Source organism: Triticum aestivum, chromosome 4A, assembly GCF_018294505.1.
Source record: "Triticum aestivum cultivar Chinese Spring chromosome 4A, IWGSC CS RefSeq v2.1, whole genome shotgun sequence".
Taxonomy (NCBI): Eukaryota; Viridiplantae; Streptophyta; class Magnoliopsida; order Poales; family Poaceae; genus Triticum; species Triticum aestivum.
This window is the reverse complement of record NC_057803.1, coordinates 605,401,848-605,473,152: the sequence shown is the minus strand read 5'-3', so window position 1 is coordinate 605,473,152 and position 71,305 is coordinate 605,401,848. Positions and strand designations below refer to the sequence as shown.

The 71,305-nt window shown below is 46.5% G+C and overlaps 4 protein-coding genes and 1 pseudogene across 30 annotated transcripts; 1 reads left to right on the top strand and 4 right to left on the bottom strand.

Annotated features, from left to right (window-relative positions):
• Positions 1 to 18,610: 18,610 nt before the first annotated feature.
• LOC123087473 (uncharacterized) lies at positions 18,611 to 22,026 on the bottom strand. 6 transcript variants are annotated; one of them, XR_006441416.1, is made up of 4 exons: positions 21,383 to 22,024; positions 20,615 to 20,808; positions 19,823 to 19,871; positions 18,611 to 19,380 (listed from the first exon to the last, which is right to left on the bottom strand). XR_006441416.1 is itself a non-coding variant. In XM_044509489.1 (3 exons), the coding sequence occupies exons 1-3, from the start codon at positions 21,634 to 21,636 to the stop codon at positions 19,213 to 19,215; spliced, it is 471 nt and encodes a 156-aa protein (XP_044365424.1). In that variant the 5' UTR covers positions 21,637 to 22,017; the 3' UTR covers positions 18,611 to 19,212. The 6 variants fall into 6 exon arrangements, 1 of the variants encoding a protein (XP_044365424.1); XR_006441413.1 differs by having other exon boundaries at positions 20,333 to 22,026; XR_006441412.1 differs by having other exon boundaries at positions 20,615 to 22,026.
• A 224-nt stretch (positions 22,027 to 22,250) lies between these two features.
• On the bottom strand, positions 22,251 to 26,116 carry LOC123087471 (uncharacterized). Of its 22 annotated transcripts, none has more exons than XR_006441398.1 (7): positions 25,830 to 25,859; positions 25,644 to 25,686; positions 25,421 to 25,565; positions 25,111 to 25,346; positions 23,682 to 24,914; positions 23,551 to 23,605; positions 22,251 to 23,453 (listed from the first exon to the last, which is right to left on the bottom strand). XR_006441398.1 is itself a non-coding variant. In XM_044509488.1 (4 exons), the coding sequence occupies exons 2-4, from the start codon at positions 25,271 to 25,273 to the stop codon at positions 24,115 to 24,117; spliced, it is 387 nt and encodes a 128-aa protein (XP_044365423.1). In that variant the 5' UTR covers positions 25,274 to 25,346; positions 25,421 to 25,966; the 3' UTR covers positions 23,617 to 24,114. The 22 variants fall into 22 exon arrangements, 1 of the variants encoding a protein (XP_044365423.1); XR_006441399.1 differs by having other exon boundaries at positions 25,421 to 25,526; positions 25,830 to 25,856; XR_006441405.1 differs by having other exon boundaries at positions 25,421 to 25,438; positions 25,830 to 25,852.
• A 1,503-nt stretch (positions 26,117 to 27,619) lies between these two features.
• On the top strand, positions 27,620 to 31,642 carry LOC123087470 (transducin beta-like protein 2; annotated as a pseudogene).
• An 11,914-nt stretch (positions 31,643 to 43,556) lies between these two features.
• On the bottom strand, positions 43,557 to 45,467 carry LOC123087469 (uncharacterized). The gene has a single exon (XM_044509487.1). It carries the CDS (start codon positions 45,404 to 45,406, stop codon positions 43,781 to 43,783), a length of 1,626 nt encoding a protein of 541 aa, XP_044365422.1. The 5' UTR covers positions 45,407 to 45,467; the 3' UTR covers positions 43,557 to 43,780.
• A 5,287-nt stretch (positions 45,468 to 50,754) lies between these two features.
• Positions 50,755 to 52,850, bottom strand: LOC123084040 (uncharacterized). The gene is made up of 7 exons (XM_044505848.1): positions 52,747 to 52,850; positions 52,599 to 52,655; positions 52,350 to 52,475; positions 51,345 to 51,420; positions 51,156 to 51,248; positions 50,946 to 51,059; positions 50,755 to 50,842 (listed from the first exon to the last, which is right to left on the bottom strand). The coding sequence occupies exons 1-7, from the start codon at positions 52,848 to 52,850 to the stop codon at positions 50,774 to 50,776; spliced, it is 639 nt and encodes a 212-aa protein (XP_044361783.1). The 3' UTR covers positions 50,755 to 50,773.
• Between the last annotated feature and the right edge of the window lie 18,455 nt (positions 52,851 to 71,305).

The following is a 71,305-nucleotide window of genomic DNA, read 5'->3' as shown; positions in this document are numbered from 1 at the left end:
CTTTCAAAATATCAACGCTAAAGAAAGTTATCCCTACAAAATCATATAATCTTGTCATGCTCTGTCTTCTTAACACAAAGTATTTATCATGCACAACCCCGATGACAAGTTGAGCAATTGGTTCATAGTTTTTAATGCGCTTCATCTTTTTCAACCCTCATGCAATACATGAGCGCAAGTCATGGATATAGCACTACAGGTGGAATAGAGTATGATGATAGGGGTAAATATAGAGAAGACAAAAAAGTAAGAAAGTCTCACATCGACGCGGCTAACCAACGGGCTATAGAGATGCCCATCAATCGATATCAATATGAGGAGTAGGGATTGCCATGCAACGAATGCACTAAGAGCTATAAGTGTATGAAAGCTCAATATGAAAACTAAGTGAGTGTGCATCTAATCCTATAATGAAAAATTCCCACTAGTATATGAAAGTGACAACATAGGAGACTCTCCATATGAAAAACATGGTGCTACTTTGAAGCACAAGTGTGGTAAAGGATATGCCCCCTCGCTCTTTGTTTATTTCTTTTATTTCTTTTTTTCTTTTCTTTTTTTCCTTTTTTTCCTTTTTTGTTCCTTTTCTTTTTCTTTCATTGTACGTAGTCTCATCCCGACTTGTGGGGGAATCATAGTCTCCATCATCCTTTCCTCACTGGGGCACCGCTCTAAAAATGAATAATGATGATCATCACACTTCTATTTACTTATAACTCAAAAGAAATAAAAATTACAACTCGATACCATGACAAAGTATGACTCTATATGAATGCCTCTGGCAATGTACCAGGATGTGCAATGATCTAGCGTAACATGTATGAAAAATGATGAACGGTGGCTGAGCCACAACTACTATGTCAGCTATATGATCATGCAAAGCAATATGACAATGAATGCTCAAGTCATCAAACGGAAGCGGTGAAAGTTGCATGGCAATATATCTCGGAATGGCCACGGAAAAGCCATAATAGGTAGGTATGGTGGCTGTTTTGAGGAAGATATAATAAGGCTTATGTGTGATAGAGCGTATCATATCACAGGGTTTGGATGCACCTGCAAAGTTTGCACCGACTCTCGAGGTGAGAAAGGGCAATGCACGGTACCGAAGAGGCTAGCAAATTGCGAAAAGGTAAGAGTGCGTATAATCCATGGACTCACATTAGTCATAAAGAACTCATATACTTATTGCAAAAGTTTATTAGCCCTTGAAGGAAAGTACTACTACGCATGCCCCTAGGGGGATAGATTGGTAGGAAAAGACCATCGCTCGTCCCTGACTACCACTCATAAGGAGGACAATCAATAATAAATCATGCTCCAACATCATAGCATAACAAGAGACTATACGTGCATGCTTCGGGAATCACAAACCTTAACACCAATATTCCTACTAAACATAACCATTCACTAGTACCTCCCACATATTACCATCTCTATATCGCAAAACTATTGCAAGGAATCAAACATATCATATTCAGTGATCCATAAGTTTTATGTAGGATTTTATGACTAACCATGCAAATGACCAATTCATGTTGACTCTCTAAATAGATATAAGTGAAGCATGAGAGTTTAATTCTTTCTGCAAAAGACCATGCTCTAATAAATATAAGTGAAACAAAAGAGCATTCTTCAAATAACGGTTTTCTAAGTGAAGAGAAACACGCAATCCAAACTTCAAATGATGTAAGTGAAGCACATGAAGCATTCTATATAGCCACACTCAAAAGATATAAGTGAAGTGCAATGAGCATTCTATAAATCAACCATGGACTATCTCATACCAGCATGGTGCACAAAATAAAAATGAAAACTAAAATCAAAAGACGCTCCAAGATTTGCACATATCACATGAACGAAACGAAACCGAAAACATACCGATACTTGTTGAAGAAAGATGGGATGCCTTCCGGGGCATCCCCAAGCTTAGACGCTTGAGTATCCTTGAATATTTACTTGGGGTGCCTTGGGCATCCCCAAGCTTGAGCTCTTGCCTCTCCTCCTTCTCCTCATATCGAGACCTCCTCGATCTTTGATCCCTTCATCCACACAAAACTCAACAGAAAGTTCGGTAAGATCCGTTAGTATAATAAAGCAAATCACTACTCTAAGTACTGTTGCGAACCAATTCATATTTTGTTTTTGCATTGTAGCTACTGTAATATAACTTTTTCATGGCTTAATCCACTGATAGAAATGGATACTTTCATCAAAACAAGCAAACAATGCATAAACAACATAATCTGTCTTAAACAGGACAGTCTGTAGTAATCTGAACATTCACCATACTTCTTGTACTCCAAAAATTCTGGAAAATATTAGTAAAAATAAAAAATTTGTATATAAATATAGTGCAAAAAGTTTCAGAACCGTTTGATGTTCCAGTAAAAAAATGTAAAATCGCGCACTATAGCCAAAGTTTCTATTTTGCACCGCACAAACCAACAAGCAATCTAAACATTCTAAAGGCAAACCTTGGCACATTATTTTTATAATACAATGGAATTGTACAAGGGGATAATTATTTTTGTGAGAATCTTCATGAAAAATTCTACATTGTTTTCATGAGCATGAACACAAGTGTTCAAGGTCGACCCTCACTTCTCCAATGCATAACTTACAATCGCTTCTCTTTTGTGAAAAGTTTTATGTTCCCCTCTATATTTTTTTGTTTTTAAACTTTATAAAAGCACTCAACAGAAATAAATGACTCTCTAAAACTTCCGGGTTGTCTCCCTAGCAGCGCTTTTTTTAAAGCCATTAAGCTAGGCATAAAGTGCTCAAGTAATAAATCCACCCGGATCCCAAGGTAAATCAAAGCCAATTTTAATTAACAATGATTTAGCATTTAGTAGTGAGCACAAAGAAACATATATCAAGCAATGACGAAGTCTAACTCTCTTCCTATGCATCGGCATGTCATACAAGAACAATTCATGAACATCAAGTAAAGGCCAATACATAGCATAAGCAGTTTCTTGCAATTTTTTCGTGTTGGAAACATAAAGAGGCAGAGATATAGTTCTTCTCTCATAATAATTGCAAGTAGGAGCAGAAAGCACATGCATATTACATTCATAAAAATTATCATGTGCAACGGTAAAAGGCAACCCATCAACATAATCCTTAATAAGAGCAAACTTCTCCGATATAGTGTAGTTTGGAGAATTCAAAAAGATAATAGGACTATCATGTGTGGGTGCAATAGAAACAATTTCATTCTTAACATAATGAACTATAGCAAGTTCATCTCCATAAGCATTATTCATATGGGCATCATGGCCACAAGCATAGCAAGCATCATCAAAAAGGGATATTTCAAACGAATCAATGGGATCATAGCAATTATCATGGCAATCATCCTTCGGTACGCACGAAGGGAAATAATGTATGAGTTGAAGAGTTAGAAATAATGTATGAGTTGAAGAGTTACTCTCATTAGAAGGTGGGCACGGGTAGCTTATCCGATCTCCCCCCTTTTGTTCTTCACTCTCCTTATCATCTTTTTCATCCAATGAGCTCACAGTTTCATCAATTTCTTCTTCCATAGACTCCTTCAAAATATTAGTCTCTTCTTGGACAGCAGAGACTTTCTCAATAAATTCATCAATATCAGAATTGTATTTATAATTATCATAGAAATATTTAAGGAATGCAAAATTTTCAGGTCTATAAACATCATCATCAAAAGCTTCATATTTTTCAAACAAAGATTCAATTTCATAAGCACCCTTAAAAGCAACAAATTCTTCTATTCGTTCCACATCATAATAATCATATATACCATTAGCATAAGAAGCCAAGGTTTCATTATCATTAAATTCACATGAAAAGAGAAGATGTGGAGCATTCATCCTAAAGCAACAAGTAAAATCATATCTGTGACATAAATTCCAAGCATACCAATGCAACATATGAATTTGATCCCATAAAAGTTTCCCCTTTTTGTGTCAAGCGGTAATCCCTAAAGTATTCATGTTGATCCAACGTTACTCCCATTATCAAGTTGAATGGGGTTTTCTCAGGATAATCAAAGTAGTGCATAATATTTTTCACATAACGAGCATCGAGGGTTTTAGGAGGTTCCCCATCTCCATGAGTAGTAGGTACAACTACTTTTTTTGGTGTTTCGTGTTCCATATCCATAACTAAAGATAGAGAAGAACTTAGAATAGAAAATAAAAACTACTTAGTGATAAAGCAAACAAGCACACACGAGGATATTCACCCCACGCTATTGCTCCCCGGCAACGGCGCCAAAAAAGGTCTTGATAACCCACAAGTATAGGGGATCAATTGTAGCCTCTTTCAATAAGTAAGAGTGTCGAACCCAATGAGGAGTTAAAGGTAGAAAAAATATTCCCTCAAGTTCTATCGACCACCGATACAACTCTACGAACGCTTACGTTCGCTTTACCTAGAACAAGTATGAAACTAGAAGTACTTTGTCAGCAAGAAAGACACGTAAATAAGTTAGTTTTAGTAGAGAGCTTTTGTTTGCAAGATAATAAAGAGCACGTAAATCAAATCTAGGGGTTGTTTAGATAAAGACACAACTAAGTTAGTTTTAGCAGAGAGCTTTTGTGAGCAAGAAATATTTGTCCCTAGGAAATCGATAACAAGTACCGGTAATCATTCTTATAATTTTATATGAGGGAGAGGCATGAGCTAACATACTTTATCTACTTGGATCATATGCACTTATGATTGGACCCCTAGCAAGCATCCGCAAATACTAAAGATCATTAAGGTCGTGAAACCCAACCATAGCATTAAGTATCAAGTCCTCTTTACTCCCATACGCCATAACCCACTTATCCGTGTTTGGGCTGCTGTCATCCCCCGCAACACTGACAATAAGTAAACCATGAACATATTGCAATACCCTATATCGGGGGGCCCTCACGTTTGCGCGAGACGGAGGGCACCGTAGGACAGCACCATAAATAAAATATACAATCATGCCAACCAAGATCACGATTAACCCACGAGACAAAACGAATCTACTCAAACATCATAGGATAACCATAGATCATTGGGAATAATATATGGAGTTGAGCACCATGTTTAAGTAGAGATTACAGCGGGGAGAAGGGGTGTTACACCGCTGCATAGAGGGGGAGAAAGTTGGTGTTGACGGTAACAAGATTATTGATGTAGATCGCCGTCACGGTCCTTGCCCCGGCGGCACTCCAGCACCACCGGGAGAGAGAGGGGGAGAGAGCAGAGAGGGGAAGAGAGGCCCCCTCATTCTTCTTCTTCCTTGGCCTCCCCCCTAGATGGGAGGAGAGTTCCCCCTCTGGTCCATGGCCTCCATGGCCGCGGTGGGGCGGGAGCCCCTCCGAGATTGGATCTCCCTCTCTGTTCTCTTCTGTTTCGCGTTCTTCTGATCTGGCGAATACCGTTTCTTATATTCCGGGAGATCTATAACTCCAATTGCGCTGAGATTTGAACACGATTTTTTTCTAGATATAAGCTTCCTTGCGCCCGAAGTAGAGCCCCAACCGACGTTCAAGGAGAGCACAACCCACCACGCCATGCCAGGGGCCTCTGGCGCGCCCTGGTGTCTTGTGGGCTATGTGGGCCTCCGTTTGCGGTGATTCCAACTCCCCAAAATCGCATATATTCCAAAATTATTCTCCGTAAAATTTTATTGCAATTGGACTTTGTTTGATATGGATACTCTGCGATACAAAAAATATGCAAAAAACAGGAACTGGCACTGGGCACTAGATCAATAGGTTAGTCCAATAAATCATATAAAAGTTTCCAGAAGTATGTAAAAGTTGTATAATATTGGCATGAAGTAATCAAAAATTATAGATAGGATGGAAACGTATCAACTACCTCTGTTGTCCCTACTTCCGTTCATTGGTGACTCCGTTACCTAAAGAATTGCTCGTTGATCAACAACTAGAGGTAAGTGAATCAAAGATCATCCAAATTGTCGCCGCAAGCCCTGATGGGGTCCCTCTCAATAAAGTGGGGTATCTGGTTGAAAAGCATCTACTGGATTATCCTGCGGATCGTGCTTCCAGTCGGCCTCACATGGACGCTTGTGGTGCATCACTCTTGCTTCCCTGGTACATGTGAACGTGTACGGGGTTGAAGTGAATACTCTTTTTGTCGATTCCAATGGGACATCAAGATCGTCATCATCCATCATGTCTTATCTTCACAAGCCATCTGGGTTGACGCCGATAACATCCTCAATCCTAGCCTTGACAAATTTTCGGCCGAACACCGTCAACCTTATGAGGAGTATATGAATGTGCGTGAAGAGAAGGAGTTGCAAGATTATCTTGCAAACTTGAAGAAGGGTCATAAAGGAAACACATCACTACGATTGGAAAAATCTATGAATGGAGGTATATAAATACACACCGGAATTAAGTTGCCGACACACACAAGATCACAAAACATGCCCAGCTTATAGATCATAGTTAAGCAGCATCCCCAAAATTACGATAACATCGTGTGCTTGTGCTGTAACTAGTAATAATGTGCGTGCAATGCACGTTTATATTAGGTAGGATATTAGTTGCACATTATATTAGGTCAGATATATCTGTTGCACGTTGGTATTTGGTAAGATATCAATTACTCTTTCGCGGGAATGGTAGGATATTAATTACATGGCAGATTTTAAGGGATAACGTTGAGCCAAAATGTGTTTATAACCAATGTCAGTGGTGAATAATTAAAGCGTTAAACGTGTTTGGTGCTCAACATTGAAGCCATTTCAACCGCTAGATAACATGATTTAATGGTCGAAATGGTTTGGATCTGCTGTTGGGGAACGTAGAAGAAATTTAAAATTTTCTACGCATCACCAAGATCAATCTATGGAGTCATCTAGCAACGAGGGGAAGGAGAGTGCATCTACATACCCTTGTAGATTGCTAAGCGGAAGCGTTCAAGTGAACGGGGTTGATGGAGTCGTACTCGCAGTGATCCAAATCACCAATGATCCTAGCGCCGAACGGACGGCACCTCCGCGTTCAACACACGTACGGTTGGGAGAGACGTCTCCTCCTTCTTTGATCCAGCAAGGGGAAGGAGAGGTTGATGGAGATCCAGCAGCACGACGGCGTGGTGGTGGAAGTAGCGGGATCCCGGCAGGGCTTCGCTAAGCGCATGCGGGAGGGAGAGGTGTCACGGGAGGGAGAGGGAGGCGCCAGGGGCTATGGTGCGGCTGCCCTCCCTCCCCCCCACTATATATAGGGCCCCTAGGGGGGCGCCAGCCCTAGGAGATCCCATCTCCAAGGGGGGCGGCGGCCAGGGGGGAAACTTGCCCCCCAAGCCAGGTGGAGGCGCCCCCCACCCCTAGGGTTTCCAACCCTAGGCGCATGGGAGGCCCAAGGGGGGGGCGCACCAGCCCACCAGGGGATGGTTCCCATGCCCCTTCAGCCCATGGGGCCCTCCGGGATAGGTGGCCCCACCCGGTGGACCCCCGGGACCCTTCCGGTGGTCCCGGTACAATACCAATTACCCCCGAAACCTTCCCGGTGGCCGAAACCTGACTTCCTATATATAAATCTTTACCTCCGGACCATTCCGGAACACCTCGTGACGTCAGGGATCTCATCCGGGACTCCAAACAACTTTTGGGTTACCGCATACTAATATCTCTACAACCCTAGCGTCACCGAACCTTAAATGTGTAGACCCTACGGGTTCGGGAGACATGCAAACATGGCCGAGACAACTCGCTGGTCAATAACCAACAGCGGGATCTGGATACCCATGTTGGCTCCCACATGATCCACGATGATCTCATCGGATGAACCACGATGTCAAGGATTCAATCAAACCCGTATACAATTCCCTTTGTCTACCGGTATATTACTTGCCCGAGATTCAATCGTCGGTATCCCGATACCTTGTTCAATCTCGTTACCGGCAAGTCTCTTTACTCGTTCTGTAACACATCATCCCATGATCAACTCCTTGATCACATTGTGCACATTATGATGATGTCCTATCGAGTGGGCCCAGAGATACCTCTCCGTCACACAGAGTGACAAATCCCAGTCTTGATTCGTGCCAACCCAACAGACACTTTCAGAGATACCTGTAGTGCACCTTTATAGCCACCTAGTTACGTTGTGACGTTTGGTACACCCAAAGCATTCCTACGGTATCCGGGAGTTGCACAATCTCATGGTCTAAGGAAATGATACTTGACATTAGAAAAGCTTTAGCATACGAACTACACGATCTTGTGCTAGGCTTAGGATTGGGTCTTGTCCATCACATCATTCTCCTAATGATGTGATCCCGTTATCAACGACATCCAATGTCCATGTTCAGGAAACCGTAACCATCTATTGATCAACGAGCTAGTCAACTAGAGGCTTACTAGGGACATGGTGTTGTCTATGTATCCACACATGTATCTGAGTTTCCTATCAATACAATTCTAGCATGGACAATAAACGATTATCATGAACAAGGAAATATAATAATAACTAATTTATTGCCTCTAGGGCATATTTCCAACAGTCTCCCACTTGCACTAGAGTCAATAATCTAGTTCGCATCGCCATGTGATTAACACTCACGGGTCACATCGCCATGTAACCAACATCCAAAGAGTTTACTAGAGTCAATAATCTAGTTCACATCACTATGTGATTAACACTCAATGAGTTCTGGGTTTGATCATGTTATGCTTGTGAGAGAGGTTGTAGTCAATGGGTCTGCAATATTCAGATCCCTATGTATTTCGCAAAACTTTATGTCATATCATAGATGCTGCTACCACGTTCCACTTGGAGCTATTCCAAATTGTTGCTCCATTATACGTATCCGGTATCTCTATTCAAAGCTCTCCGGATAGGTGTTAAGCTTGCATCGACGTAACTCTTTATGCCGAACTCTTTATCACCTCCATAACCGAGAAACATTTCCTTATTCCTCTAAGGATAATATTTTGACCGCTATCTGGTGATCCACTCCTAGATCACCTTTGTACCCTCTTACCAGACATGTGGCAAGGCACACATCAGGTGCGGTACTCAGCATGGCATACCGTATAGAGCCTATGACAAAAGCATAGGGGACGACCTTCGTCCTTCCTCTTTCTTCTGTCGTGGTCAATCTTTGAGTCTTACTCAACTTCACACCTTACAACTCAGGTAAGAATCCCTTCTTTGACTGATATATTTTGAACTCCTTCAAAATCATGTCAAGGTGTGCGTTCTTTGAAAGTATCATCAGGCGTCTTGATCTATCTCTATAGATCTTAATGCCCAATATGTAAGCAGCTTTATCCAGGTCTTCCTTTGAAAATCACTCTTCAAACAACCGTTTATGCTTTCCAGAAATTCTACATTATTTCGGATCAACAATATGTCATCCACATATACTTATTAGAAATGTTTGTAGTGCTCCCACTCACTTTCTTGTAAATACAAGTTTCTAGCAAACATTATATAAACCTAAAAGCTTTGATCACTCTATCAAAGCATATATTCCGACTCCGAGATGCTCGCTCTAGTCCATAGACGGATCGCTGGAGCTAGCATACCTTTTAGCATCCTTAGGATCGACAAAACCTTTGATTGTATCACATACAACTTTTCTTACAGAAATTGGTAAGAAAACTTGTTTTGACATCCATCTGTTAGATTTCATAATCGAAAAATACAGCTAATGCTAACATGATTCCGACGGACTTAAGCATCGCTATGGGTGAGAAAATCTCATCGTAGTCAACTCCTTGAACTTGTGAAAACTCTTTGCCACAAGTCGAGCTTCATAGACGGTGACATTACCGTCCGCGTTCGTCTTCTTCTTAAATATCCATTTATTCTTAATGGCTTGTCGGTCATCGGGCAAGTCCACCAAACTCCATACTTCGTTCTGATACATGGATCCTATCTCGGATTTCATGGCTTCTAACCATTTGTCGGAATACGGGCCCACCATCGCTTCTCCATAGCTCGTAGGTTCATTGTTGTCTAGCAACATGACTTCCAAGATAGGATTACGTACCACTTTGAAGTAGTACGCATCCTTGTCGTCCTACGAGGTTTGGTAGTGACTTGATCTGAAGTTTCATGATCACTATCATAAGGTTCCACTTCAATTGGTTTAGGTGCCACAGGAACAACTCCCTGTGCCCTGCTACACACTAGTTGAAGTGACGGTTCAATAACCTCATCAAGTCTCCACCATCCTCCCACTCAATTCTTTCGAGAGAAACTTTTCCTCGAGAAAGGACCCGATTCTAGAAACAATCCCTATTGCTTTCGGATCTGAGACAGGAGGTATACCCAACTGTTTTTGGGTGTCCTATGAAAATGCATTTATCCGCTTTGGGTTCGAGCTTATCAGCCTGAAACTTTTTCACATAAGCGTCGCAGCCCCAAACTTTTTAAGTAACGATAGCTCAGGTTTCTCTGAACCATAGTTCATACGGTGTCGACTCAAACGGAATTGCGTGGCGCCCTATTTAAAGTGAATGTGGTTGTCTCCAATGCCTAACCCATAAACTATAGTGGTAATTCGATAAGAGACATCATGGTATGCACCATATCCAATAGGGTGCAGTTATGATGTTCGGACACACCATCACACTATGGTGTTCCAGGCGGTATTAGTTGTGAAACAATTTCCACAATGTCTTAACTGTGTGCCAAACTCGTAATTCAGATATTCATCTCTATGATCATATCATAGATATTTTATCCTCTTGTCGCGACAATCTTCAACTTCACCCTGAAATTACTTGAACCTTTCAATAATTCAGACTTGTGATTCATCAAGTAAACATACTTAGCATCTACTCAAATCATCTGTGAAGTAAGAACATAACGATATCCACTACATGCCTCAACACTCATTGGACTGCACACATCAAGATGTATTACTTCTAACAAGTTGCTTTCTTATTCTATCTTACTGAAAACGAGGCCTTTCAATCATCTTGCACATGTGGTATGATTTGCATGTCTCAAGTGATTCAAAATCAAGTGAGCTCAAATGATCCATCTGTATGGAGTTTCTTCATGCATATATACCAATAGGCATGGTCGCATGTCTCAAGTGATTCAAAATCAAGTGAGTCCAAAGATCCATCAACATGGAGCTTCTTCATGCGTTTTATACCATTGTGACTCAAATTGCAGTGCCACAAGTATGTGGTACTATTATTACTATCTTATATCTTTTGGCATGAACATGTGTATCACTACGATCGGGATTCAATAAACAATTCATTTTAGGTGCAAGACCGTTGAAGGTATTATTCAAATAAACAGAGTAACCATTATTCTCCTCAAATGAATAACCATATTGCGATAAACATAATCCAATCATGTCTATGCTCAACGCAAACACCAAATAACAATTATTTAGGTTTAACACCAATCCTGATGGTAGAAGGAGCGTGCGATGTTTGATCACATCAACCTTGGAAACACTTCCAACACATATCATCGTCTCACCTTTGGCTAGTCTCCGTTTATTCTGTAGCCTTTTATTTCGAGTTACTAACACTTAGCAACCAAACCGGTATCTAATACCCTGGTGCTACTAGGAGTACTAGTAAAAGTACACATTTAATATAATGTATGTCCAATACATACTTCTGTCAACCTTGCCAGCCTTCTCATCTACCAAGTATCTAGGGTGGTTCTGCTTCAATGACCGTTCCCCTTATCACAGAAGCACTTAGTCTCGGGCTTGGGTTCAACTTTGGGTTTCTTCACTAGAGCGACTGATTTGTCGTTTCATGAAGTATCCCTTTCTTGCCCTTGCCCTTCTTGAAACTAGTGGTTTTACTAACCATCAACAATTGATGCTCCTATTTGATTTCTACCTTCGCGGTGTCGCGAATAGCACAAGGCTCATATCTATCCCTGATATGTTATAGTTCATCACGAAGCTCTAGTAGCTTGGTGGCAGTGACTTTGGAGAACCATCACTATCTCATCTGGAAGATTAACTCCCACTCGATTCAAGCGATTGTAGTACTCATACAATCTGAGCACATGCTCTGTTGGAAATATGCCCTAGAGGCAATAATAAAATCATTATTATTATATTTCCTTGTTCATGATAATTGTCTTTATTCATGCTATAATTGTATTATCCGGAAATCGTAATACATGTGTGAATAATAGACACCAACATGTCCCTAGTAAGCCTCTAGTTGACTAGCTCGTTGATCAATGGATAGTCATGGTTTCCTGACTATGGACATTGGATGTCATTGATAACGAGATCACATCATTAGGAGAATGATGTGATGGACAAGACCCAATCCTAAACATAGCACAAGATCGTATAGTTCGTTTGCTAGAGTTTTCCAATGTCAAGTATCCTTTCCTTAGACCATGAGATCGTGTAACTCCCGGATACCGTAGGAGTGCTTTGGGTATACCAAACGTCACAACGTAACTGGGTGACTATAAAGGTATACTACGGGTATCTCCGAAAGTGTCTGTTGGGTTGACACGGATCAAGACTGGGATTTGTCACTCCGTATGACGGAGAGGTATCACTGGACCCACTCGGTAATGCATCATCATAATGAGCTCAGAGTGACCAAGTGTCTGGTCACGGGATCATGCATTACGGTACGAGTAAAGTGACTTGCCGGTAACGAGATTGAACGAGGTATTGGGATACCGACGATCAGATCTCGGGCAAGTAACATACCGATTGACAAGGGGAATTGTATACGGGGTTGCTTGAATCCTCGACATCGTGGTTCATCCGATGAGATCATCGAGGAGCATGTGGGAGACAACATGGGTATCCAGATCCCGCTGTTGGTTATTGGCTGGAGAGTCGTCTCGGTCATGTCTACATGTCTCCCGAACCCGTAGGGTCTACACACTTAAGGTTCGGTGACGCTAGGGTTGTAGGGATATGTATATGCAGTAACCCGAATGTTGTTTGGAGTCCTAGATGAGATCCCGGACGTCACGAGGAGTTCCGGAATGGTCCGGAGGTAAAGAATTATATATAGGAAGTACTATTTCGGGCATCGGGACAAGTTTCGGGGTCACCGGTATTGTACCGGAACCACCGGAAGGGTCCCGGGGGTCCACCGGGTGGGGCCACCTGCCCCGAGGGGCCACATGGGCTGTAGGGGGTGCGCCTTGGCCTATATGGGCCAAGGGCACCAGCCCCAAGAGGCCCATGCGCCTAGGGTTCAAGAAGGGAAGAGTCCCAAAGGGGGAAGGCGCCTCCTAGGTGCCTTGGGGAGGAGGGATTCCTCCCCTTGGCCGCACCCCCCTAGGAGATTGGATCTCCTAGGGCCGCCCCCCCCCCTTGGCCCTCCTATATATAGTGGGGAGATGGAGGACTTCTCACCCCACGCCTTTGGTGCCTCCCTCTCCCTCTCCAACACCTCCTCCTCCTCCATAGAGCTTGGCGAAGCCCTGCCGGAGTACTGCAGCTCCACCACCACCACGCCGTCGTGCTGCTGCTGGAGCCATCTTCCTCAACCTCTCCTTCCTCCTTGCTGGATCAAGAAGAAGGAGACGTCACGCTGACCGTACGTGTGTTGAACGCGGAGGTGCCGTCCGTTCGGCGCTAGGATCTCCGGTGATTTGGATCACGTCGAGTACGCCTTCCTCATCCCCGTTCTTTGAACGCTTCCGCGCTTGATCTACAAAGGTATGTAGATGCAATCCGATCACTCGTTGCTAGATGAACTCATAGATGGATCTTGGTGAAACCGTAGGAAATTTTTTGTTTTCTGCAACGTTCCCCAACATGCTCAACAATTGAGCTTTTCTCCTTAGTTTGCAGGCTTAAGAAACTTGCCAGAGGTCTCATACCTCTTGACGTGGGCACTAGCCTGAAATCCCAATTTCAGTCCTTGGAACATCTCATATGTTCTGTGATGTTTCAAAAACGTCTTTGGTGCCTCAATTCTAAACCATTTAGCATTACGCACTGAACTATCATGTAGTCATCAAAACGTGTATGTCAGATGTTCGCAACATCCACAACCGACGCTCGAGGTTCAGCTTACTGAGCGGTGCATTACGGACATGATCCTTCTGCGCAGCAATGAGGACAATCCTCAGTTTATGGACCCAGTCCGCATAATTGCTACTATCAACTTTCAACTAAATTTTCTCTAGGAACATATCTAAAACAGTAGAACTAAAGCGTAAGCTACGACATAATTTGCAAAGTCCTTTCTGACTATGTTCATGATAATTAAGTTCATCTGATTATTTAATGAACTCCCACTCAGATAGACATCCCTCTAGTCATCTAAGTGATACATGATCCAAGTCAACTAGGCCGTGTCCGATCATCACGTGAGACGGACTAGTCATTATCGGTCAACATCTTCATGTTGATTGTATCTTCTATACGACTCATGTTCGACCTTTTGGTCTTCCGTGTTCCGAGGCCATGTCTGTACATGCTAGGCTCGTCAAGTCAACCTAAGTGTATTGCGTGTGTAAATCTGGCTTACACCCGTTGTATTCAAATGTTAGAATCTATCACACCAGATCATCACGTGGTGCTTCGAAACAATGAACCTTCGCAACGGTGCACAGTTAGGGGGAACACTTTCTTGAAATTATTGCGAGGGATCATCTTATTTAAGCTACCGTCGTTCTAAGCAAATAAGATGTAAAACATGATAAACATCACATGCAATCAAATAGTGACATGATATGGCCAATATCATTTTGCTTCTTTTGATCTCCATCTTCGGGGCGCCATGATCATCATCGTCACCGGCATGACACCATGATCTCCATCATCAAGATCTCCATCATCGTGTCTTCATGAAGTTGTCTCGTCATCTATTACTTCTACTACTATGGCTAACGGTTTAGCAATAAAGTAAAGTAATTACATGACGTTTATCTTGACACGCATGTCATAAATAAATTAAGACAACTCCTATGGCTCCTTCCGGTTGTCATACTCATCGACATGCAAGTCGTGATTCCTATTACAAGAACATGATCAATCTCATACATCACATATATCATTCATCACATCCTTTTGGCCATATCACATCACACGGCATATGCTGCAAAAACAAGTTAGACGTCCTCTAATTGTTGTTGCAAATTTTTACGTGGCTGCTATAGGTTTCTTAGCAAGAACGTTTCATACCTACGCCAAAACCACAACGTGATATGCCAATTTCTATTTACCCTTCATAAGGACCCTTTTCATCGAATCTGATCCGACTAAAGTGGGAGAGACAGACACCTGCTAGCCACCTTATGCAACTAGTGCATGTCAGTCGGTGGAACCTGTCTCATGTAAGAGTACGTGTAAGGTCGGTCCGGGCTGCTTCATCCCATGATGCCGCCGAATCAAGATAAGACTACTAACGGCAAGTAAATTGACAAAATCGACGCCCACAACAACTTGTGTTCTACTCGTGGATAGAAACTACGCATAGACCTAGCTCATGATGCCACTGTTGGGGAACGTAGCAGAAATTTAAAATTTTCTACGCATCACCAAGATCAATCTATGGAGTCATCTAGCAACGAGGGGAAGGAGAGTGCATCTACATACCCTTGTAGATCGCTAAGCGGAAGCGTTCAAGTGGACGGGGTTGATGGAGTCGTACTCGCCGTGATCCAAATCACCGATGATCCTAGCGCCGAACGGACGACACCTCCGCGTTTAACACACGTACGGTTGGGAGAGACGTCTCCTCCTTCTTGATCCAGCAAGGGGAAGGAGAGGTTGATGGAGATCCAGCAGCACGACGGCGTGGTGGTGGAAGTAGCGGGATCCCGGCAGGGCTTCGCCAAGCGCATGCGGGAGGGACAGGTGTCACGGGAGGGAGAGGGAGGCGCCAGGGGCTACGGTGCGGCTGCCCTCCCTCCCCCCACTATATATAGGGCCCCTAGGGGGGCGCCAGCCCTAGGAGATCCCATCTCCAAGGGGGGCGGCGGCCAGGGGGGGAAACTTGCCCCCCAAGCCAGGTGGAGGCGCCCCCCACCCCTAGGGTTTCCAACCCTAGGCGCATGGGAGGCCCAAGGGGGGGGGGGCGCACCAGCCCACCAGGGGCTGGTTCCCACGCCCCTTCAGCCCATGGGGCCCTCCGGGATAGGTGGCTCCACCCGGTGGACCCCCGGGACCCTTCCGGTGGTCCCGGTACAATACCGATTACCCCCGAAACCTTCCCGGTGGCCGAAACCTGACTTCCTATATATAAATCTTTACCTCCGGACCATTCCGGAACACCTCGTGATGTCCGGGATCTCATCCGGGACTCCGAACAACTTTCGGGTTACCGCGTACTAATATCTCTACAACCCTAGCGTCACCGAACCTTAAATGTGTAGACCCTACAGGTTCGGGAGACATGCAGACATGGCCGAGACAACTCTCCGGTCAATAACCAACAGCGGGATCTGGATACCCATGTTGGCTCCCACATGCTCCATGATGATCTCATCGGATGAACCACGATGTCAAGGATTCAATCAATCCCGTATACAATTCCCTTTGTCTACTCGTATATTACTTGCCCGAGATTCAATCGTCGGTATCCCGATACCTTATTCAATCTCGTTACTGGCAAGTCTCTTTACTCGTTCCGTAACACGTCATCTCGTGATCAACTCCTTGATCACATTGTGCACATTATGATGATGTCCTACCGAGTGGGCCCAGAGATACCTCTCCGTCACACGGAGTGACAAATCCCAGTCTCGATTCGTGCCAACCCAACAGACACTTTCGAAGATACCTATAGTGCACCTTTATAGCCACCCAGTTACGTTGTGACGTTTGGTACACCCAAAGCATTCCTACGGTATCCGGGAGTTGCACAATCTCATGGTCTAAGGAAATGATACTTGACATTAGAAAAGCTTTAGCATACGAACTACACGATCTTGTGCTAGGCTTAGGATTGAGTCTTGTCCATCACATCATTCTCCTAATGATGTGATCCCGTTATCAACAACATCCAATGTCCATGGTCAGGAAACCGTAATTATCTATTGATCAACGAGCTAGTCAACTAGAGGCTTACTAGGGACATGGTGTTGTCTATGTATCCACACATGTATCTGAGTTTCCTATCAATACAATTCTAGCATGGACAACAAACGATTATCATGAACAAGGAAATATAATAATAACCAATTTATTATTGCCTCTAGGGCATATTTCCAACATCTGCCCATTTAGATCTTTTTACTAGCAAAACAACCCATGCGTTGCAACGGGAGAGAAAACATAACACACGCTCTTAACTCAACAACCATCACTCAAGACCATAATAGGTCAATCTCCTTTATTTTTGCGAAGCATCATATTTGTGTTGCCGTTTATCCTCCTTGTCACCCTCGCTGGCGATGGACTCGGTGTTCACACAAAATAACAAAAAACATGCGTTGAATATGGTTAATCCTAAGGCATCTCTCTCTCCCTCTCTCCTCCCTCCCTCTCTCTCTCTCTCTCTCTCTCTCGCTCGCTCGCTCGCTCGCCTCTCACTCTCGCGATGAGAAATCTGTTGTTTTCCCCTGTGACATTTTTCAGAGGTATGCATGTGTAGTTATTGATGTTTTCTTTTTCCTATATGGTTATAGTGGGTGTTTATTTGCAATCTGGATCGCCGCCGGTATGAAAAAAAAAACGAATCTTGCACTATAAATTATAAGTTTGCTTCCATAACAATATTTTAAAAATATTTAACAGGTAAAATTAACATCATATTTAGATCCCACTCATTTTTCTAATAAAATTTCATATATAATATGTTAAAATTAAAGTTACGGTTTAAAAGATACAAATAATTTAGAAAATCATTTGGTTTGACTCAAATATATTCCAAAATAATATAAAATACTTAACTGGTAAAAATAATCGCATATTCATATTCTACATATTTTTTTAATCAAATTTCATATATAACATGTTCAAATCGGAGTTACGGTTTAAAAGATATGGATGATTTTAAAAAGCATTTGTTTGACTTAAATATGATCCGCAAATGAATTACTTAAAACATCGAAAAATGTAAAATAACGGTTCGGGTGTGACTTAAATCCGGACGGCGGGTTGATTTCAAGAAAAGACAGAGACTTTTGTAAAATACAAAAACAACGATTCGTTTTAACTTAAAACATGACTGCAGGTTGAATTATTTGAAATTGAGGGATTTTTTTTGAAAAATGCCATGACGGACGAAAGAAACCCAATTTACTTTATTATTACTAGTACAAATGCCCGTGCGTTGTAACGGGCAAAAAATATCAAAAAACCTATTCCGGCGTGCTAATACGCGCCACTTTTTGTATCCAACTCTAACAAACATAACAAATGGCAGAAGATAACATTACACATAAATCTACTCCAATGGCCACGCCATTGCTCTGATTGGAGTTTGCCATGAATGCAACATGGAAAATTGGTGTGAATTCAAACTTAGTGATAATTGTTAGATGTCTCACATTTCGCAAAACCAGCTCCACGTGTCACTTCTTATATAAAACTCTTACAAACATCACAAAATAATGTAACCCTCACCTCCAGTGACAATGTGAAAGTAATGTTATTGTACCAAATCCTTCCAGAATTCAACTAAAGGAACATTACAAATAGCTATATTCAAGAATGGAGGAAAATATTGATCGAAGTATGAAGGAAACCTTTGTCAAACTTGGGAGATATGTTTGCTTAAAAATAGATAATGGCCACCATCATTCGGATATAAATTTTAGTAGCAACATACATTTTACTTTACATATCATGTAGCCAGCAATGTGTTTGATATTCAGTTAGGATATTGTTTAATAATACCTGCAGGTGTAAGAGAACATAAAAACAGTGTGAGCTTAAGTTGGGTTTAACCCACCTTACCAACATAATTATTTCTATCTTTATTAGGTGGACCATGGACTTTAGAGTCATTTAAATCTAGGGGTGAACCACCTTGGGCATGCCGTTGACCTAAAAGACAGATGATTTGATATCTTGACACACATCTACAACTGTGAATGAGGTGCAATACTCCACCACTGAAATGAAATCAAAAGATAAAATTAGCAAAGCTAGAGGATTAGCATATATCTCCAGTGTCGAGAATAATTCTGCAAAGCAAAAGAAAAGGAGATCATGCTATTAACATACATAGCTTGATGCCACATAAATTAACATGTTTAACCCTCACACACCCTGATCTTGACTGTATTTTGTTGCTGCATAAATATGAACAGAATGAATCAAACAAATCAAATAATCCTAAAGAATTAAGAGCCAACAATAGGCACACGATCGTCGTGCTGACATAACGACCATTTTAGTACCAAATATATTCAGTGGGAAACTTTTGACTTCATAGAGAATGGAATGGGCATGTGCGGGGGTCTTCTCATACAGCTGATACCTTCTTGCCTTCTCATTTGGGACCTGAAAAGAAACAAGAAAAAAAATTGTGGGCATTAAAATTATTTACAATGTCAACTAAAAATATAGACTTCCCCATGACTCCTTACCAGAGAGTAGATGCTCCAAATGTATTAAGAACTTATTGTCCAACATTACAGTGATATAAGCAAAATCCAGGAAATTACTAAAGATTTTTTTTACTCTTCTTGGAAATCAGATAAGCTTGTTTGGATGTAGCAGAACTTATGTCCAACATTACAGTGATATAGACATGTTATCAAAGTAATGCTACTGACACGCCCATGCGTGCGGCAATGGATATAAGCTGAGGCAATATATATGCTCATAGAGAGAGAATCCTTGAAAGGGTTGTTCTACAGTCTAAAAATATCATTAGTTCTCTCATGTATCTAAAAATATATAAAACAAATAATGGAGGTTTCATCCAGATTTCAATTCTTACCATTGGAAGTAGCTTAGCTTTCACCCCAGACGTTCTGTCATATGATAACCTATCCAAGAAAAATCAAAACTTTCTTCAACCTACTTTTCGTAAAGAAGAGTGAAATTTTACAGCAAAAGTTCCACAAGCACATACATGGCACTTATATTTGCATATTCACAGAAATAGAGAATGATATAAAGAGGAATATTTTAGGCTGACAGTCCGACACTATGTCCGATGCAGTTCAGATGCATGTATTTCTATGGCTAGATATGCATATAATTTTACATATACACTGGGAATGTGCATCTGCCCTGCTACCAAAGTGACCATTCTACGTTCCCTATGAAAGTTGTGCTTCTGCCAGGCATTTGTGGGAACATATGACATGCATAATGCATGATAAATGAAGCAAAACAAGAGGACTGGAGATTAAAGTGAGAATGATTCCTATATTTTCATAAGTTTCTAAATTGCTCCCAATCCCACAAAAATAAAATAGGAGATACTCCTTTCTCTCTGTAATACCTTGATGTAGAATGTTACTAACCACTTGCTGATTTTTGAAATAGGTATACAACTACTGGCTTCAATGTTTTCCATCGACTCCGCATATATACACATCGGTAAACTGTACATTGGTACGCACTGCAAGCGCAACACATTTGATGTGGAACTGAAACTACACACTTCAGAGAAGAAGATTAAGAATAGCACAGAACCACATGACGTGAGACATTCATGAGTTCCGCTTCAGCAACAATCATGCCTCCCATGCCTGCCTCTTGCCAGGTTAGCTTCAGTACGTACCTCAAGCGGAGAACTGGCAGATTGAGTTACGGCAAAGTGTGGAGCATCGGGCGGACGGCGGGCGAAATCAGCTGAGGCGACATTGAACAGCAACGTCGAGCACGGAACTTGCGATGACATTGACCCGAGCTTGCATGGAGAGTTGCGGCTCCTCCTTCCGCTTCCCACGTGGTGCCCAATGCCGCCGGTAGGACCTTGTGCATGGAAAGCCAACGGCACACAGTCGACATTAGATCAGAACAGCGGAGAGAGGACCCGGTCCGGTGGAAACAACACTGGCCATGGTTTTCCAAAGGCATGTACTGCAACATAATCATGGGCACTCGTCACTTCTGAATCCATATACCGCTGCAACAGTTTTTATCTGCAGCCAAGACAGATTCACTGCTTGCTTATCATGGAAATTCTCAGAACAACAACTACGCTGACAGGCACGATGACACCAGCCCCTTCACCAACCACGGAAAGACAATCGTCTTCTTCCGCATGGGTTGTATGACGGCTGGCTGCTGCGGGCGCTCGACCTGTCGTCCATGATGCAGAGTTTGCACCACTCGAGGGATTTGAGTTTTCGAGCACCACGACGCTCGCGAGCCAGAGACCGGTCACCACATCAGCTAGCCGCCGGCCGTCGTTCAATTAGCAATGGAGGGACCATGAAGCAAGACACTAATCCACAAAACCGCACAAGGAGCGGAAAAATCGAATCTTTGGGCCGCCTACCAATTAAGGAACAAGAGCAGTGGCCAAACCCGAGGAGACGCTCACCTGGGCAAGAACCGCCGCGAAGGACATCTCCTCAGCGGCAGCGCGAGGTCCTGCACGTCGTCACCGTCGCCCTTGCCGTTGGCTTCACCGCCCTCTCCTCTCCGAGCGGACAACGGTCGCCGGCGCCGGCGCCCCCGCAGGTGAATCCACTTGTGCGGCCGGGAGCGCCAGGAGGCCGAACCGATAGAGGACGCGGAGGAGGAGGCCCTGTCGTCCTCCGAGGAGTCGCTAGCGATGTGGGCGGCCCCATCCATCAAAAGGGGGCCTGCTGGAGTTCAAGCCCCGCCGCCTGACCTCCTCCCGTGCCTCGTAGATCGCCTCCACGCCGTCCCCGGAACAGGATCTGGCCCCTGCCTCGCCTCCCCGACCGGATCTGGCCGGAGATCGCCGCCGCCGCGCCCGGCGTCATCTGCATAGCGGCCCCATCTCGCTCGGAACCGGCTGGAGCGCCCGGACTCAGGAGGAAAGAGATAGTGATGGACTGCGGGCTGATTATGTAAAATATGAGGTGTTTTTATGTAAAACGTGCTGAGCGAAACGTTGTTCACTTAATCGTGGATTGCGGGTTGATTACCCAAAAGTACAGGGACCGTTTTGCAAAAGTACTAACGACGGACGACCAGGAACAATCGCTGGTTTATTAGTGTATATATATATATATATATATATATATATATATATATATATATATATATATATATATATATATACTAGCAAAATAGCCCGGGAGAAAAAAGGTGAACCAACAAACAAAAGGAAAGAAAATGATAGTGCGACAATATGACTTAGTTTATACAAAAGGTGTAATATATATTCATTAAAATTAAAACATAATTGTTTCTACCAATTCTTGTTAAACACAAGCACGATTATAAAAATATTTTCTTTCACAATGCATACAATGTATGTACCACTGTTTGCTTCCCATTATTTACAATTATGAATTATATTAAGATTATATGCATAAAAGCACTCCACTAAAAGGTTGAACTCTAAAGCTTGTCACTACCTCACATTAAATAAATTTGATACTTTCAGTGAGCCTTTCTTTGGCACTCAGGAAACGATAAGTGCAAGGTGTGCCTTTCTCTAACTCCTGTTGTATTTCGCATTCGCCCACTTCATCATGTATAGAGGAAGCTTCATAGTTACCTTCATTTTCTCAAGCTCCTCCTTTATCAATAACACTCGTTAGACGACAATTATTTGATCAATGAATACTACAGCCAGTTCAGACCATGAATTTACTCAAAGTAAATCTCTCAAATTGTTGACCGGGATACAAATGACACAAAACAACCAAAAGAATACATTTGCAGAAACTTACCCGGTTCCCATGTTAATATAAGCCAACAAAAATAGCATGTTACATATATGTAGAACTGGAATCACTTATGTTTCACTCATCAGGCAAACATGCAGGTCAACAGAGACACCTACAGAAAATCCACACAAATGTTTGTCGTTGTGTGCATATTTTAAATCCATGGACTTGTTGCTTGGTGCCTAAATAATTACCTAGAACAAATCTTGGTTTTGTATGGAAATTCAGCTTCGGTGACCGGAGTTGAACAAACAACATACAGTAGCATTGAAAGCTGTCAACAGGTCAACCTACCACAAATCTTATTTTCGGAATTGAACAGACAACATACCACTGAAAGCTATTAAGGTAGCACACCATTCAAAATATCATGGTATATCCGAGTTACAACTTTTGGTATTTGATCTGATCGTCATAACTTTCAGCTTCATCTCGGTGTATACAAAAAACAAAAACTGATTCAGGCCTATCACAGCAATAGAAAACAATTGCTTGACAGAAAAAAGATAAATGGCATAACCAACAGGCACACCTCAAATTACCCAGCATAAATCAAATGTCAAACCGAATTCTTCTACTACTGGCTGCTGCTGATTTACTTGGTGGCGACTGATGGGACCGAAGTACTTATCTGTAGTTAATCTATATTTGCGCGCGCGCACACACACACATGTACCTTGGGTGCTTCCTCGTGGCACCACACCTGGCCGAGGTAGAGTTAGACCACGCCCAGGTAGAGCATCGTCGCTGTCGAAGACAGTCGGCAATCAAAGTGGTGTAATTACATATGCCTGAAAGCAAAACATCCGTTGTAGAGTTGCCATCGAGATACAAAGGGCCTCACCTTTATTGTCCAAAGTCGTCGAGATGTAGAAGTTGTAGTACCAAGCGCCTAGCGACTGCATATAGAAAAGGATAATCAGCATCAAAGCAGGGAAAAAACTGAAAAGTAGAAGACTCATGTTACTTGCATACAATTTGTTGGATGTGTGTATCCCATTCTTTGCGCATCCACGACAGCAGGTGGAGCCCGTGGAAACACAGAGCAGGATCGGCCCAAAAGCATGATGCAACCCAGTCCAATGGAAGGGAGAGGGAAAGTGGCGCTCCAGCTCTGAAAAAACCCTCCTTTCTTGAGTTCCCCTACACTTGTCGTCGTTGTTCGCTCACCAAAGGAGGGTCCGGCATGGACTCACCGTTTCCATTCACGCGTCCGGCACGCCCATCCCCACGGTCGTGGTCAGCTACACCACACCATCGAGGCCGCTCTCAACCAGTGTTGGTTTCATCCTCTGCGATGCCACTGCCCTAGCGCACACAAGACGCGTCCAACCGGCTTCAGGGCCACCGCACTGGCGACGACTTCCCAAGAGGAGGAGCACAAGTCCGGCTCCGAGGCCTCGTGGCATTAGCCGCCAGCCAAGGCCCTGTCACCGTAGACCACAGGTGTCACGAGGAGAAGCAATGGTTGGACCAGAGGACAAGGTTCCATAGGCCCTGTGTTGTTGACGTCCTGTGGTTTGTGTTCAAGTGGGCCAATCACGCCACTGCCACCGCCGTCTAATGAGTTGCTGATCGCAAACAATCATTTTATAAAGTTGAAAGTGCAGGAAGCGTCCAACTAAATCGCTGATGTTAGCTGAATTTAATTCAGCATGGCATGAAAATTGAGATCACTAAATATTATTGTTACGACTGAATAGGAATTGCAGTTGCTACTTGTACATCTGTAAAAACAAAATTAATGGTAAAAATTTTCAGTGTTTGCTTGAATGTTATGAGTAAATGAGTGTTCCAGTAAGCTTTGTGTAAGTGCAGAATTGGACAGAAGTACATATGCAGAATTCTGAAATGAACTGAATGTCAATTGTTGCTCCTAACTGAATTGAACTAAATGGCAGCGAAAACTAAACTTGAACTAAATTAAATGACAACTATTGCTGGCACCCAGAACTGAACTTGAACGGAACTAAATGGCCACTATTGCCCATAATTGAACTAATGGAACCCAGAACATAACCAAATCCAAAAATATCCAGAATTAACACGACTGAATAGCACAAAACTTGAATTGTTGCTCTGGATGACAAAATATTGAACTTGTGCCAAAGTGAATGTACTTGGAATAATAATATATATGTACTTACTGGAATCTGGATGTGTGTGGTGTTAGCCTCTTCTTCCATAATTCCATCTCAGTTGCTTCTTCTATAAGAAAAAAAAGGATATTTGATCAAGTTCAATCAGATGCTTTTTCCGTGAGAAAAAGGGAAATTGATCAAGTTCCAACGAAATTAGATGGTGGGGGTTCAATCAATTCCAGTGTTCTTATTCGTGTGGAAGATGACAAGAGAAAGGCGGACTATTGATATTTACATGAGGTCACGAGCAGAGCAACGCGTACCATCCGGCCCAGGCGGTATCGTTCTGGTCGATCCCACGCTGTTTCTGTACACCTTGCATGTTGTTTCCTTCACTTGTGTCACAAGGAGCCGGATGGGCCACTGGTTTCGTGGCGACCTGAGCCATAGAGCCTCTCTAGATTTCATTGTCGTCCGATGCGGCATGGATGGACATCCCTCTGACTTAGACTCAGTTAAGTCAGATGATCTCTGCTCCAACAAATTGGCATGGGTACGACTGCAGAAAGTGGAAACAAATTTGAAGTGGTAAAGAAGACAAAAACATGCGAAAGAAGATTACTAATTCCTCACCTGCATGTAAAGTTGGATCTTAGTATTTAGACAAGGGCAATCATATCTGTCAGTACAGCCATCATGAAGAACACTATAGAATGCATCTGTATCCTACATGTTTGTACTGCAACCTCTGCAATTGGTTAGGGATAACATACAGTGCCTAAAAAACCTGAACATGATTAGTTAGATGAACTAATCTAGTCATAACATTGAGAGTCATATGAGAATAATCAAATACCTGTTTGGATTGTCATCAAATGCCTTGTGGACATATAAAATATCTACATAGCAAGCGTACAGTCAGGTTGGATTTCCATCAAACACCTTGCCGTCATCGACAAAACTAATCTGCAAAACTAAAGATTCGAAGAAAATAGAAAGCTTAATTTGATATAAACTGGCCTGTGGGGGAGGTTGCCCCGACCTCATCCATGACGTGCATCTAGGTTCCTTCCCGTGTGATACGGTCATGGTTCGAGCTAAAGATGTCAAAGAAGCGAACGCCAATTTAATTTCCAAGTCAGGTTATTTTGTTGCAAAACGTGTCATGGGCGCGATGCAGATGAAGGCGGGCATCAGTAACATTATTGCCGAGAAGACTGGTGTTCATTTGCCTAATTTGCGACGATGTAGAGATGGAAAAATGCGCATGGTATGTGGACCTGGTTTTGTGAGCATGGCAAATCAAGGAGACAACTTGAAACATAATCATATATACCCAAGTGTGATGCGTGTACATGAATTATGTGACCGTAGAGCTGGAGGTGAACTACATAAAATCTCACCAGAAATATCTGCCACTTATCATGGAAATAACCGAACAATCTGGCAGAATCCAGCGCCCATCAAGGTGGTTCCTACCTTCCGTACACCTCCAGAATATATCAAAATCGGCAGCTTCCATTTAAAACTGCATGCGTACAAGAGAGGATCTGTCAAGGGATAAATTCTTTTTTTTTATATTTAATAGATTATCTTTATCTTTTTAGGTAGTTGAACGTGAGCTTTTAAATTACTTTCCTAGTTCTTTGTACTAATCGTACTAGTAGTACATACATAGGAGTCCAGGTCGTTTGACCATTAGGTCATGTACGTGCACGTGAGGATCTATAAAAGGCCTTGCGTCCATGTAACTAGGGCAGTTTTTGTTTATCGGTGAGTTATGAAAAAAGTCAGAAAACGTCCATGTTTCGGACGACCCAATTGTGAGTATTTTCTGTGATTTGTTCCATCGAGAAAATCCACTAGCGACGGTGGGTTGATCATCATATCGGCGCCTACGTGCTGATCCGAGGGGATCGTTATTTTTGTTCGTGTATTTTCGTACACGGGTGAATCTTATTATTGGAGGTTGAGGGACCAGGTGGAAGAACAGTTGAACAAGCATCGCCGTGAAAGATCGGGCCATCTACACGCGCGAATTAGCATCTCGCTAGTCCGTGCTTCATCACCGTGGTCGAAGGAGGCGGCGTTGGTGGTCTCAGGATGCAGGGTCGCCGCGTCGGGGTGACCGTATGAGGGGAGGCGATCCATAGAGCAGGGATATCGTGCTCAACATCCAGCTCGGAGAGGAGATCCTACCGGAGGAGGCGATCCAACCAGATGATAGGAGCATGGGTCTCCGCGCCTCAATCCGGCCAGAAGGAGCCGCCGCTGCCGCTGCCGCCGCCGCCGAGGGAGCATGCTATGCTCAGAGATGGGAGGGGGCAGGTTAGACATCTAGATTGGGCTGGGGGAGGGGAGGGGAGGGAGCGGCGAGGATGGTGGTGGTCGCCTCCGGTGCGAGGCGAGGTCAGGCGGCGGGGTGGGCTGCGCCGGTGCTGAGCAAGGCCAAGCGGCGGGGGCGATGCAGCATATGCTCGGGACACTTTTTTTGATCACGAATCGTTATTCAATTAGGACGTGACTGCGCGTTGAATACTAAAAGGCACATAGACTTTTTGCAAAAAAGCCACGACGGTGAACCCGGAGACCCAATCCGTGCTTTATTATTAGAGAGAGATAGTAGTAGGTAGAGATAGAGATAGAGAGGTAGAGATTAGGTAAAGATAAAGATATTGGTATAGAGGGTCTTAATTTGGTCCGCCAGAGAAATGTTTTTTTTAGGTGACCGTCGGAGAAAGATGTTATTCCCTTCACCGCATGTTTAGGCCAGAACGCGGTGTGGCCCATCCAGCCCAGAACGGCCCGGCCCAGCCGACGCTCTCTTCCTCCTGAGCACGGAAGGAAAGCCGATCCAGTTCTTCCCCACACACCCCACCCCTCTCCCATCTCCGGCGACAAGATGGCGTCCGCGCTCTCCGTGCCGCTCCTCTCGGCGCTGCTCGGCGGGGCCGTCGCGCTCGTCTTCCTCGCCGGGTACCTGCGCCGCAAGCGCGCCGACATCGCGCACCTGCCCCCCTCCGCCGCCGCCGCCGCGCCGGACCTGCCCAAGCAGGTCCGCCCCGCCGGCCAGAACAAGAAGGGCGGAGGGCACGCCCGCGTCCACCACCACCACACCTCCGCCGCCGACAAGGTCCCTCCCCCATCTCATCGCGTCTCCACCCCCATCTCGCTCACACGCATACCGCACACTAAGATGGGATCCATCATCCATGATTCAACACACGTAGTAGTAGTACTACCGATCTTGCTCCCACAGGCAGGGATCAGCAAGTGGTGTCTTCGATTCGATTCTCATCAGACAGCGACCACAGACAGACCCCAAGCAACAGGACAGCAACCGCGTTTCTTGTCGATTCGAGTCGGGGTGTATCGTAGTAGAGCATAATCTTGCTAGTTCATTCATTGGTACTGGCAACTGTGTTGAAATGTAGACAGGCATAGTTTCATAGACATATTGGAATGTGCAGTGGATGTGGTCTCAGCTCTACTGTATTGTGTGTTTTCTTCCAGGAGGCGGCCAAGAAGCACCACCACCTCGACGTCAACACCCTGAGGGGCCACACCGACTGCGTCACCGCGCTCGACTTCTCCACCGACGCCTGCAACCTAGCCACCGGTGAGCCTACCCCCAGCCTCCCATTTGATCAGGATCTATCATGCTTCGCGCGGAAACGTTTTAATTTTCTCTTGTATGGGCCATTTATTTGTCTGACTGATATACGGCAATCCTCATTTATTTGTCTGGCCGATACGGCGCGCCTTAGCGATCAATTAAAGGGTTTCCACCTTGCCACCCCTCATCCGGTTTGCATAACGTACTTGGTCGACCAATCAGAGCTGCTTCCCCAATTTTGGTTGATATTTATATATTTGCTGCTTCTCGTGGTGCGGATGGAGCCGTGAAGATATTTATTTGTTCTGTCTTATTTTTTCTCGCACAGACCAGTTATTTGTCGGGCTCATATGGGTTGCTCAGTGATATTAAAGGATCCTTTCTTGGAATGACTCATCCATTTTGGAAAACGTTGCGCTTGATCAACCAATCACATCCGCTCCCCTGAATTTCAGTATTTATATGTTTGCTCCATCTTCTTGGCAGTATGCGCGGATGGGGTTGTGAGAGTATTCAGGATCGACGATGCATCAAGCAAGAGCTTTAAGTAAGGCATTTCATTCTATGCGAGTTATCCCTTGTCACAACATATTCTAACACGACGAGGGTTTTGCAGGATTCTCAAGATAAACTTGCCTGCTGGGGCACATCCCACTGCCATCGCTTACTCAGAAGGGTCATCATCCGTTGTTGTGGCAGCACAGGCGCTGTTAGGCTCGTCGCTCTACATGTATGCGGATGTTGGTGCTCCTCCAACTGGGGGAAACAAACAGCAGGGCAAGCTTTCTCCTCCTGAGATCAAGTGGGACCACAAAAAGATTCACGGCAAGGAGTCGGTGCTGAACCTTGCGGCAGCTCGTGCAACTCATGGGACTGGTGATGGGAGCACAATAGTGATTTCTTGCTCTGAAGGTATGATGAGCTGTATACTTTCTTATGATTGTTTCCGTTTGAAGTAGTTACTCATGAATCTGGATTGCTTACTGCAGTAGCCTTTAAATCATGATGCAATGACCTGCGAACATGCATAATTACTGTGTCAATTTGGATCTTTATTTTTGTTTCACATTATTCGCCATGAATCATGAGGTCACGGGTTCAAGTCCTGGAAACAGCCTCTTGCAGAAATGTAGGGAAAGGCTGCGTACAATAGACCCAAAGTGGTCAGACCCTTCCCCAGACCCTGCGCAAGCGGGAGCTACATGCACTGGGGCTGCCCCTTTTATTATTCGCCATGAATCGTAATGCCGTATATGCAGCTAGAGCTTTTTTCACGTATGCTTGAAGCAGTACTGTACAGTGTAGAATGTTTACTAAACTAGTAGCTTTAATGATATTTTCTAAACTAGTAAGCTTTAATGAGTAACGCTGCACCATGTTTCACTTTTATATATGGGAGTATAAATATGCTTGACTTGTCTTTTTGCGAAAAACAAAAATGCTAGACTTATGGGAGGAGGATAAACAAAAGGTCATAGGCCTCCTGCCGTAAGTCTGCCATTGCTCTTGGGAGTAATATACACTCTTCACAATTAAGTGCTGATTAACGGGTGCATGGTGACCTGACTGGTCGCTAATTAGCCTGGATCTCTCAGGTGCATGGATATAGTGGGATTGAGGGTAGCAAGGTTGCAATTTTTTCTTGGGGCAGGTATGATGTTTTGAGTGGTAGAATAAACACCAGTTTATAAAACTGGATCAGTGAGGGAACTGGTCAACAATCTGCCTCACCATTCAGTTGTCCGGATCAACCTGTCCAACTGCTCTACAGAATTAATTGGGCATCAATTTTTGGTCATTTTGTATTTATATTCTTTGAAAAGACCTAATATGTTATTACTTGCTTGCAATACCATTAGAATGAATTGATAGTCAAACTGGTATTGTGCTTTCTGCGTGCGCATGGTGTTATGGATTGAGGTTCTCTGTTTGGCACTCCACAGTGTCTCTCTTCCCAATCTATTAGTCGGCAAATTAAAGTTGCACTTACTTTTGCTATTGGGTAGCGTGGGAAACGTGAAGGCCCACCATGCTTCGATTGAGGAATTGGGCAGTTATGGCATGCGACTGTTTAGGGGTAGTAATTGAAAAAAAATCACCTCTTCTTTCCTTTCTTGATGCATGCGCCTGAAGTTCTGCGTCTATTATTTGCGAAGCAACATTCAATTTTTTTATGCAACACATGTGCACTGGGAATATGCAGACATATAACAAATTTATTAGCTATAATCATGTGACATTGTGTACTTAATTCCAGGTTACAAGTTCTATTTTGTGTTAACATTTGTTTTTGAAAACTGTTTGCAGCAACTGATATCAAAATATGGCATGGAAAGAGTGGCAAAGAGTTGGGAACAGTTGACACTAATCAGTTGAAAAACAACATGGCTGACATATCCCCAAATGGCCGCTTCATTGCTGCTGCAGCTTTCACTGCTGATGTCAAGGTTGGTAGAGTGTTCATTGTAATAAAACTCACTATTTTGCCCATTAACTGTGTCCCAGTTATGATAGTATTCACATTTTCTTTAGGTGTGGGAGATTGTTTATTCGAAGGATAGTTCAGTGAAGGAGGTTAACAGGGTCATGCAGCTCAAGGGTCACAAGGTCAAATTCCTCCCTGCTTCCATTTTATTACGCAAGTTTCAAACTATTCCTGTGAGCAGAGACTGACAAGTTTTGAATTCAGAGTGCTGTTACTAGTTTGTGTTTCACTCCGGATTCTGAGAAGATTATTACTGCGTCGAAAGATGGTACCATCCGGGTATGGAATATCAATGGTATGTTCTATATTTACCAGCAGTTGTGCTTGTTGATTTTTAATATGTTAACCCTGTTTACCGGAAGTTGCCATAAAGTCATGTCAGCTTCTTTTGTATATATATCCTTTTTGGCATTGCTCGGTCTGCATCAAGAGGATAATGCATGAAAACCTTTTTATTTATTTTTTTGCCTTTCTTCACTAAGGTTGATAAGCCCTTCAGTACAGAAAATGTTAATCAATCAGTTTAGGCTATTGATATGTAGTGGACATGGCCAAAGTTGTGACATTTGGATGATTATATAGTCCTTTTGAGGTCAAGGCACTTTGTCACCTGTAACCCTGTTGTTTGTCAGATATTTCAATGTACAAGTCTTTCTTTAGGGTTAACGGTTGGTTTCTGTTATTTCTGCAGTAAGGTATCACCTTGATGAGGATCCCAAAACCTTGAGAGTTTTGCCAGTCCCTCTGCATGATTCAAAAGGCTCTACTTGCCTGTATGAACACATGGGCATCTCCCCAGATGGTAAAGTTCTGGCTGTAACAAGCGGATCGACGTTGCAATGGTTATGTGCAGAAACTGGCGCGGTTTTGGATACAGCTGAGAAGGCTCATGAAGGTGTGTAATATTCCTGTTTTCCAGTGTGAAGGTTCTCCTGCTCTAAAAGAAAAATGTATGGGCTGACGTGTTTTATGTATATACTCAGGTGCTATTTCTGGCATTGCGTGGGCTCCACGGACAATTCCAAATGGTAACGTTTTATCTCCATTTCTTTGTGATCCATATCTCTGTTATTTGCTAGATCTTGCACTAGAGCTCTTAGGAACCTTGTTAGGTTAGTAGTGCAAACACAATGGAATTTGTGAACTGGATCTACTTAGTTTGTCAGCCCTTGGCACACCACAATACTGATATATGATGGCTGATGGACTTGATGTGTCATGCTCACTCATCCTTGTTACCATCCTGTAAATGATTTGATCTAGTTTCATGCTGGAAATATGTGTTTAAGGTGTCTAAATCACATTGCTTGTTGATTTTCTCAGGTGGTGCTCCTGCGTTCATTCTAGCGAGTTGCGGGGACGACAAAAAGGTGAAACTGTGGTTAGCTCCGGAGGTCAGCTCGACATGAGCGTCTTGATGGCGATGGCGTCCTCTGCTAGATAGCTTCCCTGAGGAAACAAAAAGAAACATGGGAAGATTAAAACTTCAGTGTTGGCAGTTGGGTTCCTTTGAGCTTGAGAGTAGCCCAGAGCCCTGGGTGGCGAGAGTTTTACAGAAAAAGAGACATAGCGTGTTGTGTAAACGTGCATTGTGCTGGTAGTTTCTCTTGTCTGTGAATCTGTTGTTTTCTGGAGGTAACTAAAAGTATTTTTGCGGCGGTTCTTTGAACTGTAGACTATAGACATAGTAGTCCGTGCGACTATAAGCTATGATCTGCTGCAAACCCATAGTTTCTATGAGTTGCGGTGTTTTCAAAATGTTGGGTGCATAGATTAGTATTGATATATTTGCTGGGTGGCATTGCTAAACCCATAGTGTCGAATCCAACATGGTATCAAATCTTGGTGTTTGTTGCTCCTGTTGAAAATAACTAGACTGCCAGCTGATTCTATGCGCCCTGGTTTGCTCTAATTATTCGTACGTGTATAATGGTATAGAATAGCGAAAAATTGCTTCCTACATGGAGGCCTCCAAATTCAAATTTCATCCAAAGTCGTGTTTTCTACGTTTCAAAAAATTCTGGAAAAACGTACAGATATGCTTGAGGGGCGTAACACACGTGTGTAAATTTTATTTTCAGAGCAAAATACGTTCTCTGTAGTTATTTCTTCGTTAGATAAGGAGGATGTAATAATAAGAAGAAAAAAACATGCTCTTCTTCCCTCGATCCCTCCCAAGTTGAGTCAATCAGGTCAGCCGCCCACCTCCGTCCCGCCGCCGCCTCCACTCCCCCAACCCCACCGGCCCAGGCAGCGGTCAGATCCGCCCTCCCCCCCTTCCTCCCTCCTCGCGTTGGAAACCCTAGACCCGGCGACCCAGGCTTCGTCGAGGGATCTGCTGCTCCCTCCTCCTCCTCCTTTTCCAACGGTGGTGGTATGAGCCCCTCCTCCTGGTCTTCTTCTTCTTCTTCTTTGTTAGGGTCTCTCTACTGATCTCACGAATCACTTACAGATACAAGGATTTGGGTAGCTAGATTACATGAACAAGCAAGAACAAGGGGATTGTGGAGGAGAGCCAGAGGTGGGAGAGGAAGCCGCCGTGCCGTTTCAGTCGTGATCCAATCGGATGACCTGCTCGATCCACCCTTTCAAGTATTTGTAGTCGTTGGCTCCATGGCCTGGATGCTAGGCCCAAACCTCTCATGCCGGCCCACGGCCCACCCATGGAGGGTTGCTAACACCCCTCCCTCCTTGAAACTCGGCTTGACCCCAAGCCGAAGCTCGGAAGAAGACTGGAAGGCTGACTTGCCGGGATCCCACGGCGCTTGAAGTTCCTTGATCTTGCTAGGATCACCATGGTAATCTTCATGATAGTAGCCAAGATGGGCGTAGACTCGATCAAAGTACCAAGCTTGCTTGCCCAGGTTGCCGAAGTAGTCATCATGGTCGATAGGATCCAAGTTGAGGATGACGTCAAGGTAGTAGTTGTGGTTGACAAAGGTGGCGACGACCATGAAGATCCTCCCTCCTTGAAAAATTGCGTGCCCACAATGAATCCAGAGCTCCACCCCGTCCATGGGCCATGCTACCAACCAGATCCGAGATGTACACGCCGGCAACATTGATAACCATTGGTGTTGTTCCAAACACTGCAGACAAGTAGTCCTCCATCTCTCAAAGGTAGTCCGAATTAACGCCATGCATACTGACCATGCTATCATTGGCACGCCCGGCACCCGGCCGCTGAACCTTGTGATAAACGAATACCATGCACTGGACTTCTTGATCAGTCCATGTGAACTATCTTGGCAAACTTGGAGCACCCAGCAATGAGCATAGAGATAATACTTCCCATTCGAACCAGGAGGAATCAACAGGCTATTAACATTTCCAAAGCACCAGTGCCCTTGTAAGATGGGCATAACATTTAAAGAAAAATGCGGTCTAAAGCCACCCTGGTCCCGATATTCCTTCAGTTCTGTGATGCTATTCCCAAACTTCGGCCAATCAGATAGAAGTGAGCTTAGGAAACCCCAGCAGTGGTCCTCACAGTTTATGCACATAATGAAAGCCTCCAAGAATTTATCAAACCATGAACCTGTTGCTCTCCCCTTCCTTGCCACCAATCGGTGCAGACGAAGAGAGTTAATGGCACAATTGCCATAATATTGCAACCCCATTTGCTGCTTCTGTAGAGGTGCCCCGGCCAACGATCCAATGGAATGTGTTTGCACTACACTTGGTTTTCCATTTCACCAGAGTTTACACCGTAAGAGCTCCACCTGGCAACAACATGCAAGTGAAATCCAAACACAAATATGATCTTGTTGCGTAGGGAAACTTCTATGCCACGCACATCGAACTCCTTCGTATGTACAGCAAGCTCCAGGTTGAACAATGATTTGCGTGCATGGTCTTCACCACCACAAGGATAAGCATCAATAGTATTACTCGTAATTGCACACCATATCTGCTCCACTTGCAAGTTTATTCCCTCTTGACAATGATTAGAATGAGACAACTTCATGTGGTAGACATGGTTCTTGTGACCTGCATACCTCCGAGTCAAACAACTTGCTGACACCGGCAGCCGAAGTAGTGTCACTGGACAACAGTTAGACAGGTGATAGCATAACCCAGCCAGCTTCCATTGAAACTGATCATAGCAACAGAGAAGAAGGCAGACTGCACTTGTCTGCCAGATAAAGAATGATGTGTTATGCAGCTTACATCCACTCTCACAAGATATAGGAGTAACACCGCACTTTGGCATCTCATTAAAATTTTCCTTCAGCAATTCTGCTAGTTGGTCATCAATACACTCTGGTAATTGCACAACCAACAGTCCCATTGTTCCACTGGTTACTGCACCAATTCGGCTGAATGTGGTCTGTACTAGCCCAGATTGTATTCTCCATTTACACTTCAGTCGCTTGCAACAGATCTCTAGAAGTTGTCTGTAAGAAATATGGTTGTAGCCCCACTCAAAAGCAAGTGCATCAGTATAGTGGCATGAATAGAGAGAATTTCCATCAGTAATATGTACAACAAACAATCCATGTTGCTGTAACTTAAGATAGACCAAGCTACATTGGGCATCTCGCTTATCGTTGGATATCTTCTTTACGCGTCCGCGCAGATGTAGTGACCAGCCCCAGAGGCCATCTATGAGAATAAACCCTCCATGGATTGTGAATGGTGCCTCAAGTACAGTAAGGAGTCGTATCAAGGTCAAAGTGGGAACTACAACCATTCCACTGTCATGCACTTGAACACTTAGAAACAGATGCTTCAGGAACTTGTCATCAACAGAAATGGGCACATGGGGGTCCCAATTGGCAACACTGGAACAATCCACATCTGGTGGCTCACCATTTGAAAATGATGGACACGGAATTTGACGTAAATCAACTCCATAGACTAGCCAGTGTACCAACCATTGCCAAGAAATAGACATCCCATGAAACAGACACGAGAGTTTTACCTCTCGACATTGCCTTGTGCGTAAACTTTCATTTGGGCTAGGATGAATCACTCTTTCCAAATCACCACTGCCACTCATTAGACACCCATGGTCCCACCAAAAAAATAACCTCGGTGGGTGCGGTGGCACTGTCTGCACCCACGAACGATGCACCGCTACAGCTGTGAGCCGAATGGGTAGGGTTGTTGACGACGAGTCGGTGATGCGACTGTCAGCATGGGTGACCCACTCGGTCGAACAGGTAGTGGGCATGCAGCCAGCAGTGGCTAAGATAACACTGGCCGTGACGGACGCATCAACTTGGCCTAAGCATTCTGTCAAACACTTGGTCTGCGCCAGCGCACCGAGTGCAAGGCCGAGAGATGGCGCACTCATTGGTGTTGGCGAGTCCCCTGGACGCGCGCTGAAGGGCGTAGGCGAACCCCAAGCAGCCTTCGACGCCTCCATCCTATCGTCTCCATCGGTGCTGTGGATGAGGCCATCCATCGAGCAGGTTGTGGGCGTTGGTGCAGCAACGCCCGTGGCGTCAACGACGAGCTCGGGAAGGACGTCGACGGTGGTCGTTGGGGCGAAGTCAAGGGCGTACGTGCCCTGTTCGGGGCTGGAACACGCAGGTGCCAGATCCTTGTCGTTGGAGGCGTCCATGGCGAGGAACTGAGAAGAGGTCGAGGTGGTCGCCTGCTCAAGTGCCGGCTTCGAGTTGCCGAACCCGACCGCGACAGCCTCCCTGATGCTCTCCTTCATGCTCTCTCGGAACTCCTTCAGGAGATCCTTCAGGTCCTGCTTGGTCGCCGGCTCCATTGCTCGATCGGGTGGGAGGTGGTGGGGAAAATTTTGGCTCTGAATACCAAGTGTTAGGGTCTCTCTACTGATCTCACGAATCACTTACAGATACAAGGATTTGGGTGGCTAGATTACATGAACAAGCAAGAACAAGGGGATTGAGGAGGAGAGCCAGAGGTGCCGTTTCAGTCGTGATCCAACCGGATGACCTGCTCGATCCACCCTTTCAAGTATTTGTAGTCGCTGGCTCCATGGCGTGGATGCTAGGCCCAACCCTCTCATGCTGGCCCACGGCCCACCCGTGGAGGGTTGCTAACACAAATTTGTGATGCAAGTCCTTGTTTCTACTAGAGAACTTTGAGTAGCATGTAGTAACTGGGATTGATTGCTGCTCTTTCTCAAAAAAAAAGGATTGATTGCTGCTACTTAACGCTTAACGCAACGCCTAATTATATATGACATGTCACTTAACACTTACTTGGATAGTACAAGTAGGCATGTCCAGCAAGCAGCCAACCTACTTCTACACCTACTTGCTTTTTTTGTTTACTTTTTCAATTTTGCGAACTTTTGCCTAATTCATGAACTTTTTTGTCCAACTCGTGAACTTTTTCAGTTTCACAAACTAATTTGTCAAATTTGTGTACTTTTTTTAAACTTGTGAACTTTCCGTTAATCTATGAACCTTTTTAAAATTTAAAAACCGGCAACTAGTTTTTTCTTGTAACAAAACAGCAGCTGTAGAGAAACTGAGAAAAGATATAACAAGCAAACGAAAACTAACGATCACAAGCGGTCAACACAAAGTGAAGGAGTGAGGTACTTGGGCCGCGGCCCACTATGGCGAGCTTGAGGGCCAACTTATCTTTCGGGCGCATAAGGCTCCAAAGTGGAAAAAAGTTTGTGAATTTGAAGAAAGTTCACAAAATTGAAAAAAAATCATTGATTTGAAGAAAAAAGTTCACAAATTTGAAGAAAGTTTACGTAATGGAAAAAGTCCATTGATTTGAAAAAAATTCACAAATTTGAAATTTTAGTTCATGAAATTGAAAAAAGTTCATCAATTTGATTTTTTTTCACGAATTGGATATATTTTTACATTAAATACTTATTTCACAGGAGGCCGTCCGACTGCGCCTGCCTTTTGTCATGCCTGGAACAGGGAAAAATTAAAACAACAACTTTAAGTAACTGTCAAATTATGACTTTAAATACTTTTTTCCTTCAAACCTAGCATGGATGCCTACCATGTGCATGCCCACCTACTGGCAAAAGTTAAGGTCATTTCATGAATGTCCATAAAAACACCATGCTCAAAGTAGGGTGTGCGGGTAGGTCAGAAGGCTCCATTTGAAAGCACATTGTTTCTCGATGTCCGTTAAATGACCCCAATTTTTTATTGGCTTGTATGATCAATTCAGGGTATCATGCCAATTTTTTTGGTTTTCTACAAATGTTGATAAATGGCCGGACGTGTTGCAATTTGCATACGGTGTCGCAAATCGTTCAAACTTAGCATGGATGCCTCATATGTCCGTGTGAGCAAGAAGTTAGGGTCATTTATCTATAGTCGAAAAAAACATCAGTTGAGAGGAGTGTGCCGCAGTAGGCCAGACGGGTGCATCTGTGAGCATAAAGTTTTTCCTAATTTGAATGCTTATGTTTGTAATTTTCGTCGCTATCAATCAACATGAACATTTTCTTATGTCCTAACCATTTCTTAAAATTTGTCAACAATTTTGGCGTCGAGTGTTGGCGAACTGAAAGGCGACATGTTGAACAGTTAGGTTTGGCGGAGATGCGCATGTTCAGATGAATGTGTAGCCACATAGGGAAAGGCCGGGTCCAGAATGATGATATACGAGACAGAGTTGGGGGTAGGACCAATTGACGAGAAGCTTGTCCAACATAGTCTGAGATGGTTTGGACATATTGAACGCAGGACTCCAGAAGTTCAGTACATAGCGGATGACTAAAGCGTGCTGATAATGTAAAGAGAGGTCGGGGTAGACCAAACTTAACATGAAAGAGAGGTCGGGGTGCGTGCTGATAGCGAACTGAAAGACTGAAGTGTCACCAAAGAACTAGCCATAGACATGGGTGCGTGGAAACTTGTTCATGTGGCAAAACCATGAGTTAGTTGCGAGATCATATGTGTTTCAGCTCTAACTTATCTCAACTTGTTTGGTACTAAAGGCTTTGTAGTTGTTGTTTATTATAGTTGTCAACAATTTTGGAATTTCAAGTTGTGTATGAAAATTTTACAAACTTGAACACCTTTTCCAAAATTGTTAACAAATTCCGAACAATTGATGAAAATTTTGAGCAAAAATTGCAAACCTATATTGTTTTACATTTATAATTTTTTTAAACGCAAACATTTCTTAAATTTGTGACTTTTTTCGAAAATGGGAACATTTTATGAAATTCCAAAATATGTTTTAAAATTGTAAACAATATTTGAACAGGTTCAAAAAGAATAATAAAGTTTTAAAAGGAGACAAATTAATTAACAAAAAAGAGAAGAACAACATAAAACATAGAAAAAATGCTTAGGCCTTGGTCCAACTAGCTAGGTGACTAGGGATGGGCATACAACTCTGATCAACCGAATGTCGAACCGAAGCCGAAACCGAAAAGGGAGATTTTTCTTGGTTTTTATTGTTAGTGCAGTTAAAACCGATTTTTGTTTCAATAACCATATTCAAATCAGGTTTCGTATTGATAAACAGTATAACCGGAAGAAAACCAAAGTTCAGGCATCCAGTATGAGGCTCTCTCACACGTGTCGCGCAACACCGATGGCTCAGTCGCGCAGGGGTGTCCGGCCACGTACGATACGAACGGCCCAATGCATGCTTTGTTCCCCACGTGGGAGCTAAGCCATCCCTTTTTTTTGAGCGGTAAATCTTAAACCATAAACCCTAATTGCAAGGCTTCGCCGTCCATCTAATTTATTGCCAGCCTTCGTCGTCCAACTAATGCAAGGCCCAAAGACAACTACTAGTACTTTTGTGTGGCTAGCGAAGGGGCAACCATTTTATTTTGTTTAGTACCACATCGCTTAGGTATGCCAAGGGTAATCTTCTTTGGTTCATAGGATATGAATTTTATAGAAATAGGAAAATCATAGGAAGTGAGATGACATGCATGTCAATTCCTATAGAGAAAGAGATGTCATTTGGTGCATAGGATAGGATTTTTTCCATTGAGTCTAGGCTAATGTTTTTTTTCCTCCAAAACATGAAGGATTGATTCCTATCCTATATAGGAATAGAAATCCATTTCTACAAACCAAATGGCTTCAAAGGAATTTTTCCTTTGCAAATCCTATCCTATAGACTTCCTACAAAAATCTTACAAACCAAAGGAGGTATAAGCGGATGACTCATTGGGGAAGTGCTCACAGCTGCGTCGTAGCTTGTATGTATACGCCACCAAAATGTTTGCACACTCCTCATATCTCTTTAAAATTCTTCAAAATGTTTTTCATGCTTAAAAAATGTTCCTGCTTTTAAAAAATGTTGTTCAGAATTTTCAAAAAATGTTCATGCTTGTAAAGAAAATGAACTTTTCAAGATGTGTTCAAGTTGTTCAAACAATTGTTGGATTTTCAAGCATTATTTGATTTGTAAAAAATTATTCAGAATTTCCAACAAATGTTCGAAAAATTGAAAAGGTGTCTGGATTCTACGTTGGTGTTAGTTTTTAAGTTTCCACTCTCCTCATTTGTCACAAACACTAGTCAGCTCAACTGGTGAGTCACTCACTCTTACGTACGACGTATAGGTACTGGCGGGTAGGCGATATACTTTTAGAAAAGACCATGATTAGAAAGGGGTATGAAGAGATATCCTCTGTTGGTGTGTTTTGGGGGAGTTGTGCCAAAGCAAAAGTGAATAATATCCTCCTAGGTTCGTAGTATGTACGCGATGCCATAGAATCGTCTCCATAGGCATACTCTTGGTGTCTGGACAGAGATTTACATCCTAAATTAAGTGTAAGCAACCAAAAAGTTAATATAAACACATACATTTGTTCATCCTTGATCGAACAAACGTTAGTACATGATAAATAAACCACAGGGAGATGGAATGTTTTGACAATGTCGAATAAAGCCTACACACCAACCTTTGAGCCGTACTTTCCCCACAATGCACTTTATTAGTAACATATAATATGAGCAATAATAAGCACATATACTCATGGATCGCACCGTATCACTTCTTCTTCTTTATGTGCTTGGCGTTTCTGTGATAATTAACCAGAACATCGGCAGATTCTATGCACCTACATACCTAATTATTTGCCAAGCATGAGGTACTGTAAGTAGGAAATTAAGGTACACATCAGTCAGCTCTCTGAAGACTGAAATGGACACTTGTCGCCCAATCAGATCCTAACTTTACGCCCATATTTCCACCTGGGCAGGAACATTTGGAATCCATATTGGTTCCTTGTGCAGCTAACCATGGTGTGATATGTCCACTGGTTATCTAGCCAGTGACACCTACATTGATTAAGTAATTAACTAGTAATTAATTACGGCAATGCCCTGCAAATGATGATGAAGAATGCTGCTTAATTACCATCAGCAGCACGGCCATGGAGATTGGGGAGAGACCATCATGCACCTGGCCATGTTCTAATTTCAATTGTGCGCACACGATCGAGCATCTTCACCTTTAGGGGTCCACCGTCGTCATTGGATCGGAGAATTCAGAGCACAATTCTAGACTTTACTTCCCTTTGTTTCTTCTTTTGAAAAAGAGAATAACTAGGAGAAAAATGAGATCCACATCAATGCCATGACATGCTTTCCTCCTGAGAAAGAAAATCTGCTGCCTTTCCTTTTCTTTTGAAATTTGGAGGCCCCTCACTCCACTTCCATGGATCGATCGACGCACTCGAGGTAGCTAGTCGAGTGTTTTCGAGTCAAAGCTCTCACCGACGAATCATGAGTGACTATATCTATTTTGTTTGTAGTCTATTGCTCCAAGTTGCGCCTTTTCTGTTTATTTAATTTTACCTACAAAGGTAGAACATCAACTATATATATATATCTACTCACAACTTGAGCAAGGTAGCTTAGTGGGATGAGGAGAAATTAAGTAGAAGCAATTGATTGCTGGTACATTCTCCTATGATCTGCACCGCGCTATTCTGCATAAGAAGATGCGTTAAGTTTAAAGCAACAAATGCGTGTCTATAACTCTACATACACAAGCAACCAGAAAATAAACAAGTAAACAAATTTTGTTGCTATCTGTTCCAATGAAATCTTGGCAAAGATTGGCTTTCAAATACATAACCAATCATGCATCTAAGCACACCCATCTTCATAGCCCTACAGAATTATTTATTTTCTGTTGTTGGAAAAAAGCTACAGAATCATACTACATGTATGTACCATATGTTTTTTCTTGTACTAGATGGTAGGTGGGTCCATGGATTGAGTGTCTATCTGCTTTTGGAGTAGACTACTACAGGAGATGATGAGATTAGAGCAGCAGCTACTACTACTAACCACTACTACTATTATATATCTGAATTAAAGCTTCAGGTAACCACCGGCGCTCTGCTCCTTTCAGCATGATCCCCCCTGTGACATGATTAAAGCAGCTGTTCTTCATTTTTCTGCAGCTGCACAAAGTATTTTCTTTTATCCTTCAGAAAAAAAGATCACTTTTGTCTTTCAAATGTCTGCCTGAACGGGCTTTTTCAAGGAAGATAAGATGAGTGTTTCGCAGCTCATTAACAATGACATGGCATCGAAAAGGGAAATGCTCATGTTGATCCCTTAAGGCACAGGGTGCTTTCAGAGATGCAGCACTCCATGTGACATGATTCTCTGATCAATGTCCAGGAGCTTTCATCCCGCACACCCAGCCCCCTGTGCGTGCAAGGTGGATGCAGACATGTGCAAAAGGAATGAAATTTAGAGCGATTCAGCGGATCGAAAGGTGTGATTAGGACCTGACAGAGCATATAAGTCAGCTTTAGATCTCTCTTTCTCTTGTAGTATAAAAGAGAGAAATATATGTATTTGAGTGGGAACAATTTCAGAAATTCATGAATGAAGAACCTATGAATGATAATAACAATACAGCATGAGGACAAGCAGCTAGGTGTTGGAACACCCAAATGACCAGCTGTGGGGAGCTGGCTGCAGGTACTGTAGATAAACAAAAGGGGTTGAGATCTTCCACTGTATGAACACAGGGATACCTGGTGTAGAATACAGAGAGGTGCATGCATCAGGTATGCATAGTTCTTCCAACTGAACTGCCACATACACACAGATAGATTAATCTAGTGCAAGCAGGCTCCTGCAAGTGTCTCTGTGATTCAGGAGCAGCTAGCTTAGTTAGCTAGCTAGGGAAGCATGTGCTGCATGGATGGATGGAATCCTCCATCATGATTGACTCAACCCCCATGTGTCCCCCAGTTCTACATCTCAAACCTCACCTCCTGTGGTCACAGCCACCACATGCACCCTCATTATTTAACAATTAGCAGCAGCAACTTTTTGCTGCTGATGAGATGAGATGAGATGAGATGGAAAGGGTGAGTGCTTGAGTAGATTGGTAGATTAGATATGTAACAACTTGTTGAATGTTGAGGAGAGGAGCAGCAAATCTACATCCTTGGATTTACTGTTGCCTCCATTGCCCCCCATGCAGTGGACAATGGGCTCACAGATGCATCACCATCATCATCTTGCTCACTTCAACTGGTGTTGTGTAGGGTTGCTGTCTGTGGTGATGGAGGGGCTTCATCAGACACAGATGCATGTATGTTGGCTCACCATCATCTCTCATCTCATCTTTTCTCAATCACGGAAAGAAAATGGCAAAAACACTTCTTCCTCTGATCCAAAATAAGTGTCGCAGTTTTGAACTAGTTTTGAAGTGAGGTTAGTTTAAAACCGCGGCACATTTTATGGATCGAAGGTAGTACGTACTTAATTATCATAGTGTATATGAGAATATTTGATTTCTATGTACGATTACATGCTAATTAACCACTCACATCAAGATGAAGATGAAGATGAACAAGAGATCCCATCCGGCCCCAATTACCACAAAAATCCTTTAACTAGGGGGAGGGGTGGGCGGACAAAATAAGAGGAACGATTAAACACACGGATGTCTGATCAGGGCCGTTGGTTTCTGATCGGACGGCCTAGGCGCACGAGCTTACTGTTCCATTGCCGCTGCCGTCGACGGCGTGGTGGGAGTGGCTTCCTCCTCCTCGGCAGCTGTCGGCGCCGTCGAAGTCGCTGGGGCGGCCGCCGCGCTCCACGAACTCGCGGTGGACGGCGAAGAGCGCGCGGCAGCTCATCTCCTTCTCGAACCGCCACACGTAGTTCAGCCCCACGAGCAGCTCCGCCACGGCCGCCTCCACCTTGTCCCGGTCCGCGAACTGCAGCGTCTGCAGCAGGAACGTGTTGCCGCCGCCGCCGCCGCCGTGGCGAGGGGGGAGCCGGGCTATGTCCGTCGTCGACGACGTCGACGTCGTCTTCCGCTGCTCGAAGCTGCGCTCCGCCTGCCACCGCACCGTGGCGTGCGCCATGGGCGCCAGCCACTCCAGGATGCCGCCCAGCGCCGCGCGCCACTCGCCGGCGAGCCCCGCGTCCGCCTCGGCCACCGCGCCGCGCAGCCGCGCCCGGAGCTGCGCGCGCACGCTCGCCGTCAGCATGCCGTACAGCTCGTCCCGCTCGTCCGGCCCCACCATGCGCTGCGGCGACCGCGCCATCCGCTCGATCGAGATCACCAGCCCTGCGTAACGCGGCGCCAGGGCCGCCGCGCCCAGCGTCCCCGCCGGCGGCACCAGCGTCGCCGTGCTGTACTCGAAGAAGCCGCGCCGTCTGCTGCCCTTCGCGCTCTGGACGACGGCGGCCACGTCGAACGGCACCGCCTCCATCGACATGGACTTGCGCGACGGCGGCGGCGGGGACTGCGCGTCGGCCGACGGGTGGACGGCCGAGGAGAGCGTGAGGCTCCGGTAGAGCGGCGCGTGCCGCTGGTCCTGGCCGCCGGCGCCGAAGACGAGCTTGATGCGCGCGAGGATGGTGAAGGCCGCGCGCGCCAGCGACGAGACGACGGCGTCGAAGGTGCACCCCCACAGGGACGTCTGCTTGAGGTTCTTCACGTCCTGCTTCTTGGAGAAGATGAGCTGCTGCTGCTCCGACGCCACCGAGATCTTGCTCGCCGACATGCTGCGCCGATGGCACCCTCCGCCGCCGCTTGCAGCAGCGTCGGCCCGCAGGAACTTCCGGAGGCCGTGCTCAGCCTCTGCGAGCTCCTCCATGGCCCTGCGGAGCGCGGCGGTGGTGGCCACCTGCTTCTCCAACTTCCTCGCGCGCGCGTCCATCTCCTTCCACGTGGGCGCGGCCCAGCGGTGGCGGTCGCGGCCGGTGTCGGCGAACTCCAGCAGCGCGTCCCTGAACTCACGCAAGCAGGGGTCGGCGCAGCGCTCCGCCAGGGCAGCGACGGCATCGGCAGCTCCCCGCAGCGCGTCGACGAGCTCGGCGCGCGCGAGGCCGAGCAGGAAGGCGTCGTCGTCGGAGACGACCTTGCGGACGCCGTCGAGGTGGACGACCTCGTGGCGGAGGCGCGCCACGGCCGGGTCACCGACGGCGCGCCACACGTGGAGCAGCCTGGACACGAGGCTGGCCACCTCGAAGGCGAGGATACCAACGTTGCCTTTCTTGCCACCGGCACCCGCCGGCGGCGCACCCGACGACGAGGGCTTCGACGAGATGGCCGACCGGACCTTGGCCAGCCATGACTCGCGCGCCATGGGCATGGGTGGATCGATCTGTCTGTCAATGGCACGCACCAGCAAGAAGGGAGCAAGAGCTAGCCACTTGCCCTCGTGTGTGTATATATAAGAGGATAGTTGTAGTCCAAAGGAATGGAAAAGGTCTCAAGGTCAAAATGTTTCAAGTGCTTCCTATCCTAGTACAACAACACTATTAGGGATGCAAGCACAAAAAAAGTCTCTACAAATTTGAAATAATCACAAGATGATCAAAGTGTCGATGAAACAAAAACACGCGGTTGAATTTTGGTTTGAAATGCTTTGAATGTTGTGGAAAGTAGAGTGTGAATCGCGCAGGTGTTAAAAGGTTTATATATTCGGTAATGCCATAAATATCCATTGATATTATTTTCATAATACTTTGGAATAAAAGATTTTTTAGAAATATTAATAATATTACAAGGAAAAAAAGAAAGAATGATTTGTAAGCGCGTGGTAGGAACCTGATTTGGAATGTTTGGTGCGTTATAGTAAGATCTAGAGCGCGAAATTGCGACGTGTTAAAGGTGAGTGGTGATGGTGATATGGGAATGGGAACACATCGATTTGACGATGAGTTGTAGGATGGTGGAGGCATGGAGTGTCAACCTCTGCTCGTGAGGACAATGACATGCCTTGTGTCGTCTAGATCATACCACCGGATCAAAAAAATCAATCTTACAAAGCAAATCTCGGGGCTAATCATTGTTTTCAATAATAAATAATGTATGGTTGTGTGCATCAACCGATCGATGCAGAGGCGTAGGTGATCATCCTTTACGAAACAAAAACATATTACGAAATCTGCGAAAAATAGCTGCACAAATCCAAAGAGTGAAATTTTCGGTATTATTTTGAACGATAGCGGATGATTTATCGCATATGTTCTCTATCATGTCGACGAGGAGGGTGGAGGGTCGCAACAGAGGAGAAGAGGGGGCGTGACGTCGGCTGAATCTTCGTCCCGACACGTATGACCAATTTTGGACAAGGAAAGGGGGTTGGAGAATTAAGTAGGGTTGGGGGTTTGCAAGAGAAGAAAGAGAGGTGTGGTCACACTCACACTAGCTGGTGGATCATATTCTCCTGGTGCATGAGAGAGGGAGGGGTAAACCACAAGCTAGACAAGTGAAGGTGGTGGGAGTGGTGCTGCATCCCCATCCATCCATCAATCCATCCATCCATCTGCATCATCTCTTTTGACTTGACCATATTGGCTCATAGCTAATCTAGCTAAGCTACCTAGATCCACCTGCTTGCTTGTTGCACATTGTGTGGAAGGAGCAGATCTCACCACTGCTTAAGTGTAAAGCTAGATAGATAGTGTGTGTGTGTGAGTCCACTTAGCTGAAACTGTTGGGAGACATGATTTTTCTGTTCAGTCGCCTTCACACACACTCTGATTAACATTCAACACCTGGCCTGTGGGTGAGGTTGCAGTGCCTGGCTAAGAAGAGATCTGAGGTGTGTGATTTGAAGTTTCATGGAGAATTCTCTAGCCCAGATTAGCATATAAATAAATTAGTAGTAATAATTAAAGTACTAGTACTAGTGACTAGTGTTAGGAAAGTTAGCCAGGAGAGGCAATCATGCTAGATGGATAGTAGATGGAGTACAGCCTTGAGAATGGCTGCATCTGCATCTGCACCCACCGTTGCCGTATCATCACATTCGGTCCACGCCATGAAAAGATGCTGCTACTAGCTTTTCTGTTTGTCAACCATGCATGCATGAATCATATTGGCCATACCCCCAAAAAGAAGTAGAAAAAACATGGCTACTTTTAGTCAGACTCTGAAGTCTACCCTAAAAAATATACTCTTTTGAAGTCTACTTTTTACCCTCAACCCCAAGACAACTGCAGATGAAACCCCTTCAGTGACATGGCATCCTAGTTAGCACTTGCTCTGGCTCTGCCACCTGGATATTAAAAAATAAATATATATTGAGCACTCTTTTTGTCTCATGGCTGGTCGAAAGCTGGTTGATGGAAGCTAGCCACCAAGGGCAACTCCAACCCCTAAACATGCGGACCGGGGTGTTTGGACATTTTTTTGTCATCCAACGACATGCCTCAAACATCTCCGGATGCGTCCGGGCGTCTAAAATCCTATAAACCGGCGGAAAAGCTAGGGAAGGTTTGCAGGCATCCGGACTTCCTCCACGTAGATGTCTGACACCCCTGACCCAACCAAAACTGAGGTAGAGCCCACACATTTGGACCATTCCACGTTGTTTCCGTGTGAACATCCACCCTTTCCCACCCTCTTCGCTTCGATCGCTGCCACCCTCCACCCCAAATCCCGTCCTTTTCTCGTCCACCGCCTCGATGGGGTCACATGCCCCCATGGAGATGGTCGTCGTGTCGCCAAAGCCGGAGATGGAGGACCCAAAGGTGGTAGCCTTCTGCAAGGCCAATTCGGCGGCACACACCGAGTGCCACAAACAGAGGAGCGGTGAGGTAGCAATTGTGGCAGGTGGTAAACCGCCACCTTGTCCGGCAAAGAAGGTGGCCGGGTGGCGGGCGGCACCTGTGCAGTCACCGCCCTAGCCGGAGCAGCTGCATGGGGCGTACTACTACGCCGCCATGTAGCTCGGTGCGAAGCAGAATTCTCCGGCCTCCTTTATGTTCGCTGCGCCGCACGTGCCGTATATGGTCGGCCTCAATGGGGGCTACCACTTCATTGAGCCGTCGTCGCCGCAACTTGTCCGATCACGGACGCTGAGCGTGAATTGAATGCCCAGCCTCTCTTTGTCAGAATATCTCATCTGGGCATGATGCCAACAAGCAACCAGGAGATGTTGGACATCATCCAGGATGGAAGCATTTTCAAGGATGGACAAGTGGATGACTCCCAGCTAGAGCAGGCACAACAAAATATCCAGCAGACATACACCCAACTTTTTGGTTCAATGAGGACAAGTACTTCGATCCCAATCGCAATGACGTGATCCGTCTTCGTGCTTTGAAGTCGCTCACCCATTTGATGATACACCATGCAAGAGGCCATCAACATGAATTGCAGCTTCTACAAACAAATCCAAAATTGATGGCCAAGTGGAGCGCAAATCACCGAGCTTGTAAGTGTTTTGTTACTCTATGTGTTGGTCATTTGGCCGAATATGCAGCTTGTGTTGGATTTGGCCGAAAATATGCTCTATGTGTTGGTCATTTGGCCAGATATGTAGCTTGTGTTGGATTTGGCCGAATATGCTCTATGTGTTGGTCATTTGGTTGGATATGCAACTTTTTTATCATGTCTTTTTTATGATAGCCAGCATGTGCATGCGCATTGTACTTCAAGGTGGAGGGCAAGCAATTCTGCTTCATGCATTTGTCGGGCTAAGTTGAATGCGCAACCCAAGTGGATCCACTTTGTTATGAATTCTGTCAAGGCCGCCACCATCGCCAATGAAGATGAATATGGTGATCCAACCACCTCAACAAAAAGAGGGCTTGAGCCGTCCAAAAAGTTCAAAAGGCATTGGGGAGAAAGCGTGAGGAGAAGGAGAAACGAGAACGAGCAGCCGTCAAGATAACAGAGAGGTTCGAGGATATCAAGACGAAGAAGGGGGGGGCATGTGTCAAGCGCCATGACGTGAAGGAGGAAAAGGCCAAGAGGTTTGACAAGTTCATGGCATTGACAAAGAAGAAGATCAAGCTCAAAGATAAGAGGGTTGAGCTCGCGGCCAACTCGGACGATGCCAAGATGTTGATCTTGAAGATGGAGGATGTGAAACCCGATGCAGCGAAGCTCGTGCAAGCCTACCGTGCTAGGATGTTCAAGCGTGTCGTGGCCGATTTGGAGGAGGCAGCCACTGCGGAGCAGTCAGCCGCAGAGTGAAGAATTTGGCATGGACAGTCGTACTATGAGGCACAAAAATGATTTTTTTTTTTTGCACGGAGAGCCGGGCTGGCAAGTTTTGGAGTCGGCAGCATGTTGAACATCTGCTTCTGAGGCAGACATTTGGTGCACGCGGTTGGATGACTGGCTCTGCTATCCTTGTCCGTGGACACGCCGTGGACGTTTGGTGTGTTGGATTTGGTGATCCATGTCGTGTTGGAGTTGCCCTGAGTGTCGACCATGTGTTAGGGAAGATGTTAGGGAAGATGCACAATAAGATAGTAGTGTTAGGAAAGCAGTAGGAAGACTACATAGCTAGCTAGGTAGGAGAGAGATGGATAGATTGAGTACAGGCTTGAGGTGAGCTGCTGCACCCACCGTTGCCATATCATCACATTCGGTCCACGCCATGTAATAAAGATGCTTTCTATTTGTCAACCATGCTTGCACGAATCATATTGGTCTGGTCAATGGTCATACCCCAAAAAGAAGCACAAAAATATTACTCTTCTCAAGTCTACTTTTCACCCTCCTCAACCCCAAGACAACTGCAGATGAAGCCCCTTCAGTGACATGGCATCCTAGCTGGCACTTGCTCTGGTTCTGCCACCTGAAGTGACATGGCCACTTAGTTGGCGCTTGATCTGGTTTTGCCACTTGTATATCGAAAAATAAATATATATTGAGCACTCTTTTTGTCTCAGGAGTCCTGCGTGATCGACGAAAGCTAGCCACCAAGTGTCGGACGAGTGCACTAAGTCAATTAAGTAGTAGTGGTAGTAGCACACTAGGCAGTCAAAAAAGAAAAAAAGGAGTACACTAGATCTTGTTGGGTTTGACCCCTCAATGGCGCCCATCCATGCATGGTTGCTCCTTTTGACCCCATTCCATCGTTGCATAGTGAGTGCGCCTGGCTGTTCCTCCTGCCTTGGCTGGAGATCAAAAGCAGCAGTCATGGGTCATGATACCGATAGCCACCTCACTCAATCCGGCGCAGTATATGCAAATATATCTGCAAAATCAAAATTCAGATATGCTTGTTTTTGCATCACGTATGTGTACCTCAACAATTTGGTTTTCTTTTGTCAAACCAGCCATCATGATGCCATGCTTGACAGTGCAGTGCAATGCCTAGTAAGTTACTTGAGACACTAGGCGCTTAAGTGGCCGTGATTTGTTATTTTATTTTTTGTCTGCAGAGCTGTGCCACCAATCGAATCCAACGGTCAGCGGCAGCGCTGACCAAACGGGATTCGGCAGAAGAGGTTTTGAAACAAGGGGAAAAGCAGAGAGAGATGGAGCAATGTGACATCTCCAGCGCTCCCACTTTGCGTCGACAGCACCCTAGTGCTGCTACTGATTAGGAAGCGCTCTGCGTGGAAAGCATCCATGTACAAACCTCTTTCGATGTCATGATAAAAGTTGTTTGATGCAAACTTTAGTTACCAGATTTCCAGTAGATATTCTGTAGGGGTGACAAATTAAGAGGAATAGTGATATACTGCTATACCAATTGATCAATTCACAGCTATGCTGATTCATATTCAAAGGTGCTTTCTGAAGCCCAGCCCTTCTTTTCCAGTGCCAATCTCAGTGCCTGCCACAGAACAAGAATCGCACATCATACCTAAAATATACACCAGAACAAATGACAGAAATGATGTGTGTGTGTGTGTGTGTGTGTGTGTGTGTGTGCTTGCCTTTACTCTCTTCTTGTTAGCATTAAAGTCGATGAATCCTGACCGAGACGCCGATCGGTACTGAACGATTGATTTGTTGCCAGGAGGGAACCAGAACTCGACGTCATCTACAAACTGCACGGACGGAGGAACATACAGTCATTACTGAATAATAACATGGTAATCTACACTTGCGTGAGCATGTGGATTACAAGAGTAACAAGGTGCTACCCCGAATATAGGGCTCTCGTATTCAACTCGAACATAGTCATCTCCTTTCTCTACCACACGAGGACTGAAGTTGTCTGGCTTTGTCTTGGTCACCTGCCAACAGGTATTACAAATACAACATGCTGATATGACTTTAGCAATTTACCCTCCCACTGCGCACTATAAAAACAAGATAGAGATGTTACATACAACTTCAATGAGCTCTTTCATGGCCTCATCTTTGCTTATGGGTTTACCTCTGGGGCCATCCTTGGGATTGTAATTCCTAAAAAAAAGGTCATGTTCAGTACTCCACACTGCAGATGATGAATCTTTCAAACATTTTTACAAATCCGGATATATTAAAGAGCTATCAAAGGAGCACCTGATGATTAGACAGAATATGCGATACAACATTCGAAAATGAAAAATTCATTTGCAAAGCAGACTGTCAGCAGTGCTCAAGTCAGACACTTGTTCACAAAGGGAAAGTGTTGTTCCTCAAAGGTTTGAGTCAACAGATAAATATATAAGTGCAGTACTGCGACGAGGCAAAGTTTAGTTTTAGAAACGAAGAGTAATTCAATTAATTGTGTTAGAAAATGCAGATAACAGTGACTCTTATTTTGTCATACGTACTATTTAGAACTGCAATTCCTGACTTACTGAACTTATCATATATTGTGGTTCATCAAGAACTACCGTACGGAATAAATTGAATCACACATATTACATAATGCATACGCCGGACAAAGGATTAAAGAAGCAGGCCTGTTGTCGAACCAAAATCTTACATTGTGTATATGCACATATGCAGGACAAGCGACACCCAGCAGACTGTGAGAAGTGCTCAAGGCACACACTTGTTATACAAAGGGAAAGTGTTGGTTTTCTTAACGGTTTGAGTCAACAGCTGCATTATTGTTTTTAGAAAATGAAAGATGTCATTTTGTCATATTTGGGACTCTGCAATTTCTTACTCGCTGAATTTATCATATAGTGTGGTTCATCATCAAGAGCTTCCATACATACAGAATAAACCAAACCAAACATTCCACAGCGCGTACGACGCACAAATTAAGGATGGATGAAGCAGGCCTGCCTACTGTCGAACGAAAACTCTATGCTGGGTGTTCAGTTTCAAAACGGAGAACAATTGGAGTTTAACATAAACATAGGGCCCATTGTGTGAAAGAACTAAACACAAATGGTTACCATGGGGGAGCGTAGTGATTGGAGTCGCTTATCCTCTCCGACGTGGACACGCAGTTGTTGGTCGCCGGGCACAGCGCAAGGGATGGGGGCCTCTTCTGCACGCCAAGGTAGCTCGGCTTTGTGCCACTGGCGCAGCAAAGAGAGCAAGAGAAATAAACAAACACACTTGTCAGAAGAACAGAACAAGAAATTCAGTTAACTGTTGACTGCACCCCCTTCTTCAGAGAGAGCTCAGGTTCTGAATTTTACCTGAAGTGGAGGATGGCGGCGAGCGTGGCGAGCTCGCTGCTCCTCAGCACCAGGTCCCTGAATTCGTCCCGGGGTTGAGATACAAGCGGCGACCATCCACCATCAGATGTACGTACTCTAGTCGGAGATGGGGGATGAGGATACATACCTTCGTCCGATTCTTGCGCTGCTCTTGTTGTTAAGGCGTGGGAGCGGGTGATGCCTTGCCGCCGGGAGCGGGGGTTGGTGGGGGGCAGCACCCCAAGCATCCATGGTTTAGAGAAGAATACGAGGTTGGATCGATCAAACCTAAATGTCCGCCCGAGACCACGTAATAATCAAATCAGCACCATCGCTGCCGAAGCACCACCGACCGGACGAAGACACATGCAACTCCCCCTGCTACCATAGAGGGACTCGCCTCACAAACCTTAATCCCCTTTTGATAGTATTCACACACCTATAACCTCAAAGTGGTAATAGATCACCAAAAACTATGAAATGATCCTTACTCTTGTCAACATATCATCGTTGAGAATTGAGGGGTCAAAATAAGTTTCCCTAACTTGCATCTTGTGGGACATACAATGATTACATGTAGAGGCAACATTAGTCCCTTTAATAAAGTTTTGATTGATCATAAAAATACGTTAGGACACAATCGGTACACTTGAATCTTGTCGTTCTCTTACTTTCCCCTTTTTTTGGAATTTTCACAGGGGGGGGGGGGGGGGGGGGGACTCCCCCACCTGAATATATTTCCTCTCGACCCAACATTCAGTACAATTGGTATAGAAGCCGGGGTGGCAGAGAGAAAGAGGGAGGGGGCAGACCCCTTTGCTATATTACATGCAGTTTGATCTATCCGCGCAGGGCCGGCAGCCATGTATCAACATGACCACTATCCGCAAAACGGAACCGACCGCGCCAGAGGATGGCGTCGTCGCGACAGGCTTTCAAAGTGGCGGTCAGGGACGGCGTTTCCTGTCTGAACACAACCGCGTTCCGCCGCTTCCAGAGGTGCCAGCAGCACAGCTGTACGAACGCCTGTGGCGAGGCAGAGTCGACAGCCGCGAAGGCGTCGAAGAGATGCAGAGCACGCACAGAGGCCCTCGAGGTGGAGAGGCGCAGAGAGCACCAAAACGCACTCGCGAAGGGGCAACCGAAGATCAAGTGATCAGGCGTCTTCAGGCTCGCCCCGCACTCCGGGCACCCAGCGCCCCGCAGCTCGACGACGTGTTTCTTCAGCAGATTGTCCCGAGTGTGGATACGGCCGAGCGTCAGCAGCCAGGCGAAGAACCGAACCCTGGAAGGCGCTGGCGATCTCCAGAGAAAGGCGGCGTTCTCCACCACCTCTCCGCGCAGGCGGAAGAGCCCGTAGGCTGCGCTCGACGCCAGCCGCCCGCCCTTCTGATCGCAAAGGATCAGGCTGCGATCGTCAGCTTCGCCCTCGCCCTCTCCCGCCCGCCCGATGAGCGGGAGCAAGAGGAGGCGTTCCCGGGCTGCAGCAGTGGTCAGCCGTGGCACAAGCACCGCGTCTAGCCCCAGGTTGCGGACAACCCAGACCGAGACCTCTGAGCACGTCGCATGTGAAGCCAGGGCCGGGAAGACGCACCGTACGGGCCCGCAGGGGAGCCAATGATCCTCCCAGAAGGCCGTCATCCTGCCATCCCCCAAGGAGACGCGGGAGAGAGCGCGGTAGACAGGCATAAGCCCCCGAAGCGCAACCCAGTGCTCGCCGACGAGCCCCGAGCTACGAGGGTCTAGAAGGAGACGCCCCCCAGGGCGCCCCAAACCCAGGTCGCCCAGCGAGACAAAGGGACAGAGTGGAGTCGGTGCAGGATCTTCAGAAGGAGGGCGTCATTCTGTGTGGCGAGGTCGCGGACCCCCAGGCCTCCCTCCTCCTTGCCACGGCACACCAACTCCCAGGCAACGAGACACTGCGCACCGAAAGCTCGCTATGCCGCGTTCCAGAGGAATGAGCGGCGGAGGGAGTCCAGCGCGCGCATCACCTTGGGAGGCAGCTTGAGCGCGCCCATGACATAGGTTAGGAGGAGACGGGCACACCAGCCAGCAAGGTACCGGTCGACTTTGGCGATGATGAAGTGGAAATCCGCCAGAGAGAGCTTGTGGCATGACAGCGGGAGCCCCAGGTATGTCTGCGGGAACCCCTCCACCCGGCACCCCATTACCGCAACAATCGCGGCTAGGGTGTCAGCCTCGTCAAGGATCAAGCGTAGCCGGACCGCCGCAGACGGACACACACGCATGATGATGAGCGTGTCGTCTGCATACTGCAACACCAGCGGCGGCTCCCCGTCAAGCAGCAGGTGACGCAGCAGGTCGTCCCGGCGGATCAGCCTCTGGAGCACGTCGGCGACGAGGAGCAAGAGGTAGGGGGAGATGGGATTCCCTTGCCGCAGCCCGCAGCAAAGGGGAAACCACTTCCCCAGGACGCCGTTGAGCAGGACCGCGGAGCGCGAGGAGCGAAGGATCAAGTCCATCCAATCACACCAAAGCTCAGGGAAACCCCTAGCCAGCGTGATCACACACAGGCTCTCCCAGTTGATGCAGTCGAAGACTTTGGAGAAGTCTAACTTGAAGACGATGGAGGGGGCAGCACGCTTGTAGCAGCACTGCACCATCTCCACCACGTAGACAAAGTTTTCGGCGATGCTTCACCCTGGGATGAACCCGGACTGGTCCTCGTCGATCAACAAGCCGATCTGCCTCTGCAGCCTAGTGGTGAGGCCGCGGCACAAGATCTTGATATCGGCGTTTTGCAAAGAGACGGGGCGGAACCCGCCCGGCGTCGGCACCCCCTCGCTCTTCGGGAGCAGGGTGATGAACGCCCTGTTGATACTGTCAAGCCGAGCCGACCCGTCGTAGACGGCAGCGAACAGGCGCTCGATGTCACGCCCGACCGTGCCCCATGCGGCATGGTAGAATGTCGGGCCCAATCCGTCGGTGGAGAAGGGGGCCACAAGCGAGGGCCCGTGGACGCGCGGGGGGGGGGGGGGGGGGGGGCGGCGAGGAGGCCCGCAACGTCGAAACGCCAGACGGGCGGGGTCGCACGGCCCAGGAGGCTGGAGTAGAAGCCCAAAAGCGCCCCGCCTTCGCTGCATGCCCCATGACGTGGGAGCCGTCGACGTCGAGGACGCGGATGCAGTTCCCACGCCGGCGTTGGGAGGCCTGCGCGTGGAAGAAGCGGGTGTTTTCATCCCCCTCCCGCACGCCGCGACACTTCCCCGGCTGCTTCCAATACGCCGCCTGCCTGATGATGGCAGCGTCCAAAGCCAAACGAGCATCCAAGCGGAGAGCAGCCTCATCTGTAGAGAGAAAATGATACTCCTCCAGAAAATCCATGAGATCAATAATAAAGGAGCAGTCATTCCTAAAAGTTGGGACGTAGCGGTGTTGCTTTTTCCAAGCTTTGGCCGCCGACCTGAAAGCCTTTTTGCGCGTGGCCAGCGCCCCGGCCACATCCCGGTCGCTAGTGCACCTCGTCCAGGCAGGGAGAGTGGAAGGGAGAAAGAGAGGGTTAGTTAACCAGGCAGTCTCAAAGAAGAAGCGGGTGGAGGCTGGGATTTTTGACGCGGCAGAGACGACCAGGGGGACGTGGTCGCTGACCGTGCGGGGGCGAGAGCAGAGCGAGGAGTCCGGAAAAAGGGCATCCCACCTAGAGTCAAAGAAGACCCTGTCGAGGCGAGCGAGAGTGGGGGGAGCGCTTATTGGTCTAGGTAAAAGACGGTCAGAGAGCGGCAGCTCAAGCCACCCAAGGCCATTGATCATGGCGTTAAAGGTCGTCGCCCGGGCGGCGTCGAAATGATCGTTGTTCTTCTCACCCGGTCTCCGGATGAGGTTGAAATCTCCTAAAACAAGCCAGGGGCGCAAAATAGAGGCGGCAACCCCCTCCAGGTCGTCGACCAAGGCCTGCGTGTAGGAGTGATCGGCGGGAGCGTAGACGTTTGTGAGAGCGAAAGAGAGGTCCGTGGAGACAGAGCGGAGGACCGTGGTCAGAGAGTAACGGGAGGGTGTGGAAGAGAGTAAGTCGAAAAGGTGGGGATCCCAGGCTGTAACAATCCCCCCGCAGCTCCCGTCGGCGTCCTTGATGGTGAAAGTCAAGAGACGCCCTGGGAGGAAAGAGGCGAGCTTAAAGGAGTCTAGGTGAGCAAGCTTCGTCTCCTGAAAACAAGCGACACAAGGGTTGATTGATTCGACGGCCGCCCGGACACGGGCGCATTTATCGGGATTGCCTAAACCTTGCATGTTCTAGGAGAGGAAAGAGAGTTTGACACAGGGTGGGCTAGCCATGGAGACACAGCGGTGACACCCGAGCACAAGTAGAAGAAAAGACCGACACAAGCCTCCCAAACAGGCGGGATGAAACAACAACAATGGTGCTCGAGGCGATACAAGCAAGCCTAGGGTGTCTACACATCTTCAGGACGGCGCACTGGGGCAGCCAGGATGGCTGCAGCAGAACGGAGCTCCGCCACTGCTTTCCTCCCAAGGGGGCGAACCACGGCCTCAACCACCTGGTTACAAATGGATTTTCCCTGAAGCCTAGGAGAGCAGCCAAGGAGGGCCTCTTTCAGGGCCCGACGCTTCACGGCCTTCTCCTCGATACTGACAAAGGTGGCCGGCTCGAGCAGGGCGAGGCGGGGGTGCGACGTTGCCCCCCAACTCAAGGGAGGCCATGGCGCTATCGGCATCATCAACTTCACCGTCGAGCTCGGCGATGACCACGGATGAGCAGCCATGCCTAGAGTTGGCCAGAGAGGACGGGAGGGTGGGTGGGCTCCAGGCACACAGGCCACCCGCGTCACCGGCGTCGGGGAGGGGAGGAGCATTCAAGACGCGGAGAAGAGAGGCCATCTGGCCCCCGCCCCCCGTCCACGGTGCTCCGCCAGCACCGGCCCGGCGTCCAAAGAGCGCTGCATGGGGCGGCCAAGGAGAGGGGGCTGGTTATGCGTGAACGGAGGCGGCCTGTCGGAGAAGAAGGGAATGTACTCGCCGTCGTCGCCGAACGACGCCTCCATGTCCCAGAACTTGATGGCTTCGATGGAGACCACACGAGCCGCCCAGCGCCCGCTCCATGGCCATACGTCGGAAGGTAGGTCGCGCGGCCGCTCCATGAGGACGACAACGCGAACCATGGCCAGCTCGCACGCAGAGATGACCCGCGGGTCTACCTCCAGCAGCTTGCCGAAGCCGGAGAAGGCGGCCCGGATCCCAGCAGGGTTGAGAAACTCGACGGGGAAGGCGGAAGTGGCGAGGAGGACGCAGAAGCGAGCGCGTTGGGGGACACACCCGAACTCTTCCTCCCGGTGCAGGTCGATGCGGGCCCCCTCATGGAAGAACGGCTGGCGGCGCATGGCGGCCTCACGGTCCGCCCACGAGGCGAACTGCAGGTACATGACACTGACCGAAGAGGGGACAACGTCGAATGAGAGGTCCCCCACCCCACGCGCGAGCACCGTCTGCACCGCCACCGTCGAGTTGATGAATGCGGACGACGGCTCGATGGAGACGACGGCGAGGCGACGAGCAGCCTTGTAGTCGCCATCCGGCATGTAAACCTCGATGAAGGCGGGGCAGTCAGAGTCGTTGCCGAAGGATGGGGCCCCGAAGGAGACCACCATCCCGGCAGAGGAGGATGAGAGCGATGAGCGGCTCGAGGAGGATTGCCCGCGCAGCAGCAAGAGCTCCGGCGAGGGTGGGGCTGGGGCCGCCAGGATCATCGGCGACGCCCCGGGGTGGCTTGGAGCCGCGTCGTCGTTCGGCGACGGCACCGGAGACGCGCACACCGAGGTGATAGAGACGTCGCGCGCAGGGGGCGGGGGGGGGAACCGTCGACGCCACACACGCTCTCGGGGGAACCAATGCGGCGGGGGTGGAGGGCGGGAGGGACCCCCGTCGCGCGTCGGGAAGCACCAGGGTAGGGGTGGGAGCGCGGTGTGGGGGCGGGGACGGTGGAGGCACAGGAGAGGCGGTGGGAGCGGGAGGGCGCATCGCAGCGGGGCGGGGGTGGGGGGCAGCCATGGTGCAGGAGTGGGAGCGTGCTTTGTGGCCCAAGCGGCGGCATCGGCGACAGCAGACAGGGTCCCTACAGTCGGCTATGAAATGCCGCATCGAGAGACACCGGAAACACCCGTCGAGGGAGAGGGGCGCTACAGGCGGCGGGTGGCGGTGAACGGGCGGGGCGGGGGTGGGGGGGGGACAGCGCGTGGAGAAAGGAAGGACGCCGGGTAGGCGAGACAGCGATAGGCGTTGAAGGCGTGACGTCATTGCTCCCCTGTCCGCCGCGCGGGGACAGAGGGGGGTTCCCTCCGACAGGGACAGGAGCGGGTTGGTTTTGAGAGACAGGGGACGGTTAGGAGACAGATCACGTGTTGCTGAACCAGCAGCCGACACACATGGGCTCGTAGGAATGGGCAGCAGTGGAGGCAGCAGAGACCTAGGGGGAGGGCGGCGACGCCCAGCCGAAAGGCTACGAGCGGTAACTCCCGCCGTAACTCCACGCCCCGCGGCAGGTGGGTGGGCGGGCACGGTGAATGCAGAGACGGCCAACACGGCGTCGGCACGAGACGAGTGGAGGAGAAGCTTCACGGAGGCACCGGCGGGAGCCCGCCGGAGACGATAGCCCGAGCGACAACCGGGCTGGCAACAGGGACGGAGAAGACCCAGTCCCCGACCGCGGTCGCGATGAGATTCTCAGGAGCATGGAAGAAAAATACGGACATGAGGCACGAGACCGTCGATGCGCTGAAACAAACGGCCGCCGAAGGCGGCGTGACCCAGACGACGCCGGGCTCAGAGAGGGCGGGGTATGCGACGGGGTCGAAGGCAACCCCATGCGAATGGACAGAGAGGATGCCGGCATGGAAGGCCGAGCCTGGACGGGGAACAACGACAAGCGCTGGACGCATATCTGGGGGGCGTGTGGGACGACGACGGCTGCCAGGTCGTCGGCCAATGGGCGGAGCAGGCGGTCCCGCAACGACGGTGGGGGTGGCTACAAAGGAACTACGCGGAGGCGCTGCGCCGGCTGCGTCGCCAGGCTCGTCGCCAGGCAGGGCCGGCCCTGTGTTTCGGGAGGCCCTAGGCGAACTCGACGACATGGGCCCTTTAAGTCCTAAGATCATATTTATACGTATGTGTTTGTGTGATACATATATATAACTTCATTTGCATAATACTAAAAGTAAACTTTCGACCACACATCTTTAGTTTGAAATTTGACTACAATAGTTGTTGGACAATGCAAAATAAAACAAACATGACATGATTGCCTCAAATAGGAAACAAATTTATTTGCTTCTCTGTATACTTTCATAATCTTCATTGACCTTAACATCTGAATTTTCATGCTCGGGATTAGTTCCTTGCCTATGTTCTTCACTGACATCAACAATACTTGAAGATGTAAAATACTTTGTCAAAGAACCCTTCAGTGGTTGAATTTTCAGATGTATTTCTTTCTTTTTTTTTTCATTTTCAGCACCCGACAAATGCTTCTTAGGCAACATGGCATACTAATGTCCTAATATTACGAAGCAAAGAGTAGACAACGAATTAAAAATTTATAGATCGGATGATCAGAACCCTAGACATATACACAGAATGACAAAAAATTAGGATGGTTGAATACATACTATGAAAGATTGAATTAGAAAATTATACATCAAAAAATAGATACTTCATGGGATGAATAGTTTAATATACGTACTAAAGAAACTACTGAAATTAGGGATGGACGAATGGATCAGGAACATCCGAACATGGATATTGGGTACGGACCTGCGTTCGCATACATATGTATTGCCGTATTGCTGGAAGGCCGAGTTCTCGGATTGCTGCGTGCCGTGGAGACAACGAGCGGCTGAGGCACCGAGCGAGGAACGACAGAGCGACGGGCAGATGAGACGACGAAGAAGAACCGACAATCCGACGAATGGGAAAAGTCAGATTTTTATTTTTATTTTTGAGAAGAAAGGGAAAGCCAGACATTCCGATTGATTTGTTTCACACGTACGCATGCATCGAGCGGCTGTGACTTGCATGTGCGACGCCTTGCTATGCATTACCAGGCGATCCGATGGGCCGAGCCCATCTTATTTTCTTTCTCTCATAATTTTTTCCTTGTCTATTTTTTTCTGGGCTATACTATATGTGTACTACATCATGGGCCCCCCTTCGGCCTGGCCCTGGCCGTCGCCCCTCTGCCCATGCCCCAGGGCCGGCCCTGTCGCCAGGGGCGTCGCGAGACGCAGTCTCCATCTTACTTTCCCTATTCAGTACTTCTTCAGGGCAGTGTAGGAGAACCAAGACACCAATTGATGCATATGGCTCTAGGCCTAGGGTTGTAGCTTGACGATGGAGCACTTCACCATTGGGTAGCCGGTTTGGATGCATGGAACCTACCTGAGAGTGTTTGTGAGCAATGAAGAATGTCTTCCGATTTAAGTCCAAGCCAATCCCCACAAAGCAATTAGCTGGATAACGGAATGGAAAAAATGGGTAAGGTCGTCTGCTGATACTTCATAAATTTTGAAACATGAGTTAATTATATCTAAACACGACAATATTATGCTCTAGAACCCTCTTTATTATTCTGTATCAATTTACAAGTTCTATACATACTTACTAAATTCCGGGCAAGTATACATATAAATGCTCGCTCTGAACACAATAATCTGAGGTAAATTAACTTTTAAGTAATGTGACACTTTGCTTGGAGTTGGAATTATTTTTACTGTAGCAAAGGATTTCCTTGAACATCTCAAATTAGCTTTGGAAAATTGTAGAAGATTCAACAATTATAGTATTGCGTTTGCACAAGAAATCACGTATATAATGATTGTTAGGAATATATGACAATATGTACCTTACACGCGAGCATGATCATATTGTTCGTAGTTGAAAATTGTATTTTAAGAAAGTATGCATAAAATATCAATAAAATCGGCATATGCTTAGTGACAAACAAAAATGTTTAGTATAAATTTTGATCGGAGGGTGGGAGGACATGGAAATTATTCTATTTTTCTCAATTTGAAAATTAGTGTTTAACCTAGGGGTAGCCCTATTTTCTCGCTTGACACAAGACAGAGGGAAGCGCTCGCGTCTGGCAGGCCCAGATGGGCCGACCCAGCCACGCGGGAGCCATGACCTGCTTTTTTCCCCTTGTTTCTTGATTTATTTTGTACTTTTCTGTATACTTTAAAACATTCTACATATATATGTATTATATATATATGTATTAAAAACACTCTTCAAAACAAATTTTAAATAAATGTTGAATAAGTATTGAAAAATATTGAATTAGTATTTAAAAAAATGTTGTAAAAGTATTTAAAAATGTTGAATAATTATTAAAAATGTTGAACAACTATTTGAAAATATATATTAAATAAGTATTAAAAATTGAATCAGTATTTGGAAAATGTTGAAAAACAATTAAAAAAATGTTGAATACGTATTAAAATGTTGATCGGGTATTAGAAAAAATGTTGACTAAGTTTAAAAAAATGTTAAATAAGGATTAAAATGTAGAACAAGTATTTGAAAAATGTTAAATAAGCATTCAGACAATGAAAAATAGAGAATAAAAAATGAAGAAACAAAATCAAAGAAATGGAAAAAGAATGGAGAAGAAAAAAAGGAAAAAAGGAGAAAACCGGCACGTCATGCTTCAAGTGGGTCGCGCCCTTGCTATTATCACGAACTGTTGCCGTGGCGCGGTGGCTAGTGCCCTTTGTTTGTTCGTGCGTGACCAGGGATCCCTAGTACTTCCCTTTTTCTCTTCTATTTTTCTCTGTGAGAATGGGCCAGCCCTATAAATGATGACGGCAGGAAACCTCGACGTGAGACTAGTTTGTAGCATCGCTTAATGCGATAAATAGCTCTCGTGTTAACCTAGATCGAAGCAGAGGCTGCATAGTTAGGAATAGGAAGGGCTAGGTGGGCTAGATGGGCCGGTTAGGTGAGAGGGAAAGACTCATGTTTAGCAATTTTATTTGAAATATTAGTTTAATATTAGACTCGACTAGATAGAGGCGCCATATCTCGATCCTCTGGTGCGGCAAGCGAAACACATTCAAAAAAGCAACATGCGACACGTATCATATTGTACCTAATCTACATGTGATCGATTTTAAAAGAAAATTTATGTAAGCTACAAGAAGAAAAAATATGTAATCTACAACACTAGGTAGTAGGCTGCCAGTGAAGAGAGGTAACGAATCCTTAACTCAAGATTCATTGTGCACAACCAATGTATATGTCTTTTTGCATATGTAGTTTTTTATTTGAAAACATTGAGTTAATTACACTATTAATACATAAACTTGCAGCGCTGGTACAGTTTCATACAAAAACTTGCAAATTGACTCAAATAAGCCCCTAAACTTACTTTGCCGGAACAAGCTGATACAAATTAGTCTGAAACCTATCCGTCGGATGAGAGGCACGCACCGGTCACTTCGGTTTTCATTTCTTATCGGCTCTTTCGCCTTTCTGTTTCTCGTCGTCGACGGTGCGACGGTCGTCGGGGATGAGATCGACGCTGGATGGAGTCGCGTCCTTGCGGCATTGGCGAGTTTCCGACGGACTACGGTATGAAATCACCTTCCTTCTTCTATATTGGAGTGTCCCCCCTGTATTGGCATCTCTTATCACTAGGGTATTCATCCGGTTTGGTCGGTGGTATATTCGCCCGCACGTGGTTTTTCTGTGGTGCGTATGGTTGATAATCAGGCGTCGGTAGATGAAAGGCGTTGTTTTGTGGTATTTCCGCCCGCTTGTCATTGTGTACTGACACCGGTGTTGGGTGTGATGTTCAGAGTTGCAGAAAATAGTGTTCTGCTACAGTGGAGTTGTTGTTGTGTGCTCATAATCTTGTGATGTGATTACTTTCATAGTTTTGTGACTAAAACAAGTGTCGTTTAAATCTTTTCACTACCACTATTTTACATACCTCAGATGATGCTACTAAAATGCCCGCAATTCTCCTTCTTCTCAATGTCAAAAAAGTCAGGGCAAAACTCAAATGGTGAAATAAACCCATCAAAATCATACTCGGTGGCCATTTGCGACTCTACAAAAAATTGTTGAGTTCTGCTCAAAGTCACATACTGTAGGACACAAGAAATTATGATAGAAAAGCACCTCCGGATTTTTTGGGGCCGAAATGAAGCTCAAATGTCACCCACCATTCTTCAGTACAACCGTCGCCCAGGCCGCCGTCGGGACTGACATTGCCACCGCCGCCGCCCATGGCCCATGCATCCACGAGGAGGGGCTGACTATCCCCCGACAAGGACGCTGCATCACAGCGAGCCACGTTCTTCAGTCCTTGCCGCGGTCGTTGCCACTGTCAAGGGTTAGGGATTTGGCTTGAGGGGAAGGCTGCCTCAGTCGAGTGTGAATTTATGGGAAGAACAGAGAAGAACGACTAGGGATTTGGCTGGTGTATGGCGAACTGTCGGTGTACAAAAATAGGGGCGCATCTTTCTACCCCTTTTCCTGTGCACGGGTAGTCAGAGCCGCGCCCACGGCCACACCAAGAAGAATGAGGGAGGTGAGCCAAGGTAAGATCGAAGCCCAAGACAATCAAAGCAACGCCAAGGCCAAGACCATAAAGAGCAGAGGGACGAAGCAGGTTCCCCCGGCAAGACTCTTGCCGAGACAACTCGCCCCACGCCAACAGGGCGAGCCACCCTTGAGCCCACGGCCCCCAGTGCCGTCATCAGCATAGGGCCAGGGCTCGGAAAGGCACCCCTGTGGTAGCATACGGATATTTATGAAGACATATTCAAGATCAGATTAGAAGACGACGATCCTCGGCAGGATCCCTGCCAAGGAAGGCCACCAGACCCCCTGCAAGATCCTTTCCGGGGACGACAACACGCCATGGCGAGACCCCTTGCTGGGCCACCCGGCAAGGCCCTCGCCAAAGACGCCGGCAAGGCCACCACCAAGCCCACGTCAACCAAGCTCCCACCGCCTTTCACATGCAGCTGCCAGCCCAACCAGCTGGGCGGGCACCTGCGTGGCAACATGCTGCTCCCAGGCCAACTCATCAAGTGCCTGTGTGGCAGCATGAAGATCTTCGTGAAGGCTCCACCACCACGCCAACTCAGCTGCCTGCCTGCCTACATGGCACCGCAAACATCCCTGGCCAAGGCACGTGTCGAAGTGAGGAGAAGCGGCGACGGATGGGACGGGCGTCTCCCCCGTCCCCGATAAAGCAAGAGGACACCTAAGCGGTGCATTAAATGCACCTTGTCCTGTAATACGAGGGATAACCTCGTGCCACTGTAGACCTTTCCACCTCCTGTGTGCCACTGTGGCAACCCCTTTTTCCTATAAAAGGAGGCCCGAGGCAACAAGGAGAGGGATTCGGCTCTTTGGAACCACACGCTGACCACAGCTAGTTCGAGAGCTCAAGAACTCTCAGAAATACACACAACAAAGCAGGACTAGGGTTTTACGCATCCTTGCGGCCCGAACCTGGGTAAACGATCCTCGTGCTGTCTACTAGCCCTGCTCTTCTCGCAACCCTGCGCCCCGGCAACCGTAGTAGGGATTCTTGTGATACCATAGGTGTCGTTTCACACCGACATCCTTGGCGCGCCAGGTAGGGGCGCAATTGCGAGAATCTGGTCTGGTAGTTAGCCTAGCGGTTCTTCATCACTTTCGGTTTCTAAGAAGAAGGCGACTGGAGGAGCCACGCCGTCTCGGCGATAGAAAAGCTAAGTCATCCAGAGCCTTGGATTATTTCCTCTTACACTTAAGGTTATCGTCCTCGGAGATCTGGCCTATGTATGGGAAACCTGCACGCAAGGGGGGGCCCCGCGATTGGCAACGCCTTTGTTCTGTTTTGAGTCCACTCAACAGCTCAAAGCCGTCGCGTCGAGAGTGGTGGGGTAGCCTTCCGCACCTGGCAACGCTCCTGAGTCTGACTCGAGTCAAACTCGACAGTTTGGGCAGCCGCGCTAAGGGCGGTAAGGTGGTTTGCCCGGCAGCAAGCACACCCGACAGGCCAATGGGGATCCGTCCCCACGACGCCACCCTGAGTTTACGCACCGGCAAGCCTACCTAGTTGCGTAGGGTGGACATACAAGGGAAAATCGAACAGGGAAATAGCATGCATGATACTAAAAAGTGCTGTAGAGTTATGTTACATCAAATTGTTGCTGCGGTTCTAACTAGAGATAGCAATTGTCTTGGTTGTGAACCTGCAGCGGCGATAAAAAAGAACGGGATTCCTAATCCCGGCGCTGGCCCTCCACCCTCTGAATTCCGCCGACTCGGCTAATGATGGGCTTGATGCGCTCCCTGAGCGGCGCAAGGTCGGTCCCCTCCGACAAGCTCTCTAGCGCGGCGTCGAAGTCGAGGTCGGGGTACCAGTGCGCCATCTTGGTGAGAACCTTGGTCATGGCACCCTGGCAAAACCTCTGGGACTCATCGGCCAATGCCGGTGTGCTACACATCGCACCCACCGGAGAACACCTCAAGATCGCGGCAGACCTCGGGGTTAAGAAGCTCATCGTCAGGGGCGACTCGCAGCTTGTTGTCAGGCAGGTCAACAAGGATTATTAGAGCCCATTGATGGAAGCCTACGTAGATGAGGTGAGGGAGCTGCAGGAACGCTTTGACGGTATCCAGGCGGAGCACGTCCCCCGAGCGGAGAATGACATCGCCGATTACCTGTCAAAGCGTGCCGCATTCAAGCTACCTGTGGAACCAGGTACCTTTTTGCTCCGGTTAACTCAACCATCTGATGAACCATCAGCAGGGTAGAACAAGCGAAGGAAATCAGGTCCCGACAAGTACTTTCCTACCTAGCCCCTGATAACCCACAAGTATAGGGGGTCACAACAGTTTTCGAGGGTAGAGTATTCAACCCAAATTTATTGATTTGACACAAGGGGAGCCAAAGAATATTCTCAAGTATTAGCAGCTGAGTTGTCAATTCAACCACACCTAGAAACTTAGTATCTGCAGCAAATTATTTAGTAGCAAAGTAATATGATAGTAGTGGTAACGGTAGCAAAAGGTAACAGTAGTAAAAGTAATGTTTTTGGTATTTTGTAGTGATGATAGCAATAGCAACGGAAAAGTAAATAAGAGAAGAACAATATATGGAAAGCTCGTAGGCAATGGATCGGTGATGGAGAATTATGCCGGATGCGGTTCATCATGTAACAGTCATAACCTAGGGTCACACAGAACTAGCTCCAGTTCATTGATATAATGTAGGCATGTATTCCGAACATAGTCATACGTGCTTATGGAAAAGAACTTGCATGACATCTCTTGTCCTACCCTCCCGTGGCAGCGGGGTCCTTACGAAAACTAAGGGATATTAAGGCCTCCTTTTAATAGAGTACCGGAACAAAGCATTAACAAATAGTGAATACATGAACTCCTCAAACTACGGTCATCACCGGTAAGTATCCCGATTATTGTCACTTCGGGGTTAACGGATCATAACACATAATAGGTGACTATAGACTTGCAAGATAGGATCAAGAACACTCATATATTAATGAAAACATAATAGGTTCAGATCTGAAATCATGGCACTCGGGCCCTAGTGACAAACATTAAGCATTGCAAAGTCATAGCAACATCAATCTCAGAACATAGTGGATACTAGGGATCAAACCCTAACAAAACTAACTCGATTACATGATAGATCGCATCCAACCCATCACCGTCCAGCAAGCCTACGATGGAATTACTCACGCACGGCGGTGAGCATCATGAAATTGGTGATGGAGGATGGTTGATGATGACGATGGCGACGAATTCCCCTCTCCGGAGCCCCGAACGGACTCCAGATCAGCCCTGCCGAGAGGTTTTAGGGCTTGGCGGCGGCTCCGTATCGTAAAACATGATGAATTCTTCTCTCTGATTTTTTTCTCCCCGAAACACAATATATGGAGTTGGAGTTGGAGTCGGAGAAGCACCAGGGGGCCCACGAGGTAGGGGGCGCGCCCTAGGGGGGCAGGCGCGCCCCCACCCTCGTGGACAGGTGGTGGGCCCCCTGGCCGTCATCTTTTGCAGGTATTTTTCATATTTTCCAAAAAGTTGCTCCGTGAAGTTTCAGGTGTTGGGGAACGTAGCAGAAATTCAAAATTTTCTACGCATCACCAAGATCAATCTATGGAGTAATCTAGTAACGAGGGGAAGGAGAGTGCATCTACATACCCTTGTAGATCGCTAAGCGGAAGCGTTCAAGTGAACGGGGTTGATGGAGTCGTACTCGTCGTGATCCAAATCACCGATGATCCTAGTGCCGAACGGACGGCACCTCCGTCAACACACGTACAGCCCGGTGACGTCTCCTACGCCTTGATCCAGCAAAGGGAGAAGGAGAGGTTGGGGAAGAATCCATCCAGCAGCAGCACGACGGCGTGGTGGTGGTGGAGGAGCGCGGGACTCCAGCAGGGCTTCGCCAAGTACTACGAGAGACGAGGAGGGAGAGGGGTAGGGCTGCGCCAACAGGGAGAGCAAATCACATGTGTTGGGCAGCCCCAAACCTCAAGTATATATAGGGGAAGGGGAGGGGCTGCGCCCCCACCTAGGGTTCCCTCCCTAGGGGTGGCGGCAGCCCCCAGATCCCATCTGGGTGGCGGCCACAAGGGGGAGAGGGGGAGGCGCACCTGGGATGGGCCTTAGGGCCCATCTGCCCTAGGGTTTGCCCCCTTCCCCTCTTGGAGGCGCCTTGGGCCTTGGTGGGAGGCGCCCCAGCCCACCTAGGGGCTGGTCCCTTCCCACTATTGGCCCATGTAGGCCTCCGGGGCTGGTGGCCCCACTTGGTGGACCCACGGACCCCTCCAGTGGTCCCGGTACACTACCGGTGATGCCCTGAACACTTCCGGTGGCCAAAACCATACTTCCTATATATCAATCTTTACCTCCGGACCATTCCGGAACTCCTCGTGACGTCCGGGATCTCATCCGGGACTCCGAACAACATTTGGTAACCGCGTGCATACTTTCCCTATAACCCTAGCGTCATCGAACCTTAAGTGTGTAGACCCTACGGGTTCGGGAAACATGCAGACATGACCGAGACACCTCTCCGGTCAATAACCAACAGCAGGATCTGGATACCCATGTTGGCTCCCACATGCTCCACAATGATCTCATTGGATGAACCACGATGTCAAGGACTTAATCAATCCCGTATACAATTCCCTTTGTCTAGTGGTACGATACTTGCCCGAGATTCGATCGTCGGTATTCCGATACCTTGTTCAATCTCGTTACCGGCAAGTCTCTTTACTCGTTCCGTAACACATCATCCCGTGATCAACTCCTTGGTCACATTGTGCACATTATGATGATGTCCTACCGAGTGGGCCCAGAGATACCGCTCCGTTTACACGGAGTGACAAATCCCAGTCTCGATTCGTGCCAACCCAACAGACACTTTCGGAGATACCTGTAGTGTACCTTTATAGCCACCCAGTTACGTTGTGACGTTTGGCACACCCAAAGCACTCCTACGGTATCCGGGAGTTGCACAATCTCATGGTCTAAGGAAATGATACTTTGACATTAGAAAAGCTTTAGCATACGAACTACATGATCTTGTGCTAGGCTTAGGATTGGGTCTTGTCCATCACATCATTCTCCTAATGATGTGATCTCGTTATCAATGACATCCAATGTCCATGGTCAGGAAACCGTAACCATCTATTGATCAACGAGCTAGTCAACTAGAGGCTTACTAGGGACATGGTGTTGTCTATGTATCCACACATGTATCTGAGTTTCCTATCAATACAATTCTAGCATGGATAATAAACGATTATCATGAACAAGGAAATATAATAATAACCAATTTATTATTGCCTCTAGGGCATATTTCCAACAGTCTCCCACTTGCACTAGAGTCAATAATCCAGTTCACATCGATATGTGATTAACACTCAAGGTCACATCCCCATGTGACTAACACCCAAAGAGTTCTGGGTTTGATCATGTTATGCTTGTGAGAGAGGTTTCAGTCGACGGTTCTGCAGCATTCAGATCTGTATGTACTTCGCAAATTTCTATGTCATCTTGTAGATGCAACTACTATGCTACATTTGGTGCCATTTCAAATAATTGTTCTACTTGGAGCTATTCTAAATTGTTGCTCCATTATATGTATCAGGTATCTCTACTCAGAGCTATCCGGATAGGTGTTAAGCTTGCATCGACGTAACTCTTTACGTCGAACTCTTTATCACCTCCATAACCGAGAAACATATCCTTATTCCTCTAAGGATAATTTAGACCGCTATCTGGTGATCTACTCCTAGATCACCTTTGTACCCTCTTGCACTATATGTGGCAAGGCACACACCAGGTGTGGTACTCAGCATGGCATACCGTATGGAGCCTATGACAAAAGCATAGGGGACGACCTTCGTCCTTCCTCTTTCTTCTGCCGTGGTCTCACTTTAAGTCTTAACTTCATACCTTACAACTCAGGCAAGAACTCCTTCTTTGACTGATCCATCTTGAACACCTTCAAGATCATGTCAAGGTATGTGCTCATTTGAAAGTACCATTAAGCGTTTTGATCTATCCTTATAGATCTTGATGCTCAATGTTCAAGTAGCTTAATCCAGGCTTTCCATTGAAAAACACTTTCCAAATAACCCTATATGCTTTACAGAAATTCTACGTCATTTCTGATCAACAATATGCAACAACATATACTCATCAGAAATTCTATAGTGCTCCCACTCACTTCTTTGGAAATACAAGTTTCTCATAAACTTTGTATACACCCAAAAACTTTGATCATCTCATCAAAGCATACATTCCAACTCCGAGATGCTTACTCCAGTCCTTAGAAGGATTGCTGGAGCTTTGCATACTTATTAACATCTTTCAGGATTGACAAAACCTTCCGGTTGTATCACATACAACCTTTCCTCAAGAAAATCGTCGAGGAAACAATGTTTTGACATCCTATCTGCAAGATTTCATAAATAATGCAGTAATCGCTAACATAATTCCAACAGACTCTTAGCATCGCTACGAGTGAGAAAGTCTCATCGTAGTCAACTCCTTGAACTTGTCGGAAAACATCTTAACGACAAGTCGAGCTTTCTTAATGGTGATACTTACCATCATTGTCCATCTTCCTTTTAAAATCCATATGTACCTAACAGCCTTACGACCATCAAGTAGTTCTTCCAAAGTCTACACTTTGTTTTCATATATGGATCCTCTCTTGGATTATATGGCCTCGAGCCATTTTGGAATCCAGGCCCACCATCGCTTCTCCATAGCTCGTAGGTTCATTGTTGTCTAGCAACATGACTTCCAAGACAGGATTATGTACCATTCTGAAGTAGTACGCATCCTTGTCATCCACGAGGTTTGGTAGTGACTTGATCTGAAGTTTCATGATCACTATCATATGCTTCCACTTCAATTGGTGTAGGTGCCGTAGGAACAGCTCCCTGTGCCCTGCCACACACTAGTTGAAGAGACGGTTCAATAACCTCATCAAGTCTCCACCATCCTCCCACTCAATTCTTTCGAGAGAAACTTTTCCTCGGGAAAGGACCCGATTCTAGAAACAATCCCTTATTGCTTTCGGATCTGAGACAGGAGGTACACCCAACTGTTTTGGGTGTCCTATGAAGATGCATTTATCCGCTTTGGGTTCAAGCTTGTCAGCCTGAAACTTTTCACATAAGCGTCGC

Bases quoted from the DNA above. Each gene is read 5' to 3' on its own strand.
- LOC123084040 (XM_044505848.1), bottom strand. From the start codon at position 52,850: ATGGATGCTTGGGGTGCTGCCCCCCACCAACCCCCGCTCCCGGCGGCA. The intron at 52,476-52,598 runs GTAAAATTCAGA...TTGCTGCGCCAG, and splicing joins GCCGCCATCCTCCACTTCAG to TGGCACAAAGCCGAGCTACC. The intron at 51,421-52,349 runs GTAACCATTTGT...CCTTTTTTTTAG, and splicing joins AATCACTACGCTCCCCCATG to GAATTACAATCCCAAGGATG.
- LOC123087469 (XM_044509487.1), bottom strand. From the start codon at position 45,406: ATGCCCATGGCGCGCGAGTCATGGCTGGCCAAGGTCCGGTCGGCCATC.
- LOC123087473 (XM_044509489.1), bottom strand. From the start codon at position 21,636: ATGGATGGGGCCGCCCACATCGCTAGCGACTCCTCGGAGGACGACAGG. The intron at 19,872-21,382 runs GTGAGCGTCTCC...TTTCTTGGATAG, and splicing joins TCGCGGCGGTTCTTGCCCAG to GTTATCATATGACAGAACGT. The intron at 19,381-19,822 runs GTAAGAATTGAA...GTTTCTTTTCAG, and splicing joins AAGCTAAGCTACTTCCAATG to GTCCCAAATGAGAAGGCAAG.
- LOC123087471 (XM_044509488.1), bottom strand. From the start codon at position 25,273: ATGCCGCATCGGACGACAATGAAATCTAGAGAGGCTCTATGGCTCAGG. The intron at 24,915-25,110 runs GTACGCGTTGCT...TTTTTCTTATAG, and splicing joins GATACCGCCTGGGCCGGATG to AAGAAGCAACTGAGATGGAA. The intron at 24,278-24,853 runs GTAAGTACATAT...GTTTGCGATCAG, and splicing joins CCACACACATCCAGATTCCA to CAACTCATTAGACGGCGGTG.